The sequence below is a fragment of the Lactuca virosa genome, chromosome 4, assembly GCF_052849685.1.
Source record: "Lactuca virosa cultivar CGN04683 chromosome 4, Lactuca_virosa_CGN04683_v6, whole genome shotgun sequence".
Lineage (NCBI taxonomy): Eukaryota > Viridiplantae > Streptophyta > Magnoliopsida > Asterales > Asteraceae > Lactuca > Lactuca virosa.
Window position 1 is genome coordinate 181,516,327 of NC_136429.1, and position 72,089 is coordinate 181,588,415.

General features: G+C 33.1%; 5 protein-coding genes, 2 long non-coding RNA genes and 1 pseudogene across 9 annotated transcripts; 6 read left to right on the forward strand and 2 right to left on the reverse strand.

Moving 5' to 3' along the window:
* The first annotated feature begins 17,104 nt into the window (after positions 1-17,104).
* LOC145107784 (uncharacterized) lies at positions 17,105-20,647 on the forward strand. Of its 2 annotated transcripts, none has more exons than XM_079044735.1 (6): positions 17,105-17,323; positions 18,030-18,620; positions 18,718-18,967; positions 19,063-19,206; positions 19,293-19,535; positions 20,165-20,303. In XM_079044735.1, the coding sequence occupies exons 2-6, from the start codon at positions 18,034-18,036 to the stop codon at positions 20,177-20,179; spliced, it is 1,239 nt and encodes a 412-aa protein (XP_078900861.1). In that variant the 5' UTR covers positions 17,105-17,323; positions 18,030-18,033; the 3' UTR covers positions 20,180-20,303. The 2 variants fall into 2 exon arrangements, with proteins under 2 accessions (XP_078900861.1, XP_078900860.1); XM_079044734.1 differs by having other exon boundaries at positions 17,107-17,323; positions 20,206-20,647.
* Positions 20,648-35,224: 14,577 nt separating this feature from the next.
* LOC145168910 (uncharacterized) lies at positions 35,225-42,139 on the reverse strand. Its single transcript, XR_013742170.1, has 3 exons — positions 41,966-42,139; positions 40,432-40,834; positions 35,225-35,300 (listed from the first exon to the last, which is right to left on the reverse strand). It is a non-coding gene; the product is annotated as an uncharacterized LOC145168910 (long non-coding RNA).
* Positions 37,171-40,113, forward strand: LOC145109742 (replication protein A 70 kDa DNA-binding subunit B-like). The gene is made up of 12 exons (XM_079046912.1): positions 37,171-37,323; positions 37,500-37,770; positions 37,856-37,949; positions 38,058-38,185; positions 38,266-38,350; positions 38,441-38,576; positions 38,682-38,878; positions 38,975-39,095; positions 39,205-39,384; positions 39,534-39,608; positions 39,713-39,936; positions 40,008-40,113. The coding sequence occupies exons 1-12, from the start codon at positions 37,171-37,173 to the stop codon at positions 40,111-40,113; spliced, it is 1,770 nt and encodes a 589-aa protein (XP_078903038.1).
* A 2,410-nt stretch (positions 42,140-44,549) lies between the features above and the next one.
* On the forward strand, positions 44,550-48,379 carry LOC145105410 (uncharacterized). Its single transcript, XM_079042524.1, has 6 exons — positions 44,550-44,805; positions 44,906-45,143; positions 45,240-45,341; positions 45,437-46,377; positions 46,504-47,679; positions 47,847-48,379. The coding sequence occupies exons 1-6, from the start codon at positions 44,550-44,552 to the stop codon at positions 48,377-48,379; spliced, it is 3,246 nt and encodes a 1,081-aa protein (XP_078898650.1).
* A 12-nt stretch (positions 48,380-48,391) lies between these two features.
* Positions 48,392-51,361, forward strand: LOC145105411 (uncharacterized; annotated as a pseudogene).
* Positions 51,362-53,630: 2,269 nt separating this feature from the next.
* LOC145107786 (uncharacterized) lies at positions 53,631-55,077 on the reverse strand. The gene is made up of 4 exons (XR_013707968.1): positions 54,961-55,077; positions 54,705-54,866; positions 53,955-54,064; positions 53,631-53,866 (listed from the first exon to the last, which is right to left on the reverse strand). It is a non-coding gene; the product is annotated as an uncharacterized LOC145107786 (long non-coding RNA).
* An 831-nt stretch (positions 55,078-55,908) lies between these two features.
* Positions 55,909-58,406, forward strand: LOC145107785 (uncharacterized). The gene is made up of 5 exons (XM_079044736.1): positions 55,909-56,211; positions 56,522-57,356; positions 57,447-57,602; positions 57,694-57,936; positions 58,031-58,406. Exons 2-5 carry the CDS (start codon positions 56,526-56,528, stop codon positions 58,169-58,171), a joined length of 1,371 nt encoding a protein of 456 aa, XP_078900862.1. The 5' UTR covers positions 55,909-56,211; positions 56,522-56,525; the 3' UTR covers positions 58,172-58,406.
* Positions 58,407-61,176: 2,770 nt separating this feature from the next.
* On the forward strand, positions 61,177-63,666 carry LOC145107787 (calcium-dependent mitochondrial ATP-magnesium/phosphate carrier protein 2-like). 2 transcript variants are annotated; one of them, XM_079044738.1, is made up of 4 exons: positions 61,177-62,032; positions 62,181-62,960; positions 63,060-63,150; positions 63,234-63,666. In XM_079044738.1, exons 1-4 carry the CDS (start codon positions 61,582-61,584, stop codon positions 63,286-63,288), a joined length of 1,377 nt encoding a protein of 458 aa, XP_078900864.1. In that variant the 5' UTR covers positions 61,177-61,581; the 3' UTR covers positions 63,289-63,666. The 2 variants fall into 2 exon arrangements, with proteins under 2 accessions (XP_078900864.1, XP_078900863.1); XM_079044737.1 differs by having other exon boundaries at positions 61,179-62,032; positions 63,227-63,666.
* The last annotated feature ends 8,423 nt before the right edge of the window (positions 63,667-72,089 follow it).

Below are 72,089 nucleotides of genomic sequence, written 5' to 3' on the forward strand. Positions count from 1 at the left end.
GAATGTGCCATGTCGAATTCCTATACGTTTTGGATCACCAAGAGTTTTAGTCTATCAAATATTACTCCCAAATTAAATAGTTCATATGATCTGATCATAATAAAATGTAGTTGCGCACCTACACCTAATTGTGATAGGATATACGCACATATAAACTTTAGTTGGAATATTTGATCTAAATCCTTGAGATCAAAAACATTACGGGTATTAAGGTGTATTCTCATCGTGGATCTGAGTCTTTATATATGACTCTATATTCTTATTTATTGTATTCACGTTTTAACTATTGTTTGTTACTTCAAGTCTATCTGATAAGGCTCCGACCAGTTTAGGACAATCGAAAGGGCATGATCATTTTAGCATATAGCCGTTCTGGAATCCAGCAACCCAAATCGACATGTCTATCCTTGACACCGCTCCCGTAAGTAGTCCTTCAGTAGAATAATTAATAATACTTTTTATTGTAGGCAAAGGGATATACCTAAACCTAATAGAGTAAGCCCTAAACTATAGTCGTGCTTTCCTAAGAAAGTACTAGTTCACTATAGTTAATAGCTCTGATACCAATTTCTGTCACACCTCCAGCCATCGGCGGAAACACCGGGTAGTGTAACGTCATTCTTCGTATCACAGTTATATAACATACATTGAACAGTATTAAGAAAATACATACCTTTATCGATAATTGAAAGTTACATAACTGTTTTTCTAGAACCTATTACATAATATCCGACTATGACATACTTCTTAATGAACAGAAAGGTAATAGTAAAACTTCTTCTGTTCGAATACATACCGGCTTTTCAAGTTCCTGAAAACACATGCATTTTAAAATACATCAACATAAAGTTGGTGAGTCCACAGGTTTTGACTCCATAAAATAATACATTTTTCCACGTTCAAAAGTATAGTTTTGAAAGTATCATTTTGACTCTCCAACATTTAGTAGGTATAATAGGTATAATAGTTTTCTTATCGATTAAGTGTTATACCTAAACATTTATTAAACCTAAGGTATAAGTAGGGGGAAACTTGTACTTAACATTAATACTTGTATACGACAAAGTATAATGTTTCTAACAATTTGCTACCATGAGCCTGTAACCGTTGCTATGACATAATACCTCTGATAAAACACACTCATGATTTACCATCAGAAACAATACACTCATGATTTACCATGAGAAACAACACCGTACGCTTCATCGACGCCGGAACAATAACAAGTAAAAGGATAGTTCATCACTCGCTTTTCGTTGACTGTAGCTAACAGTCACAAGTGGGGTGGTCAACCCGTGTACTAATTATACACGACTTCCTCGCTCACACGGGATTAACGTTTACAGTTCAGAGGATTTCCACTAAGATCCCCAATCTTAGTTGATGAATACAATTACTCATGTAGACTTCGACGGCTTCCTATAGCTCTAACAACAAAATCATTTTCATGTCTAAAACCCTAAGTTACTAGACTATGCTTTTAAACATTACTCCTAACTTTATAACATTTAGGCAGTATAACAGCTATATCTTGAAGTAAAACCAGGTTTTATCTTGACCTAAAACCAATAATAACAACATATAACGTTCCTAGTTTTATCTTGACATAAAACTATCAATAACAATATATAACATACTAAGTTTTATCTTGACATAAAACTAACAATAACAACATATAACATACCAACTTTTATCTTGACATAAAACCAATAATAGCAACATACTTTATAACTTAACATATAGAACTTCCGAATATAACTTCGGAACTATATCGCACACAACATATATATAGAATCCTAAGTATAACTCAAGATCTACATTAGTATAATAACAAGCCGACAGGTTGATAATAGTTGTATATATTCAAAATATTATATTTAGAACAACTATACCCGGCTAATATAATTATATACTATCATATAGACATAATAATAACATATATATAATATTTAGCATGCGTTTCCCCCCGAAATAATAGAAAGTGGGGTCGTGAAACTCACCCTAGTAGCGTGATTTTATGTAATCTAAGCATAAACAATCAGCGTACAAGGTCGTCGGGGCTCGGGATGCAAGATGGCCTCAGCAAAGGAGAGAGGAGAAAGAAGTTTTGGTGTAAGAGTGGCTGAAGTCGGACCTGCTATTTATAGTAGGGATTTTAGACCCCCACGTCGTGGGTTTTATAAGGCCCACGTCGTGACTTTGGATCTTATCCCCGTAGACTTGTCATTTGCGTCCCTAGCTTCGGAAGGTGGCCATGTGACTCATCACGTCGTGGGATATCCTTGTTCACGTCGTGAGTTTGGATCTTATCCCCTCGCAGCCTCGTCACATACCTTCTAGATTCTGAGATGTGGATAAATGACTCCTCACGTCGTGAGTTCTGTGCTCACGTCGTGAGCTAAGTCAGATTAGGGTTTCTGACAGCTGAATCTTCGGAAGGTCGTAACTTTCACATACGAACTCCGTTTTTGACGTTCTTTATATGCACGTGTAGGTATTTACAAGTACTACAACTCTCTTTTAGACTCCAATAGCTAATTCTAAGTTTATTTTAAATTCCTCTTGTTATAGAGATTTATAGTGTTCGGTTTATCATAACTTCTTCATGCGAAGTCAGATTCAGACATTCTCTATATTTTTGGAATCGTATGGACGTATAGTTTGAGTTGTATCATAAAGAAAGTTCATATTTATATCAGAATTTATCATGAACTACATATCACTCTTATCATATTACTAGTTTAACAAAATCACATTACATGATTGGTATAATCACATGTGATTGTCTATTGACCTATTTTGACTAGTGTTACATGCATGCAGGTAAAGTTAGCAACTTTACGTACAATGCTAGCATTAGAAGTCCAGATCTATGGGTTGAAGGTGTTGGAATGGACTGTAATTAACAGAATAGAGATGTCACAAGGTGGACTCGACGAGTCAGTTCATGGACTCGGCGAGTCGGGTCACAAACCCAAACCCTTCTGTTTATGATCCGGATCAATGAGTGGAGTTAGTAAAGGATTCAACTAGACTGGGTCCGTAATGGACATGAAGATCATAGTACTCGACGAGTTCGAAGAGGAATTCGGCGAGTCCAAGACAATCTTCTTAGTTATGAAGATGAACTCGACGAGTTGTTCATACAACTCGGCGAGTCATGGCCTAGATATTCATACGATGATGATGAACTCGACGAGTTCAACGATGAACTCGGCGAGTCGGTTGAGGATAGTCCCGAAGTGTTAGATGAAGAAGAACTCGTCGAGTTCTCGCTAGACTCGACGAGTGGAGTCAGGGTTGTTTTGGGATTTGAGGAGCATGGACTCGGCAAGTTGGCAGAACAACTCGACGAGTCGAGTCAACTGGAAGGTTGACTTTGACCAGGAATTTGACCTTGAGAAGGACTTTAACCAGAGTTGACTTAGTTCACTTCTTGAGGACAGTTAGGCTAAGTGTACTATTATTTGGTATTCGTAGCTCGGGAAGCTAGAGGAGCAGCAGTTCGGAGAGTTGTTGGATAGCAGCCAGAGGGTTATCAGCAGTTTCAGCAGTACGAGGTGAGTCTCCTCACTGTGTGCATGGGTCTACGGCCATAATGTCGGCCCATTATGTTTATGCTTATGGTTATGTGTAGTAGGAAGACCCGGGGGTTAGCCCTAGGCACTTATAGTGACTTGTTCGGATTTAGATCCGTTACCGGGGTTAGCCCGATGCAGTTTATATGTTCCGAATTTCGGTCTGATGTCAGGTGGTACCCGAGGCAGTAGTGGAAGTGTAGTTATACTTGTTGTCTTTGTGATACTTGTATGTGCCTGGTAGGGAGGTGAGTCGGGCGAGGTCCCGTGTCTCATCACTAGCCGAGTATGGACGGGGTTCCGTATCTCATTAGTAGCGAAGCAGGGGCGAAGCCTGAGTTAGGAGGGAGGTGAGTGTGGGCGGGGGCCCGTATCTCACTATCAGCAGGAGCGTTGATGGGGTTCCATGGCTCACCAGTAGCAGGACAGGGGCGGGGCCCAAGATAGGCGATGCCTTATATCAGTAGTACATTAGAGTATGTTTAGCTTTGTGATATGTGTTATGTTATATGCTTGTATTTGTTAGTAGCGGGCGAGGACCAGAGACAGGCGGGGCCTAAGAGAAAAGATCTGTATACCGAGCAGGGCTCGATGCCAGGCGCGGCCTGATGTCAGGCGGGGCCTGATTCCGGGCGGGGCCCGATACAGTGGGCGGGGCCCAAGTTAGTCTGGACTACGGTCCGATATCGGGAAGGGCCCGATGCAGTGGGCAAGTCCAAGTATGTGGTATGTGGTAGGTTGGGGAACTCACTAAGCTTCGTTCTTACGGTTTTCAGTTTTGGTTTCAGGTACTTCCGGTAGCGGAGGGAAGAGCTCGAGGTGATCGCATGGCACACACACACAACAAAGAAGTTTATCCTGGGATGTTTACTCTGATAAAATGAACAAGTATTTTGAAAAGATACTCTGATTTATTATGTAACCCTTTTTGTATGTTGAAATGATTTGATACTATGATTTAGTAATGTTTTAAAAATAAATTTTTGGTCATGATTTTTATGATGTTACAAGTTGGTATCAGAGCCTTGGTTTGAGGGATTCGGGCACGCTCTCGGGTGTGTCTGGACTCAAACTGAGGAATTGGTATGAAATTTTTCAAAAGGAAAATCATTTTTGGAAAAAGAGAGCTTTGAGAAAAGAAAGGAATTTCTAGAAAAAGAAAAGAGTTTTGAAAAAGAAGAAAAGAGGTGTGGTGCATGCAATCAGCCGAGCTCAAGTAAGTACCCCAAAATACCCATACAAGTTATGTTATAATATGCTTATTAGAACTGCATGCTAGATTAGGACTAAGGATCTAAGAGGATGCCTTATGTGCCTGTTATATGTGTATGAGCCTTATGACTTGCATGCTAGTACAGATTCCTGATTAGATGATAGAACAACTTGATTGTATTATGTGGTTATCTTTCCCAATGCCCGAATGCTGCTTGCTTTGTGCTATTAGGAGTTTTAGTTATCTCTAATTAACTAGTAAACGAATATGTTAAGTTACATATCGCGAGGACTAAATAATTTCAGAAGGTTAGGTATAGCCCTATTTCACAGCTCTTGTCTGAGTCTAACCGTTGTAGGGTAGGACCTCTCATTCGAAGAATTATCTAGTCTAAGCAATATGTAATGGTATTCGCGAGTTAGTTAAGGGGAGATAGCAGGGACTTCTTATGCAGCTGATGGCAGATAGTGAGTTGGAGGTTACCCTAGGGCAAGCCTAGGATGAGAGTAGTGCTGGGAGCAGTGTTAGTAGCAGTGAAAGGGACTTGGTGTAGTCGAGGCAATTCTTGAGGAAAGTACGGATAGATGTGGAAGGTAGTAGGGGACCATACTACTGAAAGCAGAGGATCTGTACTCGATTCAAGAAGGGCTGAGACGAAACCGGGGAACTTGTAGTGTGAGTATGATCCCTCGGTAGAGATGGGTATGTTAATGATAATTATGTTATGTTGCAAAATGGTGACACTACGGGGTAGACCAGTTGGCGGATCAGGCGCCGGAGAGGGATCAGGCTCGGGTTCAGGGACCGAGCAGCTCGAGGAGCGGATGAGGGAGTTTGTAGCAGCCGAGGTTACGCGCAACATTCTAGATCAGACTCCTGTGATCTTTGGCACGGTCAAGGAGGGCATACTGTAGATATTGGATGAGAGGCTGGGAGCCTTCCGCGCAGAGATGGTGGCCATGAAGGGAGCACGTACTTTGACATTCCGAGAGTTTAGAGCTTGTGGCGCACCAGATTACCATGTGGCTAGGGACCCCATCGCTAGTAGCAGGTGGTTGGCCGATGTTGCCAACGCCTTTCATACGAGCCGATGTCCCGTAGGGGACAAGATCTGACTTGCCTCCTGTCTTCTGAAGGACAGAGCACGGGATTGGTGGGAGGAGGTTGGACATGCCATTGGAGATGATGCCGTGTTGGACGCGATGACATGGACTGATTTCTCGGCTAGGTTCAGGGCCGAGTTTGCACCAGTGATCGAGGTGCAGCAGCTAGCACGAGAGTTTCAGGATTTGAAGCAGATGAGTGAGACTGTGGCGGAGATCACCTCTAAGTTTAGAGAGAGAGCCCTTCTCGTGCCGCAGTATGTGGCGTACGAGGAGATGAAGAAGGCTCGGTATCACGAGATGCCGAGATGTGACATCAGGCAGTTTATGAGCAGGTCCAGCTGCAAGACACTAGAGGATATGATTGCTCGTGCCAGGGAGAGAGAGATTGATTTGGAGTTAGAGAGGAAGAGGAAACCGGAGGAGATTCAGGTAGCCACAGGTTCAGGCAAGAGACCCAAGGGGTCAGATTCGAGGTCGAGGGATTTCTAGAGCCGCAACCGCTGTGGCAAGTGTAGCAGGATGCATGAGGGTGCATACAGGAGCGGTAGTGGTGGTGATTCTGGCTGCTTCAAGTGCGGCCGGACTGGTCATGTTAGTAGAGATTGTACAACCACCACCACTCAGGGATCAGACCTGATATGTTTTCATTGTAGTCAGAGGGGCCACAAGAAGGCCCAGTATCCGAGTTTACTTTCAGCAGGACAGGTGATAACACCTGCCCCTGCGACTTTGAGGATCACCGACGGCCGGCAGGGCCGGGCAGAGGCGCCTACGGCACGGAGCAGGGTGTACTAGTTGGTTTCAGATGACGTGCGAGCAGCCCCAGATGTGGCAGGTGTGTATCCTTTAGTTGCTTGACAGTTTTATTTATGATGTAATTGCTATGGTACCGCATCGGTATTAGTGATTGTACTTTGGATGCTGTTTCCTGCTTATGATTGAGTTATATGCCATCTGCATACCATGGGTTTAAAGTAGTAGTCCGTATTTGTACCCCTTTTAGAGCAGGTTACTCAGGATGTGGTCGATGTAGCAAGCGTGCATTGGGACTCTAGAAGTATTTCGCCAGCTTTCAAGGACGGTGGCGTCATGGTATTGGTTAGCTTTGGAGCACTGGCAGCGGTAAACCTCAGTTTTTAGCAGAACGATTATGGAATGGTAAGAAGGATTGGGAATCCTTCCCAGACAGAAAACTGCAAGGAGCTAGTTGAGTCAAAGTGGGGGGGGGGGAGCCCTCCAAGTATTCAGGATCAGAAGTAAGTAAGGAGTTGGAATGAGTTCGCAACTCTATTGAGCAGGGCAATAGTATGAGTGGCTGTTCGGATGAGAAACGCGTGAGTTGGGAGTTTGGGAAACTTCCCAGTGTTGAGTGCGTGTAATGATGATCAGTAGATGATTGGTTTGGGAAACCAGGTTGAAGATTTTCTCGGCAGGACGTGATTTTAGCCAGGATGTAAGACTACGGGACAGCCGTAGCATTCACCAGCAGGTAGAAAGTACGGGAAGTGTAGTGAGGCTACGGGATGACCATAGTAATGATGTTAGACGATAGCTGGTTCGGAAGACCATGTTGGAGGATCGCCGGCAGGACTCGAGTGAGTCAAGATGCAGATTGAGTAAATGTCCGGCATGGGATGCTTTCGGATTAGTAGTCAGTGTAGGGACAACATGGGGAGTGTGGTAAGACTGCGGGATAGCTGCAACATTTGTTAGTAGCCAATTAGAGGAGTGTGGGCGAGGGCCCGTATCTCCTAGATAGAGGAGTGTGGGCGAGGGCCCGTATCTCCTAGATAGGGGAGTGTGGGCGAGGGCCCGTATCTCCTAGTTAGCAGAGTGTGGGCGAGGTCCGTATCTCCTAGTTAGTATGGTCAGGATCAGGTAGACATAGTTCATTGAGATTTAGTGTGGAGGCAGGCCTGCATATCCCTAGATAGGTGAGACCTGAGGGAGAGGCCACTCCAAGATACAGTTGGGTGAGACCCGTGGGCGAGGCCCGTATATTAGTAGCAGTACAGGTGAAACTAGAAGGAGAGACCGCTCTAGATCTAGTTTGGGTGAGACCCATGGGCGAGGCCCGTGAGATTTTAGCAGCGCAGGTGGAACCTGGTAGAGACTTTAGAAACAAGATAGGGGATCGAGGATCCCAGGATTTAGAGAGCCAGAGTGGCAAGGTAGACAGAGCTGTTTTAGTTAGCCGAATTTTCCTTCGGAAGTCGCTGAGAGCGACTGAGAGATGGAGTTTGAGTTCAATAACTGGTAGGAGTCCGGTAGTCAAGGTAATGGCAGATTAGTTGGGACCGGGGTAGTCTCGGTTCGTCCAGAGAGCGGATCAGAGACAACAAAATCTTCGGACATGGACAACAATAAGGGGGTCCGTGAGTGGAAGTAGTTAGTTGACTGAGAGGTGCTAGGCCACTAACAGCAGGATTAAATAATCTCGGAGTGAGTGATTTGACTCTGTTGCGCAGCTCTCGTCTGAGTCTAACCGTTGCAGGGATGAGTCTATTACTCGAAGGATTATCTGGTCCATTCGTTGGGAGGGGTATACAACATCAGGATATAGTAAGGGGAAACATTCAGTAGGTATCAGTGAAGTGACCAGCACTGGGAGTGACTGGAGATGTAGATACAACAAAGGTCATGTCCTTCACAGAGATAGGAGAAGGAGTTGATTGTGTACTGTTTCCTTGGGAAGGCCGTAGCGGCACAGAGTTAAGGGGTGAGCCCCTAAGATGTCCATCATAAGTACTCGAGGAGTACCGGAAGGATTGTCAGTTGAGTAAGTTGCGTTCTCAGTATTGACGGGATTAGAACGCACTCGAGGGTATTATCTGCAGGGACTAGTTTAGCCGTAATAACCAGGAGGAAGGTCAATGGAAGTGGTCAGCAGGAGTTAGATTCATCAGGCAGGAAGTTTGAAAGCAGATTGCAGGACAGTTGGTCGTAGCGGACTTCGAGGACGAAGTCTATTTTAAGTGGGGGAGAGTTGTAACACCCAGAATCAGAAAGACCAAGAAAGGAAAGGAACCCTAAGTCAAAGGGGTCAACTCGTCGATTCTAGGGAAGAACTCGACGAGTTGGAGCGGGTTCCGTGTCAAAGATTAAGTGACCGACTCGGCGAGTCGGCGAGTGGACTCGACGAGTCTGGTCTGGGTTTGGAAACCCTAATTACGGGACTTGGCACCCTATTTAAGCATCTTATTCTCTTCCCTAGGGCTCATTTGTGGCCCCTATTGTCCAGAACTCGAAACCCTAGCCACCCAACTCCATTGTTGAGCTAGTTCTTTCCTTGAGAGTGAATTGAAGCTTGGAGAAGGAAGAAGGACCTTGGTGGTGCAAGAAGAAGCTATAGATCCAGAGTTGGGGTAGCATTTTAGACCATTTAGAGGTAAAAAGCTTATACCTTGACTGCTAATCATCTAGATCCCCTTTCTAGCATAGATTTTGTCACATTTGGACCATTTCCAAGGTCAATCCGAACATTGAGCCATTGAGGACGAAAAGGACTTAAGATCTAAGCATTTCTGAGCTTTAGAAGCTCTGAGGGGGCAGCTTTACCAAGCCATGGCTTCATTTCATGACCTAGGCCTTCTTTGTAGCTTGGATTAAGTGTTCTAGCCTCATAATACCTTGCATGCACGTAAAGTTATAAACTTTACGTGCAATGCTAGCATTAGAAGTCCAGATCTATGGGTTGAAGGTGTTGGAATGGACTGTAATCGACAGAATAGAGATGTCACAAGGTGGACTCGACGAGTCAGTTCATGGACTCGGCGAGTTGGGTCGCAAACCCAAATTCTTCTGTTTATGATTCGGATCAGTGAGTGGAGTTAGTAAAGGATTCAACCAGACTGGGTCCGTAATGGACATGAAGATCATAGTACTCGACGAGTTCGAAGAGGAACTCGGCGAGTCCAAGACAATCTTTTTAGTTATGAAGATGAACTCGACGAGTTGTTCATACAACTCGGCGAGTCATGGCCTAGATATTCATACGATGATGATGAACTCGACGAGTTCAAGGATGAACTCGGCGAGTCGGTTGAGGATAGTCCCAAAGTGTTAGATGAAGGAGAACTCGTCGAGTTCTCGCTAGACTCGACGAGTGGAGTCGGGGTTGTTTTGGGATTTGAGGAGCATGGACTCGGCGAGTTGGCAGAACAACTCGACGAGTCGAGTCAACTGGAAGGTTGAGTTTGACCAGGACTTTGACCTTGAGAAGGACTCTGACCAGAGTTGACTTAGTTGACTTCTTAAGGACAGTTAGGCTAAGTGTACTATTATTTGGTATTGGTAGCTCGGGGAGCTAGAGGAGCAGCAGTTCGGAGAGTTGTTGGATAGCAGCCAGAGGGTTATCAGCAGTTTCAGCAGTACGAGGTGAGTCTCCTCACTGTGTGCATGGGTCTACGGCCACAATGCCGGACCATTATGTTTATGCTTATGGTTATATGTAGTAGGAAGACCTGGGGGTTAGCCCTAGGCACTTATAGTGATTTGTTCGGATTTAGATCCGTTACCGGGGTTAGCCCGATGCAGTTTATATGTTCCGGATTTCGGTTCGATGCCGGGTGGTACCCGAGGCAGTAGTGGAAGTGTAGTTATACTTATTGTCTTTGTGATACTTGTATGTGCCTGGTAGGGAGGTGAGTCGGGCGAGGTCCCGTGTCTCATCACTAGCCGAGTATGGACGGGGTTCCGTATCTCATTAGTAGCGGAGCAGGGCGAGGCCCGAGTTAGGAGGGAGGTGAGTGTGGGCGGGTGCCCGTATCTCACTATCAGTAGGAGCGTGGATGGGGTTCCATGGCTCACCAGTAGCAAGACAGGGGCGGGGCCCAAGATAGGCGAGGCCTTATATCAGTAGTACATTAGAGTATGTTTAGCTTTATGATATGTGTTATGTTATATGCTTGTATTTGTTAGTAGCGGGTGAGGCCCAGAGACAGGCGGGGCCTAAGAGAACAGATCTGTATACCGAGCGCGGCTCGATGCCAGGCGAGGCCTAATGTCGGGCGGGGCCCGATGCAGTGGGCGGGGCCCAAGTTAATCCGGACTACGGTCCGATGACAGGCAGGGCCCGATGCAGTGGGCAAGGCCCAGTATGTGGTATGTGGTAGGTTGGGGAACTCACTAATCTTCATGCTTACGGTTTTCAGTTTTGGTTTCAGGTACTTCCGGTAGCGGAGGAAAGAGCTCGGGGTGATCGCATGGCACACACACAGCAAAGAAGTTTAGCCTAGGATGTTTACTCTGATAAAATGAACAAGTGTTTTGAAAAGATACTCTGATTTATTATATAACCCTTTTTGTATGTTGAAATGATTTGATACTATGATTTAGTAATGTTTTAAAAAGAAATTTTTGGTCATGATTTTTGGGATGTTACAATAGATGATTCATGGGAGAATAAAAATTGTGTATGGTTAGAAAAGATAGAGAAAAGGTTCCATTAGTGGAAAAAGGTAACAAAGTTCTTTTAAGAACTTAGATATAATATGTGAGGGATTAAGAGTAAAGAATCCATAAGGAATTCAAGAGAAGATGGGTGATTAAGGATCCACGAGGGATCAAAAGAGAGGGGAGTAAGTCTGAATGAGTGTACCCGATAATGTTAGTGGGATGTGGTTTTTATTAGAAGACAGATGAGAGTATAGTATGAGATGAGATCGTCGGGTCTAGATGAGAATAGAATGTTGAGGCATTAGATTTGAGAATAAAGAGATGAAGAGTAAGCAAAGTATGGGAAGGCATGCTAAGATTAAGAGATAGGATAAGAACAGAGTAAGAGATAAAGAAGAGCATGCATAGAGTATAGAGAAGAGTAGATAAAGATTAGAAAAGATAGAGTATGTAAAAGAAATAAAGAGAAGAAAGAGTATGAATAGAGATGAGATGTGCCTGAGTAGAGGCTAAGAGGGAGTAAGAGATGAGAAGAAAATATTAGAGAAGATAGATTATGAGATGAAGGAATGGAATGATAAATCATGAGAATAGATGGATGGTAAAGAGATCGATGATATGAAGAAGAGAACGTAGTAGATAAGATGAGAAATAAGAAGAAGTAAAGAGAAAAAGACGAGATGTGATAGATGTGATGAGATAAGAAAAAATATCAATGTATGCTATGAAAGAAAGAGATTAGATTGCAAAGTAAAATAAAAAAGAGAAATAAAAGAAGAATGGATGAAAAATGAAAACATATTAGAATATAACTCACCAGACTTGTGGTCTAATGTAGTATATATTTTCATGTTTTGTAGGTTCAGGTAGAAGTCGTGGTACAAGAGAGGACTAGAGCACAAGGACCTAGATTAGGAGTAGATTTATTTCTCTGTATATTCCTTCTTGCTTATTTAATAGATAGATTTTTATTGTAAACCCGTGATTAAACCTGGGATTTAAATTGTTTTAATTTTTTTTATAGAATTCTGCATTGTAGACACAACTTTGATAATTTCCTTAGATACTATGTTAGAAAATCTGAGTCGTTAGACCTATTATATTAGCTTAATTGAATACAAAATGACAGTGACAAGTACAAAGACAAAAGTGTTCTCTTGTAATGGGAGAAAACAAATCTAATGTGACTGGTTGTCAAATAAGAACCATGAATGAAACTTTTGAAGAATACATGAAATGAGAACGTAGCACTTTTCAGTGTTATCCTCAATATATCATTTTATGGAAACTTCTGAAAACCATAGGGGTGGTTCTGAATTTTTGTCTAACAACATTTCTAGTCTTAGAACTTGATAGTTATATGGATAGGTGGAGAAAGACTTGTTTATTGTAACGACCCAAAAACAGTGATAAAATTTTTATTTTTAAAAACCAATAGTTTCATTCATCATGCGTCACCAAGTCAAATGCAAAATACAGTATCAAAACATTAGAGTACAAATATCCAGATAATGCGGAAATCATGAAGGGGATGTTGTGCCATCACGTCGGGTTCTTCCCCTTCGTACCGGAAGTATCTGAAACCATAAATATAAACTGTAACCATAAATCTTAGTGATTTACCCAAAGCACCACATACCAAACATATAATTGGGCCTAACCCTAGGGTATATCCCAACCCAATACACAAGTATAGGCCCAGCCTTGGGGCTCAGCCCTGGCGTTTCTTCCAACCCATCATGTACTCATGGGCCCAGTCATGGGTTTTATTTTAACCTAGTTATACAATAATGGACCCATCCATGGGGTCTATTTCAACCCGATCATACAAACATGTAAGAATCATATAACATCTAGCATTCCATATAAACAATATGGTGGGCCGACATTGGTGCCTTCGACCCATAAGCGCAGTGAGAGGACTCACCTCAAACTGAAGATAACTGAATCACACACTCGAGTTGCTGCTAACACGGCTCCTCACACTAATCAAAACCCAAAGACAACCCTAGTTAATAATCAGGGTTTAACCCATAATTAATGGTCTAAATCATAATTCATCTTACTAAAGGCAAAAGACCATTTTTCCCCTCCCATGCATGACCCAAATACAAGGCCCAAAACCCCTAATAACCTAAGGCCCAAAAATGGCCCAAGAGGGTTTTCTGGGAGTACGCCCTGCGTACTGACATTTACTCCCAGCGTACAGCTTCGACTTGGAGGGCTTACGGGGCTGCAACCCAGTACGCCCGGCGTACTCATGGTTACGCCCAACGTACCCTTCAGACGACAAAATCCTCTATTAAGGTATATTAAGGTCTTAATACCTTAAGACTTAATGTCCAAACTTCAAATCTAAACCTATTGAACGTCTAAAACTATAAAGTTGTAACCTTTATGCCTTCGCATGGCAAAAGGAAGCTCAAAACCAAAACCTTAACTTATATTACCATCTACAACTCCATAACTCTTGCATGGATGAAAATACTCATGAGACTAAGGTTTTTAGGAAAAAAGGTCATAACTTGCAACCTAACAAGATCTAGCAAGGTAAGCATCAAGATTTGATCTTTATACCTACTAAAGATGTACAAAGGTGATTAGATGTTGGATCCAAGAGCTTGAGTGCCACACCACAACTCCAAGGGTCTTCCTTCACCACTAAGAACACCACAATGTCACTAAAATGCTTCAAAAATTTCACAAAAGAATTAGGGTTTTGAGATGAGGGCTAATAGGGATGGAGGCTGGAGGTAAGGAAGGGTTTGAGGCCATAAAGTCCTTTAAATAGGGTCTAAACCCTAAAACTAAGGTTTTTCCTCTACATGAGTACGCCCAGTGTACACACGCTTACGCCTAGTGTACGAGAGGAAACATGCGAACCGTTTTAGTGATCTACGAACGACGTACTTATCTCGTACAGCTAGCGTAGGTACCAACTTTGCAAAAAATTTAATGAAACAAGTTCAATATGAAGAATACCTGGAACACTAGCGTTACAGTTATTATCTTATATTTTATATTTTCAACAATCATATTTTTTTGAACGGATAACATAAACTCACAAAATCCTACTCCTAAACTATTTGTTTTGTCCACCACGGGACTTGAGCCCTCAACACATTAGAAAATGACATATTTTCAATATTTTAACACTGCTAGGTCAAAAACCGTTTGATATATCTATCTATCTCTTATAAAAGACGTCATTCAAATGAATGTGGTTCAAGATAGACCATCTATCTTAAACCATATTCATTTGAAACTCTCAAACTTTTCACCTTATGCTACTTAAATGATTATTCAATTCAAATATTTGGCTTATATAAGAAACATTTGCTTATCTTCTCTTTTTATTTTGCTTTATCTTCTTTTTTTCATTTTCCTTATCGATTGAAGAGAGTGCATTAGAATGAAGAAGTTTCAAGTATGTTTGCTTTTATTCTTTCCACATATTTGTTCCTTATATATTTTTAAAATCCATTAGAATTTTGTTGTGTACACGATCAAATCCAAAAGTTTTTAGTATTTAGAGATGATGATGAATTATCTAAAGGTTATACATTTAGAGCTAAAAGAAAATTTAGTCAATTTTTATGTTTTATGTGTTGAAAATGTGTGTGTCAAAGAAAAAAGAAGATAGAAACAACATAAAAATTTTAGGTGAAGGTTGTACATTTAGAGCTAAAAGAAAAGTGTTGTGAATTTTGATGTTTTTGAAGTTTTCTTAAAAGAGAATTGTGTTTAGATGAGTTCTTTTCACATCGATAAAATAAGTATATGAAGAAACTACAAATATTAATGTGTTTAAAGTATGTTTTTCAATAGAAAAGTACGAGGATTTTATGGATGTAATTATTATCCTTTTATCACCATCATGACTTTCATTTTAATGACATGATTCTTTTAATTCTTATATTTTCAAGAGGTATACTTTGAAAATTTTCCACATCATAGCGTTGAACTTCCATTTTTTTTATTACAAAATGGTTTTTGGAAGAATATATATTTCGATGATTGTGCTATTTTAATTTAATACACATAAATTTGATTAATTTTATTAATCGTATATTGTGGTTGAAATTTATCGACTACTAACTATAAACATATGACAATTATTATTTTTAAAATTGTAGGTCCTTAAGTTTGTATACACTGCATCTTCCAAACATATATTTGTAATTTAATACATATAAATGTGATTAATTTCATTAGGTAGTTATGAAATTGTTGTCTTAAATATATATAATTGTGTGTTATGTAATTGATTAATATGTTTGCATTGTGGAGCAAAATAACATACACTCTCATATAAATAAATACACACAAAATAATAGATGCATATAATTTAGTTTTTAATAATTGGTTTGAAGGCTTTTGGAATAATATTTGGTTTAGACATTAGATTATTATATTATTCATTTAATTACTAAATATAATTTAAGTATATATTTAATTAAGTATCATAAGTATCAACTAAATATCATGAGTGAAAAACCTCTTTAGTTGAAGTGGTTTAATTCTAAATAACCTTTAATTGGGAGTTGAAAAGCTGAAAATATTAAAATAGAACTTGAATGCAATTAACAAATTTTTATTACATCAATACGAGTAAATATATAAATTTTAACTATTGAATAAAAATGTATGTGTATTCTATAGATGTTATTATTATTTTTTTTTTGGCACTCATATCGTGACCATTATTTTAATTGTACAATTATTTTAATTTTAATTTTTTTAAGAGTTGTATTTTGAAAAAATTTCATATCATAGTGTTTAACTTTCAAATTTTGAACTCCAAAAAGGTTTTTGGAAGATTCTATACTTCGATTATTGTGCTAATGTAATTTAATACACATAAATGTAATTAATTTTGTTAATTATATTACATACTAGATATGATCCTCATTTGATTTTTGATTTTAATAAAATTTGATGTCATTTTAGTTGCCTTTAACATGTTTTTTATATATATTTTTCTATATAATATTGAATTTTATCTTGTGCATATAAAATATTAGATTAATTACTCAATAAATAATAAAATATAAAATAAAATGATATTGTTATAAGACGAGAGATTATATATATATATATATATATATATATATATATATATATATATATATATATATATATATATATATATATGATTCTAAATACTAAATCGTCAATAAATACTAACAAAATAAGTTATCCAATGTTTGATAGAATAATAATAAATCATAAAAAACTATCATTAAAGGTGATTTAAGTTATGAAAATAATTTTTTTATTTAATATTTATCAAAAACTTTCCCAAGCCATTTATAAATGTTTTAGAATAAGTTTTCTAGTTAGTTAACTAACATAGTTAAAAATAATATTCAATCAAATAAATAATTTTTAAATTAATCAATTATAACAATAATTAAAGGTATATCTAAATCAAAAATTGTATTTAACTTTAACTTTATTTATGTGTAAACCCAATATAGAATTCATTACAAAATTTAATTACAATATATATTTATCTTATCATTTTCTTCAAAAGAAAAAAAACTTACAATAATATATATCAACATAACATAACAATTATTAGTTATCAGTTATCATCTGCATAATATTAACATGTTTCACTCGTTTATGTCCATAAATGGTAAACAACGTTTGTATTCCTTAATCTGATTAAACGAATAATTTATTTAAATTATCTATTTTTAATAAATAAACGAACTTGAGACTGTTTCAACGTTAGTCCACTACCAACCTAATCTTGGCTGTGTTAAACTTAAATACTTAAACGACAAACGAACAAAGCCGAAGATCTACAATTCCTTATCCTCTCTCTCTCAATAAATCTTTGTTTTTGTTGTCAACTTCGCCCCTTTCCCAAGAAATTTAATCAAACGTCCCATCAGTGGCGTAAGCGCTGCCATCACCCTTCGTTTCTTTTAAATCCCGACTTTTAGGAACCATTTACTGTAATCTTGAGAAGGTCGTCGTCAAGTCGTCAAGTTCAGAGGTTTTCATCAAATATTTTCTGGGTACGAATTTCTTTTCGACTTTTTTACGATGATTTTCTGCACAGTTTTGCTAATTTGAAGGGTTCTTTCATCCAAAATATACGAGGGTATTCTTGCTTAATTTTCTGATCATGGGAACTATGTAAAACGGAGTCTACTATTGACTGTTACTTTGTAGAATCCGAACCACTACTGCATCTCAAATTGAGATCTTGGATGTTTTCAGAATGAAACTAATTACTGTCTCATGAATTCGTACATAGTCTTTCTATTTGGGTTTCTTGAGGAAAACGAAAAGGTGCATGGACCCCATATTTAAAGTTTTATAAGCTGTTCAAATCTTTCTTATTCAGAGTTTTAAATCTTGCTTCGTTAACTTCAAGAGCTCATAAAATGCTCCAGTTTTGAATCTTGAAACATTATTTTTGCCAATCGTAAACAATAAAATAAAGTCAAATTATTGACTCATGAAACATTATTTTCGCCAGTTTTGAATATTGATTCATGTATTATTTCTAGCTTCTAGCTAGTCCGTGGGTGGTTATATATCGTTCTTTCTTGCTGTAAAATAAAACGATTATTGCTTCATGAAAACATATGGAAGTCTTGACACGGAAAACCAAAGAAATAAGATTAAAAACCTTAGTTTAAAGTATCAAGAAATCTTGAATATGATGTAATGTGATTTTATCATATAGCTTTCGCCGATATCTTTTCTTTATTTCAGAACAATGTCACGTGGTACCAAAGATCTTGTGTTCTTGTTAGCTATAGCGTTATTGTCAATATGCGCTCAACAATCAGTAGGTCGTGTAACACTTGAAAACGGGGTGAAATCAAAGGTGTATTTATCACCTCAGATAACTCAACACCCGGGATCCGTTTCAAACAAATTCTACTACAATATTGAGTTCCCAAAAGGTCATATTGCTATAAAGAGTTTCAATGCCGAAGTTGTTGATGAAGAAGGGAATCCTGTTTCTCTTCAAGAAACTTATCTCCACCATTGGGTTGCAGCAAGATACTACCAACGTAAAGGTATTAAAAGTCCGAAGTATAACAGTAATATCGGATCCCACCAATCAGATTTCCTTGCTGCTGGGAATGCTGGGGTATGCAATATTGAAAGCGGTCTTTCCCAATTTTTCGGGTTGGGATCTGAAACACGAAAAACATCCACACATGTTCCTGATCCTTATGGAATCGAAGTGGGTAATCCGCTTGAAGTTCCTGATGGATATGAAGAGAAATGGGTGCTTAATGTCCATGCAATCGACACTCGAGGTGTAGTAGATGCAATCGGATGTACTGAATGCAGGTATATATATCATGTAACTAAAACTTTAAAGCATTTAGCTTTTGAGATTGAATTATCTCAAAATTTAGTTGGATTAATGGGTTTTCTTATGATGAAGATGTAACTTGTACAATGTGACGAAGGATGAATATGGTCAGCCTTTGGATCCAAATTATTTGGGAGGTTTATACTGTTGCTATGATGAAACACAATGCAAAGTGAAAAACGGGGTTCAAAGTGTGAAGAGAAACCTTTACATGAAGTACACTGTTGAGTGGGTTGATTGGAGTGACTCCATAATACCTGTTAAAATCTATATATTTGACGTCACTGACACCTGGCAGAATACAGGAATCCATGATTGCTCGGTAACTTACCTCATCACTTCATCTTCACACATAAATTTTGTCAAAATTCAATACCTTTTTAGGAAAATTTTGAAGCTTTTTGTTATATCTTACAGATTGAGTTTGATGTTGAACATAGTATAACAAATGACTACACCAGTACCAGAAGATCAAATGCAAGTTTCCCAATTTCTGGTGATGTAGTGTATGGTGTTGCACACCTACACAGTGGTGGAATAGGTTCTGCTTTATATGGAGAGGTGAATATTTCAGTTTTTTGGAAATGGGTCGTGTTTCTTGTAATCTGGATTGATGTCTAAAGTATCAAGTTATGAACTTTATTCAGGATGGACGAGTTATTTGTTCGTCTAGAGCTATTTATGGGGAAGGAAACGAGGCAGGAGATGAAGCTGGTTATATTGTAGGAATGACCACATGTTACCCTAAACCAGGGTCTATGAAGATAGCTAAAGGTGAAGTTTTGACTTTGGAGTCTAATTACAGCAGTCAGAAGAACCATATAGGAGTTATGGGGCTCTTCTATATTCTTGTTGCGGACTCTTCTACGACGTTGGATTCTCCAGTTCAAGTAAGATTTCTACCCTTTACTCATTAGCGATTTTGCAAAAGAATGTTGTTTAATTTGTGAGGTTGATAGTGGGAAAATAAATAATTTTAACTTGAAAGGATATTGTAATTTAGATGGAACGGAGGACGTATAAAACTTTAGCTTTAATTACAAATATTACACATCGTTCAATCGCTTTGATTCCCGCCATCTAGGTTGTTCTAGTATTAAGTTTGACACTAGCATGTTTTGATTTACATGTGAAAACATTTTTTGCATATGATTATTGGATATTTGTAAGCTAAAAGCTTCGTTTGGAAAACGGTTTTAGTCACATTAAGTTTCTTATACTTTCCATGTACGTAGTCGGTATAGCTCGTAGATACCTCACATATTGTCACCGATTGCATAGTTCTTCAAAGTATCATGACATAAATTTGAAAACATACCTAGTAAAGGAGATTACATATACCATTCTGAGAGATTATTAGAATATCTAAAAGTATTAACATGAATGGATCATCGATGCAAATATTAAAAAGCCAGATATACTTATATGATCATGTTCTTTAGCCTACAAAGGGATTCATGTTTTTAGCCGTTTGTAACATTTTTCTTATGTTTTATGCGTACAATATGTTTTTTTGTAGTTGGAGCATTTTTAGTAAACTTTCTTGGGTGTGGGTTGCAGATTCATCAAGAATCAAAAGTACCGATCTTCTTTTGGGGTGTAGCTGTGTTCGGATTGGCAATTTTTGCAGCTGTTGTAGTTGCTTATAGGCGACAAAGGCAAAGTAAGGATGGGTACCAGTTTATTGCAACTTAAGCAACCTTTCTGCCATATGTGACAATTAGATGCTATGTGACATGAATCGTGTTGGTTGGTAAAACTATACGTTTTACAGACCCGTAATATGTGAAAAATATAAGGATATGTTGCTATAAAATAAAACTTAGTTAAGATGTCACTGTATTCTCACGTTTAGAAGAAGGAATGATTTTGTAATATATATGGTTGGCATGTCAAGTATCACACATAAAAGAGACAATATAATGTATAATAAAATATGGTTTGTTGCATGTGGTGGAATATATAGACATATAGTTTACCACATGTTTGTTTATCTGATAAAGTGTATGTATTTTTGGTTGATGTTCTTTTTAGAGAAGATACTTATAAAGTCAAAGGTTTATGGGGTTACGTTATAAGTTTATTTTCAAATAAGAGACACAAGGTCCAAATAAATCATTATATAAGCTTCAGTTTTTGGTTTTGAGAAATTAAATATCCTCCTAGCTTATGTTCCTACTAATCATTCTACCGATTTAAATGATGACATGTGTCCTTTTACTATACTAAAATATCATTATATTTCATTAAACGAGCATTAAATGTTACACGTATCACCATTTAATTGGGTAGAAGAATTTATAGCAACAAAAAGTAGGAAGATATTTAATTTCTCTTTAGGTTTTGGTCAACCGACTGAAATTGATCGGTTTTGCTTTTTTTTTTAATAGATATCTGAACCAGCACATAATAATTAAAAATTAGAGTAAATTATTGAAATCGTTCCTATGGTTTAGTCAAAATTACACGTTAGGTCCCTAACTTTTTTTTTTTTGCATTCGGATCATCTCTGTGGTTTGATTTTGTTACGTTTTTCGTCCCTATGGTTTGGTCAAAATTGCACGTTTGGTCCCTAACGTTATGTATGTAAGGGACGAAAAAAGTAACAAAATCAAACCATAGGGACCATCTGAGTGCAAAAAAAAGGTTAGGGACCAAACATGCAATTTTGACCAAACCATAGAGACGATTTTAGTAACTTACTCTAAAAATTATAATATTCAAGTTTAAATACATTTAATTAATTGGATTACATAATCCGTATATAAGTTGTTTTTCCAAGTCTAAATAATATGGTGTAGACTTGATTTGTTTATGCCATAGCCTTGGATTATTTGTCTGTTTTCAGCTTTCGAAATATTTTATGTTTATCGAGTGCAAAATATTTTAATGATTCTACATTTTGCTACGAATACATATGTATGTTCAACAATACACATAACTCGAGAAAATATACCCTCCAAATTAGCTCTTAACATATGTTGACAGTTGTGTTTTGCGCTCTAGAATTCTTATTGATGGTTGCAACTTTGTTGCCTTGTCTCGTTCTTTCTCATTTGGCAAGATAATTTTTTAGCAATATGATTTTTTTTATAACGATGTTCTTTATAACTTTTTATAAGAATTATTCACTTTCCACTATAATGGTTAACCTATTACCACAACTCGCTTAACCGAAACTAATTGGTTAGGGATTTGTATGAACTGGTTTTTTTATTTTAATCTTTAATCGACCCAAACTGATCCATACATCCCTATTTATAAGGAAAAATAGCAGAGTGATGCTAGGTAATGTTTTAAAAACCGATTTGAACCGTCTGATCGAACCGGTTGGACCAGGAACTGGGGACAAGAGCGGTTCAATAACGATCGATTTTATGTTAATTTCTAAACCAGATCGAACCGGACGATTTCTTCAAAAATCGGATTGAACCAGTATGACACAACCGATAAAAGATCGTTTGAACCGGTTCATTAGACATATATAATTGGATTTCACTTAGTCAGTTAAAAAAACAATCATTTTCTAAAGAAAATTGAACATTTTAGAAGCGGACACAACTCGAAGCCGATGCACACAACTGCCATATCAGTTCAACTAAAAGATCGGTCGAACCGGTAACCAATCATCAGATCAGTTCAACTAAAAATTTGATTTTTAAAACATTGATGCTAGACCTTCAACCTAAGACGTTTATGAAACCCTAATCGCGGTGTATAAGTGATATATGCTAGCTTTACTTACCTAATTCCTTATTCATGCTTTACATTTATAAGATATTTAGAGGGCTTTTTTAAGGTACTCTATTCCATCTTGTAAAGTTGATTTGATCATTGAAGTAACATTCTACTCTTGCATTTAGATTTTGCCTATATGTATCATATTTATACTACATAAATTCAGTCCTACGTCAACCATTGTGTATCCCCCAATAAATACTTTTTTGAACTCCATAGGATTGTATTTATAGTTTTTGTAGTTCCATGGACGATCCCTTTTGACGTTGTATCGGTTTTAGTCATATTTTTCTTTTGTTGTCATTTTCATAATTGTGATAGCCCTACCAAAACCCAATATCAATATCATAATCGCCAAGGAGGACAAACATACCTTATCGTCACTTTGTGCCACAAGTCATAGATTTCATCCTACGTATCATCATTACATACCTAGACGTATCTGAAATAATTTCTTTCTTCAACTTTATAGTTTTGTTTTGGCCACTCATTTGTATAGTGGCAATTTTCTTCACATGTAGTAAGTAACATGGACTTGTCATCACTTAGGTTGCTCCTTTAGTGGTTCTTATACCTTTGAATTCTTATCATGTTTTCGTTCCTTGCTAAACCCATCATAATTTCTAAACTTTCTTGTTAGATAAAAAAACTCATGGAATTTTCTTACCAAGAGAAAACATTCCTCGTTTTTTGGTTTTTTGTAGTATTTTTCTTGAAATGCAAGTGTCTTTTCGGTCTTCTTGTCCTTGGATTTATTCAACCAAGAGAAAACTCATGAACCTTGTAATTGCTCATATAAGAATCTAAATGTTGGTGTTTATAGTTCATGGAATCACATGCTTGAACACAAGGAATTCCAAATATTTCCAAACTCCTACAAGTTCATTATCTTCCTTTTAATTTTTTTAGTGCCCCATAGCTATTCTTAACTTTAAATATATTTTTTAACTATTGATAGTTAATCATGACCTACAATGTATTAAGATTTAGTCCGATACACACGACAAAATATTTTCCAAAAATACATGACAAAGTATTCTAAGTTGTGTACCTTATATCTATAAACTAGTCTCTCAACTTTCTTTTGATTGATAGACAAAACTACATCCTTCCAATTCAAGTTATTACTTTGCATCTTAGAGAATCTATCTATTGCAAATATCCTTGTATCCTCTATCACGGTGAGTAGTGGTTTTGTCCTTATATTAAGTATTATTAAGTTGAAGCATTTTAAGGTAGAATTTTCCACCGGTTTACATCCTCTTTCACTAGAAAAGAAATATATAGTCCAAGTGAGTGGGTATTTTTAGATAAGGTACTCGTTGACTTAATATTTAAGAATAAAAACTTCTTTCATTTAAAAAAAATTCAATGCTAGTAGTTGAAGCACCCAAAAAAAATGTATTATATTCCACCTTATTGTATGCTTTCTTGAATTTGGCATATAGATGGCTAGCATTATTACATGTCCTCAACTAATGGAAGAACGTCCTTTACAGCTTCTATTAGACCCAAAACATATATACAAGTTATAAACTTAGTTAGAACATTAGAAAATGAAATAAGAAAAAATATGCAAAAAAGTAGTGGTGAATGTACCTTATGTTGTGTTTATATAATGGTAAGTCCACCACATGGTAACCCAATAACATATATCAATAATTCAACTAACCACTTCCAGTTTGATTTACACTCTCAATCCACTATATCCCTATCAATTGCAGTAAGTAACTCCTTAGTATTGGCCTTTAAGAAATCATACATCGAATCCAGCTACTCTCATATAGCCATACTTCACTCTTATTTCAAAGACTTAAAGCAAACATAAAACATATGGATTTATGTATTTACATTTGGGTTTACTGAAATACCTACTTCGAAAGTAATTTTGAGATTAGATTTTAATATCTAAATTGCATTATCCTATACACGAGTATAATAGTTAGTTAACTTACCATTTATTATTTACAAGGATTTCTTATTTTTCGTATTACAATCCCATTGATACTTCACATAAAATATTCTTCTTTACATCTTCTGAATGATTTCATTTTAGGATCCATGTTCAACTCTTTAATGTATTGCAAGGTATTGTGTTTAAACTCCATAATGCATGTGTATGTTTCATCAAAACCTTTAATTTGGAATACCTTTCGTTGTTCATCCATGATGTACAAAATAAAAAGGGACATCTAATTAATATTTGTTAGTGTCTCATCTAACTTGTAGAATGTTTGAATCAGTTTTGATAATCTCCAAGGGATATTCACTTGCAACAACACTCTTAGGCAAACAAAGTTATCAATCCTCCATATTTAGATACCTTTCACTAATAGTAGGTCGCATATTGTTCCACAACATACTGAGGTTATGGGTGGTATGTTCAACGCCGACTTTAAGTACATCTTTATTTTATTTCCTTTTCAGTATGAGTGTCATCATCAGAATGACCATCTTCTTTTATTCACATTGGCATAAACCTCTTCTTCGATCAGTTTGACATCAAGAAACCCATATGAAGTGGTTCGATCATAACATAACATGGTGCATCATTATTGTTGTCCTCATTGAATTCTTTGGCATTATCTTCTAATTCTTAATCCACCACAAAACGCTAATTGTGGTCACTTTCTTCTTCAAATTCACTATCTTGTTCCAACTCATCATTGTACGATGTGTTTGTACCTTCAACATGTTAAATGAGTGATGTGAATCCATAATTATTGACGACCATTGACTATAATCGAGAAATTGTAAACAATTTCAAGTAATTTAGTTGCCACATAACTAAGAACATGGTGTTGGTTTTTCTTTTCCAGTAAAAACACTAATTGATCCAATCTTTGACATGAATGTGGTTATACCCAAATTTCCTTTCCACGTAAAGGGAGATCTAATGACAATTCAAAAATATAAGATGTTTCATCTGGATTAGAAGGCTATGGTGGTTGTCAAGGCTAACAAATAAATACCCTAAATATTACACACTAAAATAACGTATAATGGTAGAGGGATCGAATCCATGGAGATTGGTTCAATTTGTAACTCAATTAAAATCGATTTGTAAAAATACTTGTGAAACGATAATAAAAGTAAAAAATGGGGATTTTAGTATTTGTTATAAATCTAATTTTAACTAGCACAAAAGAAACACAAATTAAACTAGTAAAAGGTTGATGAAAATCAATATGGAGTAAATGGTTGACATTGTAATTTCATCATTGAACATTTGGTAAATAGATCATTAGAACTCAAGATGCAATACTTCTAATGAATCTCTAATTTGGCTATAGCAATCCAAGAAGCTTGAAATCACCTAGATTTTTCTTAGTTAATACAATGGATAGAGAATCTCATAACATAGTTTCTTAGTTAAATTCATAATTTCTATGAAGCATGTAATTAATGAAAATTAACTAGCATTAAGTTTTAAAAGCCACCAAATCTGAGAGGAGTCAAAATGCTTTCACTACCATGTTGGAGAAAATATTTTATGATTGTGTGAAAGGAAAACAAACACAAAAAAAACCATTTGTTGCATACTAATTTGAAGATCCATTACTAATCACTAAACATACATCTAAATTCATGCATAAAAACATTTGGATAGATCAGATGTTGAAATGGAAAATATTTTCATAAAGATTTAAACACAAGTTCTTGATGTTCTTCAAAATCAATCAAATATTTGAAGATAAATTCCAATTTCAACCAAGATTAGTTTAGCCTAACATGGCAAAACTCAAGAAAAAGAAATAAAGTTTAGAAGTACCAAACATTAACCCAAGAATAAAGTGATAAAAGTGAAGTCTACTTTAAGTTCTTCAAGCCTTCAAAGTGTAGAGAAAATTGCTACAAAATTTGGATCCAAGTGTTGGATTAGGTGTCTAAGCCCATAACTATAATTGGTATAAACTTGAATTGATGGTAGCAAAATCCTTTTGGTTTGCCCTCAAAACTAGCAACTAGACATGATGACTTTCGGAGAGAGAGGTTGAATTTATTATTTGATTAATAAATTGAAATAAATGATTTATTAATGTATTATGAAAATAATATATTAATTAGAAATCATATTATTTAATTAATAGTTAATCAGAAATAAATTGGAATTAATTTTGGGATTAATTGTATTAATTAAAAGTGCATGGGCTGTTTGGGAATTTATTGATAGTTGAGGAATTGGGCTCTAGAACCTCTCTAGAAGAGGTTGGACGAAAATCTCTAGGAAAGCCCTAGAATTTTCGTCCAAGGGCTCTTGGATGAGAGTTTATGGGCTGCTTGGTCCTTAAGCTAAGGAATTAGGGTTTCCTCCTAAAATTCTAGCTTTGGCTCTAAGCTAAGGAATTAGGGTTTCCTCCTAAAATCCTAGAAGAGGTTGGGTGTGAACCATTAGAGACGTGACACTTGTGACGCTTGCTCTCAAAGTTCAAGAAGACTAGGAATTCATTGTCATTGCAATATAAGAATTAAGGTATGTATTCTAACACTATTTATGTGAATTTAGAAAATAAAATATACCTCCTAGGGTTTCCTATTGATGTTCAAATGTTGTATGTTTAATTAGAGAAAACATAGATCGGGAAATTAGGGTTGCATGCACACATAAGTTTTTTTTTTGTTATGCTCAAAACCCATCAGCAATATCAGAGCCTTGGCTTGTTTTCTATTGAACTGATTGTAATTGTTTGAATTTGATCAATCAGGGTTTATGGAAAATAAACCCTTTGGACTTAGGATTTTCGCAATTAGGGTTTCTTAACCCTAGATTTCAAAATTTTGGAAAAGGGTTTTAACCCTTTCCCTTGTCCTACAAGTTTCGAAAACTAGGGTTTTTTAACCCTCTAGATTTTCGAATTATGGAAAGGATTGAAATCCTTGCCTTCCTACCCAAGTTTTGCCATTTTTCGAAAATTAGGGTTTTGGTAGGGATTTCTTATTTTTGGTAATTATCTTCGTATTTGATTAATTAGATAATTATAAGATTTGGTGTATCCCTCCCATGATTTTCAAAATCTAGTGGGATAGGATTAGGTTAAATTATCTTGATTAATTTAATTGGATAATCCTCAAGTGTTTTAATAAATTAATTAAATATTTAATTAATAAGATAATTATTAAATCATTTGTTTTTATATTTTTAAATTTAAATTAAATTTTCTTTAATTTTGAAATTTAAGATTTAAAAACCCTAGCATTTTGAAAAGTTTAAAATACATCCTTATGGATCTTATTATTAATTTAATTAAGTGATTAATTAAAAGATTATTAATAAATCCATAAAGGTTTTAATTTAATTAAATTAAATGTTTAATTTATTAAAAGATTAAACCCTTATTATTTTGAAATGTTTAAAATACACCTTATACTATATATAAAATTAAATGTTCAATATTTACTATATGTATAAGACAAGTCAGTCGAACCGCTAGTACGCCTCATTCACGAAGCCGATCTATAAGGGGAGTTTAAGGAAGCGGCCTATAAAATGACCGCCATTGGGTATCCATTCTTACCCACAACTTCCTTGATTGGTGGAGGGGCTTGATAGGACATAACCTCATTAAAAGTATAATGATGAAAAGTAACTAAACTATTTTCTAGAATCCCACTCCTAGTTACTTTAAGGAAAATGTGAATTTGATGCTAACCCATGAAATTGCACATTACACTTTATAAGTCGTTAGTGGAGCGCGTGTGGCTAACCGACACACTAATATGGACTAATAAATGGTGGTAATGGGTGTCTCGAAAATTATCGTTGACTAATGGAGTGCGTGTGGTTAACCGGCACATTAAAATGAGATGATAAATGACATCGAGATTACCAAGCTATTTTGCATGGTTATTCAATCTCGTTTGTGATCCTCGGCATCCCAGTCACAAAGTGAGAGCATAATCGAGATTAAACATGTCATTGATTATAATCAATGAATCTTAAATCTAGGAGTTTCATGAGATTGAAATTGGTAAATGCCTTACCTACCTAAAATATATTCGAATGTGATTACAACATCCCTATTCAAAGTTCGAATCGAAAATATGGATCATAGCCTTAATTTAAATTTATGGGTTAATAATTAAGGATTAAAATCAACTAACTTGAATTCTCTTTTCTCCTATTATAGATGTCAAGTTCAAACAACAAAGGTCTTCATCGTTCTTCTGGAAATGTGTTTCCTTCTGAAGATGACCTTCCACATTCTGGTCAAGGTGAAAGAATATTCCCTTCTTCTAGCAATGGTGATGGAAAGTTTGTGTGTGCACATGTTCTGAAAATGAAATCGTACAGTGACAGATTAGGTATGTTGGGTGTCGTTTTTCCAAGGGAGCTAGCCATTGACTTGGTTCAACTTTCACTTCCTGAGCCATATAGTCAGTTCATTAAAGACTAATATATAACTGACCATGACGTGACCCTAATTGATCTAACACATATGTTGATTGCTACTGAAGTAGAAATGCATAAGAGCACAAGTCAAGCAAAAGTGTTTGAAGGATCTATCTCCCAAATTTCCATGGACATTGACAATGGTAGTCCAAAAAAGGTTTCTCTTCCCAGTGGAAATGGATCGGTCAAGGTCAAACCGTTTGACCATATGATAAAAAGAAAGGCTAGTTCTGAGATAGTTCCATGTGCCAATCCTAAAAGGTCCATATGTTTCTATTGCTAATTGGAAGGGCATTAGTTGTGAAGTTTCCCAGAATACCTGAAAGATCTTAGAGATGCTAAAGTCAAGTCGTGTGACTCTACTTCAGGTACATCCATTATCTAACTCCATTATTTTATTAAGTTCCTATTCGTAGATTCTTAATAAATGATGTGATGATCACATTTTGATGTTTTGTGGGATCAAAGAGAAAGAAGGAAGCTTAAGAAGAGTGAGTTGAATCTGATCATGAGAGATGGATTTCGGTCGCATGGTTCGACGATCAGATTTTGGAACCTACTCTTAGGAGTTATGATGACTTAATAGATTGCTTAGAAAATGTCTAGAAACATTGTTTTCATATTTTGCATTGTAAGGACAAATTTTTCCGCTTATTATCAATAAAAGTGAAATTTTGATTTATCTAGTTTACTTTATATTTCATTGAAATGACATTTATGAAAACTGGTGGTTACATTTCTATTATTAGCAATGTTAAATGTGGATTTGATTCTTTATTATATCGTTTGTGGTATTGTCATACTTAACCAAGTGAAAAGGAAATCTCATCGCCCAAGTTTCAATTGGATAGAAACTTGGAGTCATGCAATTTGAATAGTGTGATGTATGAGAATCTTGAACATTGGAAAGTTATGACTAATTCGTTGATCACATGTTTATATGAGTCAAGTGAAGGACTAAAGGATCTAGTACACATTGATGTGGACTATTCAGATACGCCACAAAGGATGATAACTTTATTCGTCATGATCTACTGATGCTTTAGTAAACATGGTTGTGTTTATAAGATTAAGCATAATTCTGATACTTTGAGAAGTTTCAAAGAGTGGCAGAAGGAATAATAAGAATCTGTTAGGCATAAAGATAAAGGTTTCTCCAATCTAAAGGAAGGGAGAGTACTTTATTATCATGTTTTATGATCATCTTAATGATTGTGGAACCATGTCACAAATTGATCCTCGAAGAACATCCTAGTGCAATTGTTGACTAAGAAGAGGAATCGGATATTGTTGAAATGGTTCAATCATGAGATGAGTCATACTTCGTATGCAATTTAAAAAATTTAGAGTCATACTCTAGTAACTACAAATCGTATCTTGAAGCTTGTTTCGTACTAATTAGGTTTATAACACCTCATAACATGTGGAGTAATAATGTTTTCTTACTCTAGCACATTGGAATTGGAAGTTGTGATGTTTGGGTTAAAACAAAGGATAAGCTAAAGACCAATTCTACAAAGTGTTTTCTTGTCAAGAATCCAAACTAACTTTTGAATATTTGTTTATGCTCGTCAAGGAATGTTCCTTAAGAGAGAACTTATATGTCAAGAAGTCAGTGGGATTCTCAATGATCTTGAAGATTTTTTAGGAGTCAATCAAGAATAAACCTTTTAGTTATCACTAGCACACGACCTGAGGTTGATAACCTATCGCGTTAAGTTGACACATTCTTGTTTTTGTGCACCTTCCAGTTTAGTTGGCAATGCTTATGAATACTATGGTTCTCATTTGATTGCAAAAGGCATAGCACGTTGGTCAGTGAAAGTACATTGATCAATATGGGTGAGCTGCTTAAACAACATGGAAGTGCTGGTAGGCCCTTGTGCTAGCAAGAAATTAAGAACAAGTAAAGTTCAGTCCAGGAAAGCTAAATTAAAATTTGAATTTGTCATAAACCTTGTCTTATGATTGTAGGTTGGAAATTATAGATTCAAATGGATGGGAACATATACACCATAAAATCTAGGTGGCAAAAGGTTTCGCTCTAATTCATGAAAATGATTATGAGGAAACACTTTCGCTAGTAGATTTTGAAGATTTGATAAATGTTATTATGGTTAGTGGTTGTGATAATTGCATTCTCAAATTTGCAATATGATTACGACATCCCTTTTCATGGTTCGAATTGTGAGAAATGGCAAGAAATAGTTTGAACGTTCATGATTTATAGCTATAAGTTCTGAAAGGGTTTAAACACACACATATGCTATCTAATGAAGGTGTATAAGTTCTAGATGAAGACTTATCGAAGCATCACGTATCAGAAATCTGCACTTTATTAAGGAAGTAAAAAAGTATTGATTTCTAGAAGTCTAGTTGATTTCTAGATACATATCAAAGCTAGTGGGAGCATAATGGTTATGCTAAGTTTTGCAAGTTGGCAATACTATTTGTAGGAAACAAAGTCCACAAATTTGCAAGTTGCAAAGTTTGGAAATTGTTTCGCTATAGTAAAGGCTCAAGAGAGAAGGTACTCATACTTCGTTTGAAATCTAAAAGTTTAGATTAAAGGGTTTATAAGAACTTAGTCTTGGACATATATATGAATATTGTGTTGAAATGATTCAACATAGGAAATTCGATATATGGAAATATTATAGCAAGAGACTGATCAGATATCATGCCTTTATGTAAGACATTATGTATTGAGTCCCATATGCTTCGGATATATGATCATTTACATATGCTATAATATTCACTTGTTCTGATTTTTCCAAATGCCTTGCGTATTGAAAGGGAAAAAGGACTAGCACATGAAGCTCAAAATCCATCTCATTAAGACCAGAGAAAGGCTCGCGTAAACCAGAAAATGGGTTTGTGTTGCCTTCGTGTTCTGAATCCCAATCCATCACAAGAACCCGAAAAGCCACAAACACATTAACATTCACCTCTCAATAACAAAAAGATTAAACATGAAATGTAACAACTTACCCTGTGAAATCGACTCTCCGATAACCTCAAATTACACCTTTTAGAACCTTTACCTCATAATTGAACCCTAATCTCCTTCAAAACCCCCTTAATTTGAGATGAATGAGGTCGATTATACGAATGTTTTGAGTGAAGGAGTATGTTTACGTGCTGAAAGGTGATTGGTTTGCTTCTCCAGGTAAACGGATGTTATCTCATTAACGCCATTTTCCAACTCATCAGTTATATGCCACGTCTCTAAAGGGTTACCGTTTATAACTTGTTCACCGACTCAAACTCAATAAATTCACCATTTAATGAAAGTATCCGACTTTATTAACCCAAAAACTCATCCAAGGGTAAAAACCGACAATTTTTGAAAAATTTAAGGGCTTTTATGTCATTTGCCCAATTTTAAAATATAGTTATGAAGCATAAGTTAAGTAAATGTTATAATTGTTGTATAGGTGTTCAGAAAGGAGGAGGTTCATTTACCTCTTTGCAACTAGAGTGTTTCAAGTTATCAAAAGAGGTGAGTTACACTAACTCTCCTATTATGTACGCATTACTTGTTTTATGTTATTATCACGGATACCCTAATCCGGTAGAGTGGACAAGGATATGTTCTTGACCATGATAGAACCTTCGGGGGAAGTGGTTGAGGTACGAATGATTATGACAGACCCTTCGGGGGTAGTGATTAGTCCCCAATGTGGTAGTGTCTGAGATAGACCCTTCGGGGGAATCAGCCTGCTGATGTAGATTTGGTACCAATAGTATGTTGTACAAATGTTTATGTTATGTTATGTTATGTTTTATGTGAAATGTGTTATGTGTTCTACGTGTAAGTAAATGATATATATAATGGTAGAGTAATGTGACTCCAGGTAACATTCTCTTGAAGATATATGAAATTACTATTGTATGTTTTAAACCTGAGATATTTTCTGCATCCGCAATGCTTTTAGAAATATTATGTTATAAAAGTGGTTGAATGTTTTTGAAAAGTTTAATTATATTATTAAAAGGGTAACGACTGGCTTTATTTTGTTTTGTTTATTTTTTTTAAATTGGGTCGTTACAAATCACCATTAATCATTCGGTTTGCCTAGATTTAATCATGTTTAATCTAGTTCGTTATTTGATTATGTGTTATTTTTCCATAGTCATGGGCTAATAACCATTTGCTTTCATTTAGTTTAGATGAACTCCTAATACTATGAGTTAATTTCATATTTGATGGATCTATGAAGTTAGTTTTTGCTTTAAATATTGTTTGATAAATCTTAACCTAACTTGTTAAAGTTTCTATCTTTATTGCCTTGCCTCAAGCTTTGTGTAGTTAAACTGCAATTGATTGCATGAACTTGTTTTTCGTAGTTGTTTATGATCATTAAATTTCTAGAGCTAGAGGTTGATCATACCCTAGTATTGGTGGTAAGCTAGTCACTTGACTATGTTAGAGGGAATTATTTGATCATAATATATGCTTTATTACTTGACTTGATCATAGAAAAGCAATTGCTAAATCTTATCATTCAGAGTCCAAATTATTCTTAAAATCAATTTAGTGTTCTTAACTTGCATGATCATTGGGGTTAGGTTCATGAATTAATTCATGCTAGTTAGTCTGATGATGATGACTATTAACTTTTTGTTTGGTAACTAATGGAATTAATCCATTATTTTGAAATCAACCGTAGGAAAAAGGAGGAATTCGAAGCTAAACAGAAGTATCTTTTAATTCTTGATCAAAAATCGTTTTCTAAGTTGTTTGCTTTAGTTTGAAATATTTTTTAATAAATCATTTTAGTTAAGTTTTTCCGAACTTACAAAATCGGATAAAACCCTCCATTTAAGTATTTCTTTTAGTTTAATTATTAACATTATTTTCCTAATTAGAATTTCGTTTCATGTGTTCAACTCTTACTTACTATACTAAATTGCTACACGACTATATACACTGTCTATTGTGTTTTAGCTGAATTGAATAATTAGGTTATAAATTTAAAGCTTTTAAGTGGTTGTATATAAAACACATCACCCACTAGTCCAGTTCCTCCCCAACAGATTAAAGGCCATGATTCTTCAATATATCTTCAAATTCGGCCCAATTCACCTCCTCTTAATCATCCATAGCTTGAATAACCGCTCGATCAATCAAATTTGTAAGCTCAAATATTACTTCCATCCTATTTTAAGTTCAAGGCCCATATTTCTTCAATCTTCCATTCATCAACTAGCCCATTTTTATCATCTCCACAAGAGTTACCAAGCCCAAGATTTCTCAATCTGCAAGTCCAACTGATTCTCGTAATCCCCTGACATCTTCGCTCCATATTAGTCTTCTAAAAATTTGCAATTATACTTAAAGACTAGAAAGTTTCGGATATAGACAAGAAAAAGGAAAATATGCATAATGATTAACTAGAACTGGAATGAATTATGCTAAAATAAACTATAAAAGAAGTAAATAAAATGAACCTATCAGTCTGGAACTGAAAAAAAATACAAATGATGAGTTATTTGAAAAATGAGTGTCAAAAATGAAATAAATGGATATTAAAGTGGCTTTTATGACATTATTATTATATGTAAATTTTTTAGATCTAAACAAATCTCCCTATCTAATAAACATAACCGGTTGTCCACGTGTCCTATCAAAAATTCATTCTTCTGCCCATGTTAAATCCCAGTTTTACCCCTACTTCGTTACACAGAGCATTACATATGGAAATTAGATTACATATGGAAATTAGATTACATATGCAAATACGGCAATATGGCAATTTGAAATTTGGAAAATGGAATATGGATAGATATCGAATGGAATATGCAATCCATATAACGCTATGTTTTTGTTTCATTTTTTATTGCTCATAACAGCTCTACACATTAACTCAATTTTGTTACATGCCCGATTAAGAGCATCTTATTATGGTATGCATATCAATCGTATCGCTTACATTTAATTTTGAGGATTATGTCGATTTCATCGTATTATGCTCAATATATACTTGATTCATACGATATGAATCATTCTTTACTGCATCGTCTTCCAACAATCAAGCATCATCGACAATCAGCGACTTCGATTCTTCTGTAAGTTTCTGCTTCTCAATTCTGCTTCTCAATGTCTGTGTTAATCATAATTGAAAATTATTTCTGTTACTTAATGAGTATGCGTCTGTGTGACAATTTAACTGATACCTTATTCGTATTTCACTATGAGATACCATCGTAAATAAGAACCATCAAAAGAACGATTAAAAACTTATTTAACAATCATAATTCGTCTTAATATGGTTCTGCTACTTAATGTGTATGCCACTGTTGCTCCTTTGCTGTTGCTATTTATCTTTAAATACGACATACATGCTTTTCTACACCAGGTTAGCAAAGTCTTTTGGATGTAAGTTCCTTCAAACGATTTTTAATTATTATAATAAGAAAGTTAGATTGTTCATCCAATGTTAATTGTCTCTGAAACATGATACTGTGGTTGGCATCCAGTTGTATAGTGACTGTTTTGCCCTTGCCTCAGCAGTTTGTAACCCTGATGACAAATTCATAAACAACGGTATTAGTACTGATATGCCTTTATCTTATCATACATCTGCTTAAACTTGAAGTGGGTATATTTGATGAACATCATTTTGTATATATAATGATTTAGGTTGAAAAAAATTAATTAGTTGCTGATTATCACAAGTGTACCATTAATCACACATTTGATTTTGAAGTTCTACACAACTTTCAAATTAAAAATAGATTCCAATTTTAGTTTTTCCAAGTTTGAATATAGGATTCGTGATTCAAATCATACAATTTACTTAGATTCGTTATGCAAGCAATGGATATAATTCACCAATTTTCAAGTGTGCAACCCTATTGATAGATTCATAAACATGTTTTCTTGAATAGTAGATAGTGTCATATTATGGATAAAGGTCATTTTGGTCCTTTTATAGAAAAATGAAATTTAACATTAAAACTTAAGAAAATATGCAGAAAACTAGCATTGTACTTTATAAAAATATGATTTTTAACATTTCTTACAAAGCAAAGTACAATGTTTTTTCTGTGTGACTATGTGTTGTAAAAAAAATTTATTGCAACAAATGTGACTGTTTTGCCCCTGCTCAGAAAACTACTTTTAACTAAAAATCAACATGTAACCCTTGGTCAAAAACTACTTAATAATAATCATATTATTAGCAAATTATGAAGTTTTTACTTTTACCAAAATGTGATATGTGCAAATGGTGGGTTAAAAAGAAAAGAAAATGTTATTTTTGTCTTTATTTTGGATAAAGGGCATTTTGGTCTTTTTTCGCAAGATTATCCTAAGTAACATTGTTGGCTGTTTGTTGTTACTTCTTATGTCTAATTTCATTGCCCTGTGAAACTTTGTTTTTTGCTCTTACAACTATAACTCACTTCAACTACTATTCTTATTTAAGCATTGTACTTTTTAAGTACAATGCCATAATTTAGTTTTAGTTTCCAAAAATGAACTCTTAATGATAAACCAATCAAATATTTAAGCATTGTACTTTGTGTAAATTATTTGTTTCGATTCGATGTGTTTCTTAATGACAAAAGTCAAAAGTCAATTTATGAATTATGATCACTTTATCAAAGTTGAAAAATTATTTCTAATGATAAACCAACCAAATATCTAGAAACTGCCAAAAATTATTAATTAACTTCAAAATATAAAAACTCATAATATACATGTGTTCATGCTTTTACAAATAAAAATAGGTTTAGACTAAAAAATCATTCCATGGAGCCTACCAAGGTGCATATTATTCATATCCATCAATTAGACCAAGTAAGATACAATTATAGTAACTTTTTTAAGTCCAAATTGGAAGCAAGTATCAACAAATCAACATCACCTTTCAGTGGGCCAAACACAGTTACGACATATTCTAAATTCTTATCACCATAACTTTTGATCACTAATTGGCCATTCTTGTAAATTGTATGTTTCTTGATCATTCATATTACTATTATTAATATATTTTTTGAAAAACAACATCGACTTCTACTATTTCTAATATATTTGTTTCACTTATCATTATTATTTTTAATTATGAATGATGTACAGGGGTATATACTTTCTGTTAGCCTGTTGTTTCACTTATCATTATTATTTTTAATTATGAATGATGTACAGGGGTATATAGTTTATGTTAGCCTGTTGTTTCACTTATCATTATTATTTTTAATTATGAATGATGTACAGGGGTATATAGTTTCTGTTAGCATGTTTCTTTCAGTTTTTGTTTTCTTTGTATGAATGAATATAACCATATTGCATTATTGAGTTTGTTCTTATATTATTAGTACTTCATGGACATAATGGTAATTTTATTTCTGTTTATAATTTCTGTGTGTACTTTTCTGTTATAGTGACAATGGCAGATAGAAACATCACTTTGATTAAAGACTTGGACAACATGAAGGATGATTACACAATAAAAGTGTCTATCATCCGGCTGTGGAAATCACTTTCAGATGGCAACCCCATTAATGTCAAATCAATTGAGATGATACTCATGGATGAAATGGTAAAATCTACTATTCCAATAGCATTATTCAAAATCATTTTTTTGTTTATTTGATCATTCCAATAATATTATTCAAAATCTTTCATGGTCGAATAACATTTTCAATGTTGACCAATTTATATTTATTAGAATATCACTTTTTAACATTATATAATATTCTTATCCTGTGTGAATAGTGTACAAAAATCCGAGCAAGTGTGTATCCAAGAGATTTTCAAAGGTTTGAGTCCAAGCTGAAAGAAGATCATGTTGTTTACATCCGGTCCCCCACTATCGCTCCTAACAGATACACTTTTAAAATAAGTGATGTAACCTCCAAGTTAAATTTGCACGGAAGAACAACTGTTAATGAGTGTCTACACTTTCAATCGAAAACAACATATGGCTTTTCTTGTGTTTCTTTTGAAACAATAATCTCTGCAACAGCTACCTCTAATGACTCAATTGGTAATTTTTCCCCCTTCTTGATTGTATATTATATTTAATTCTTTAATTTTACATCATTTTGACATATTGTATTATCATTTTGTAGATATTATTGGTGAAGTTGTTTCATTAGGAAAGCTTGATTCCCGTGATGTCAGCAAATCTCTACATAGGCTACCTTTACAAATCAGAAACTTAGAGTAACCAAAACTTTTCTTATATTATATCTTATATTACATTCATTACTTTACAACTTGCATGTGTTATTTTAGTATTATATATTCATTTAACCATTATTATTTTTGCAGAGGTTTGCAGGTTAACATGACATTGTTTGGAGATATTGCATACCAATTGATTTCTTATCTTGAAGCTCATAAACAAGTTGGTCGTGTGATTGTCCTTTTGCAGTTTGCAAAACTTAATGTCTATAACGGTACATTTTTTATACAAAGCAACCTTATTTTAGTCTTTTATATTACTCATTCTTTTGACTATTTTATTTTGTTTCATCAGGAACACCTTCCGTTAACAGTTATTTTGAACAAACACGGATGTTCATAAATGTTAATCTTCCCGAAATTGTTACCTTCACAGATAGGTAACAAACTATTTTAATAATTCATCGTTTTTTTTGTTTCTTTTTAATAATTTTACTAATTTTATTTTTAATCTCCTAAATTAAAAACAGCTTGGTTGGATTACGAGGAATTCAAAACCCTTCTTCTTCTTTGACTGTTGATAGCTCTCAATCATATTCGGAATCTGATGACTTTTTGAATAATTACGAAGTTAAAAATGTTGTCGATTTGATAGAACCACAAGAGGTATGTGAATATTTTAACTGTCTTGATGTGATATTGTTTTCTATTTGACAGATAATCTAATTGTATTGTTTTTTATGATCCTTTTGATATTTTATATTTTTTTAGGTCGGCCAATATATCATTGTTGGGACCATTTATGGTATTCGCCAAGATATTGATTGGTATTATGATGCGTGTACAAACTGTGGAAAGAAAGTTGAAACAAGAGATGTGTTCAGCGGTCCAGATAGTGGTGATGCAAGTGTGGTTGTAAAATGTTATGGTGATAAGTGTATAAATAAGAAGATCTCTTCTGTTCCAAGGTTTTTTACATTTAAGAAAATATCAAATGAACAACTTAACTACATTATTAAATATTAAACATATTTAATATTTATTTATGTGGGAATGTTTTATAGGTATAAAATACCTATTCGTGTGCAAGATGATTCTGGAACAATCACTCTAACTCTCTTTGATAGAGATGCTTATAGACTTGTCAAAAAACGCGCACGTGATCTTATAGAGAAAATCAAACAGGTATAACATAATTATAATATTTGTTTTATTAATTGCTGTTATTTTTTGGATTTTCTTTATATTAATGTGCTTTTAACCATAACTATATTATATAACACATTTATTCCAGGCTGGGGATAATCCAAGATTGTATCCTTATGACCTCAAATGTCTGGAGCATAAAAAGATGGCTTTTAAGGTAGATGTTAATAGTTTTAACGTTTCCAATAACTACAATCGGTTTGGGATACTTGACTATACAGTTGATAGTAACGTTATCGATGCTTTGGAAAAAAAGTTAGCTGTCGAGGTATTTATATATTATTTTTATTTCTTTTTTTAATATTACTTTTTATGATCCATACTTTTCTTTAATGATTTTCACTAATTAATTGTAAATCTCTATCGATTGAGAGCTATGTCCCACAAATTATATAAATATTTAAATTTCTGAATCAGGCAGGTACTCCTGCAAATGCTGATGATATAGAAATCGCATCTCATGAAGCATCTCACGAAACGAAGTCCTTAAAGGTTATATTATAAATCTACATTATTTAATTTTATATAGTCTATTTTAAAAAGTATTTTTTGTTAATATTTTAGTACTAAAGCTATTTACAACATTTTGTTTTAAGGATGCGATCTCACAGACAGGTGATAATTTGACCCCTTCAATGCCTGACAAATTTGAAGCTACAAGTCCGTTCAAGTATAATTCGCCAACAATGGTAAAAAAACGAAACGCTGGAGATACCATTGATGTTGATGAGTATGATAACGTGAATTCGTCTACCAAGGTCCCTCGATTGAATTCCAAAGTTGATGGCAACACAGGTCTATTAATACCAAAGATTGAAAAGTAATTTCAGATTGTCGTTTTTGAATCAACAATGTTCTTGAATTTGGTTTTTTTTTTATTCTCTTTCACAGTATTGCTCTTTGTGGTGTCCACTATTCAAACACTGATACTTCTTGCTTTATTTTCGCTGCTATTCTCTATCTTAATACGATTATGCTTTTAGGGTTATCATTGTAATTAGACTAATCTTCTTTTAATATATGTGTGGCATATATGTCTGTCTATTTATGGTGTAAAAGAAGGAAACAAATATGTTTTTAAAGGGTCTTATTAGCAATATACTAATTATTTAATGATGGTGGTGTTGACAAGGATTAATTCTTTTCAAGCATATACAAATAAGGATATTATATGCAATTAAATTACATGACCTGTATTTACAATCATGGATACTAATAAGGTATATTTTTAGTTCTGGGCAAGGATGTATTAATTTTAAGCTCATAAATAATTTTTCTGATAAAATTAAAGTGATAAGATAGATAAAGAACAGACCTGTGGAATGTTTTGTGGGCAACAATGGAGTTTCCATCAAAAACACAACCAACAAAATGCCCACCAGTAGCAAGCAACATAACTCTAAAACGGGTGGGACATAGCTACATGGATCGCATTCAACAGTCTCTCAGTCATTTCCTTCACTATAACACAAGGGGTATTATCGTCCTTTGTAAACTCATGTAAATCATGTTCAAACATAATTTTCTCAGACTCACCAAGAAGCAAGCACTTCCAGAATGAAATCGTTTCTCCATTGGATAGAGGCATAAAAATCTTATGCTTCATTTTCTAAACCTGACATGCTTGATATATCATAATCTGTAACTATGGAATTGGAAGTCAATTCATCAAAATCATCCTCCTTAACAGTATCCTTTCCAGCAATGCTTAACTTTATCTGAAATAATAAACATTATGCATATAGAAACAAAGTAAAATATCAGAGACTCTAGGAGAAGCAGTATACTGAAATTATAAACATTATGTTATTAAAGACTTTTATTAACAAAATATATGCAATAAAATTCGAAAAAATTACATATAAATGCATTGCACTTTTCTTTTACATATTATAAGTAAGTTCAAAGAACGAAAATGCCCTCGCCAATACATATATCTTTATGCAATAACAGAAAGAAACAAACATGTTTTTAGACAGTACATTACAAAAATAAATGGTATGTACAAAGGACGAAAATGCCCTTACCAACATTATACAGCATCTTATTATGGAAATCCGATTTCATATATAAGGTAACATATCAAAATCATATCAATGTTTTCGATCATCACAGTCAATTTCATTACATAGCAGATTAAGGGCATCTTATTATCAAATCTGATTTCATATATAAGGTATCATATCAATAATGTCAATTACATTTACTTTTAATTATTATGTCAATTTTATCATATTCTAAACTATATAAAATTCAAACATACCATTGTATAATTCCTTTACATCATCCTCTTTCCAAGGTTTGAAATCATCACAGTCAAAACTCGTCCAGTCAATCCCAGAATTCATTCCTTTCGGTAAGTTTATAAAAAAACTACTTTCAGATTGCTTTTTATCTTTTCTTTCTTCTTGTGTTTTTTTAATGTCTGTGTTGTTTTTTTCCAATCAGTTTCTGCTTCTCAATGTGTATGCGTCTGTTAATCATAATCAAATTTTGTTTCTTCTTCTTAATGTGTATGCGTGTTTGTGACTGCTTAACTGTTGCTATTTCTCTTTATGAACTAAAATGTTTTTTTAATCCCCTGTTTCCCAGTCATGGACAGAACATGGCGACATTTATTTGCTCCCTTGCTGTTGATATTTTTGTTTAATATTAACCATCAACTACATCTGAAAATGCATGTGTCTCACTACGGTGTTGTTCTCACATGGTTATAGTGATATCCATAACCAAAATATTACCTTTAAGATGAAACTTTTAGTAAGTTTTTTTTTAACACAAAACTGAGAAATCAAACGTAAAAAATGTTGATTGGAGTAAACTTAGTGATTGATTGGATAAAAATCGACCTGTTGACGAACACCGAGTCGATAGATATCGCCATATGTGACATTCCATTCTTTGATACCGTATGGATCTTCAGCGCCGGTAATTGCGATTAGGAAAGCACCGATAGTGAAAAAAATAACCAAATTTCCCGACATTATCTTCATCGACGATGTTGATTTAAGCAAATACTTTCTCTCTCTATTTCTGAGATAAGCGAAATGAGATTTGAGAAGATTGAATTAAATGGGGAATTCAAGTGTCGTACAGAGTGATGGAGGTGCAGTCGCTTATGTTGGGAAAGAGAGGAATAAAAGAAGGGGGTAAAAATTCGACGGGGAAATTTAAAAAAAAGTCAAAAGGATGCCTGCTGGAATTTTTATTATTATTATTTTATTCAATTGATTTTATGAGTAATATATTTCTACATGAATTCTCAATGTTAAATTATATGTATTTCTTAATCGTATATATGATAACTAAAAGCATAAGTAACTAACAAATTCGATGACATGTTTTTATGTTTTGACTTAAACAAATAATGAAATCATCTTTTATTCGTGTTTTTAGGTTTTATTGAATATTTTAGTAAAGTGGTTGAATGAATATGGATCATAGTTTTGTTTTTTGTAATGTCTCGAGCAACACCAACGGCATATGACAATTTAAACATACTTATAATTTGTCCCTTCCTGTTTCTCTTTCTTATTATTATATTTGTCTTTTTGTTTTATTTGCTTTGTTTGAATATACTTTATTTTCATCATATATTTAAGTTTTATTTAAGAAGAAATAATATTTTATATACTTTTTTTGAATATAAACTTATAAATTTTCTTATGTTTCAGATACTAACCATTAAAATGGATGTTTTTAAGACTAATAAGAAGATAAAAATAAATAATTTTTATCTGGATAATACAAAACAAATACCTATGTACACTACATCAGTCGGTCGAATTTCATCTTCTACAAATGAGAGTAACCCAGGTGCTAATGGTACGATCATTAAATATTTTACGACTTTTTTTATGAATGTTTTTAATTTTAATCTCTTCATTAAATATTTTACGACTTATTTTATCAACCCTTATGCAAATTCAAATAGGAATATCTATCATGTTCAGGCTAGAGAAAAAAGAAGAATAAGAAAGTTATACTTGGACAATAAAAAAAAAGGTATGACCGAATGAATCCATACAACTTCATCGACATTAAATCTTTTAAAAATGAAGGGAAACGGTAACCTAATTAATTTCTTTTACACTTTTTACTATACTTTAAATATGTAAAAAAAATTCTGACATGCTTTTATTTTATAATAAGGATTTATCAATATTAATATTCATATATTATTTAAAAAATTAAATTATTGTTTCAAATTTATCTATTTCTTATAACATCTCTTTAATTTCCAGACAAACTCAAAAGAGTTGTCCAACGAAGTAAAAACGTATCCGCATCTACATCAAATGCAAAAATGTCAAAAAAATCAATGTTACAAAATCCTCCTTCACATTTAAATGTTAGAACTCCGTTATCTAGCATTTCCAATGGTAACTCATTTACATTACCATTTTATTTTATAATATATATTGTTATTGTATCATATTTAATAATGTATACCTTCAATCTTCATTTCCCAGTCATGGATATTTCCAATAACAGTCATCAATCATCGTTACCAAACATCAGATTGGATTCAAACGGTAACATACTTCATTGTTTTACACTTTTTTTATATCCTTTAAATATTTAAAATAATAATTTTTACATCCTCAATTTTTAATTTTTATATAATATAGAATAATTCGGAAGTCCTTTAAATATTCATACGCTGTTTAAAAAATTACAATATTAATTATAATTTATCCATTTCTTATAACATAATTTTTTTACAGACAAATTCAAAGGAGTTGTCCATCGAAATAAAAATGTATCCACATCTACAGCAAGTGTGTATATGTCAAAACAACCAATGTTACAAACTTCTCCTTCACATTTAAATGTTAGAACTCCGTTATCTAACATCTCCAATGGTAACTCATATATCTTACGATTTTATTTTATAATATATGTTATTGTATCATATTTAATAATGTATACCTTCAATCTTCTTTTCCCAGTCATAGATATTTCCAATAACAGTTTTCAAACACCGTTACCAAACATCAGATTGGATTCAAACGGTAACATACTTTATTGCTTTTAAACTTTTTATGTTTCCTTTTAATATATAAAATAAAACTTATTACTTCATCGTTTTATTATATCATCTCTTTATCAATATTCATATTTAAATGAAATTAAACAAATTATTAAATATTCATGCATTTCTCATAAACATTTATTTTTTTTTCACACAAATTCAAAGGAGTTGTACATCAAAATAATAACATATACGCATCTAAATCAACTGCAGATATGTCAAAACAATCAATGTTACAAACTCCTCATTCACTTTTAAATGTTAGAACTCCGTTATCTAACATTTCCAATGGTAACTCATTTATTTTACCTTTGGCTTTTATAATATATATTATTATATTATTATTATTATTCTATCATATTTAACAATGCATATATTCAATCTTCTTTTCCGCAACGATGGATATTTCCAATAACAGTTTTCAATCACCGTTACCAAATATTAGACAATACGTTGTATTTTCGAATGGTGACACATCAAACAAATCATCTAGAATAACATCAAGATCATCTTCAGTCATGTTACCTAACCTAAATCATAAAAGTAAGAAAAAAAGGGCAAATGTATCTCCTATTCCAATAATTGGTCTGAGATCCGTTCAACACAACAACGATTGCCAAAATAATCAAAACATATACGAAGGTATATCAAAAGGTAATTTATTTATAAATATAATATTAAAATTACTTCATTCAATCATTTTCAATTATAAAACCTTACATGAATAACTTTTTTTGTCAACATTAATTGACAGATTATTTGGATCATGGTGATCAGATTGTCGTATGCCAAACATGTTTTGCAAAATTATGGAAAGATGAAGCTGTCAGATGTAAAAAAAATGAGAATGAAAATTATTCTCTATGTTGTGCTTATGGAAAAGTTGAACTACCGGAGTTAAAGAATGCACCTCCAAGTTATGAAAATCTTTTTAGATCTGGAGATTCTAAAAGCAAACAGTTCATGAAGAACATTCGTTCTTACAATTCTATGTTTTCTTTTACGTCAATGGGTGGCAAGATTGATTCCTCAATCAATAAAGGAAATGCTCCATACATTTTTCGACTTAGCGGTTAAAATTATCATAGTATCGGAAGCCTTTTACCGGAACAGGGATTTAAACCAAAATTCTCTCAGTTGTACATATACGATACTGATAATGAGATCGCAAATAGACGAACATGTTTTGGGTACACTTTTCACAATTATCACATTAATAGATATCTTATTCATCAGCATTACTTTATTTATTTATCTTATGTTTATATGTTCATCTTACTTGCAGTGGAGAAAATCAACGATCTACATCAAATTCTTATGTTCTTGATAATGATATTATACAAGATTTGAAGTTGATGTTAGATTCAAATAATGTCTTGGTTCAGTCTTATAGAATGGTTAGAGATTGTTTTCATGAAAACCCTCATGTTAATATCAAATTGAGAATTATTGGAAGAAGGGACCAAGATGGAAGGACATACAACCTACCATCTGCTTCTGAGGTTGCCGCTTTAATTGTTGGAGATATTGGTGATTCAATTGATAATAGAGATATTGTTGTTCAAACTTCATCTGGTTCTCTACGGCGTATTAGTGAATTACATCCATCATACCTTCCTCTTCAGTATCCACTACTGTTTCCATATGGTGATGATGGTTACAGGGTTGACATACCACATCGAGGTATTACACCTTCAAGCAACAGCAAGCGGCCCAACTGTACAATGAGAGAATTTTTTTCTTATAGAATACAGGACAGGGATCAATATTTTTCACTAATTCTTAATTCAAAAAGGTTGTTCCAACAGTTTTTGGTAGATGCTTATACTATGATCGAAAGCGAGAGATTACATTTCATAAGGAGCAAACAACAAATTCTTAGATGCGAGTCTTATGAGAATTTACGTAATCAACAAGACCTCGGGAATAAAGATATATCCAACGTCGGACAACGTGTTATCTTACCTTCATCATTCACTGGCGGTGCACGTTATATGATGCAAAACTACCTTGACGCCATGTCCTTATGTAAATGGTTTGGATATCCTGATTTCTTTATAACCTTTACATGTAATCCAAAATGGCCTGAAGTTAAAAGGTTTCTTCATAACACTTCACTGCATCCAGAAGATAGACCTGATATCTTATGTAGGTTATTCAAAATAAAGCTCGATGCTTTTATTAAAGACATACGGGAAAATAAAATTTTTGGCATCGTTCAAGCAGGTATTAAAAGTTGTTTAATACAAATTTTTTTTATAATGATTTTTTCGTTTCTTAACATTTTTTATTATTTGCAAATATATTTCATCCAGTACAAATCATATCTTATTTGTAAAATTAATTTTGCAGTGGTCTATACAATTGAATTTCAAAAAAGAGGTTTGCCACATAGTCATATTTGTCTATTTATGCATGCTGACTCAAAGCGGCCTACTGTTGAATATATTGATCCGATTATTTCCGCTGAGATTCCAAATATCAATGAAGATCCAGAGTTGTATTCACTTGTAAGTGAATTCATGATACAAGGTCCTTGTGGAGCTGAAAATATGAATTGCCCATGCATGGTTGACAAGCAATGTTCGAAAAATTTTCCCAAGCAATTCTGTAATCATTCTTCAGTTGATGTCAACGGTTACCCCTTATATATGAGAAGAAACAAAGGATATTTTGTCGAAAAATCAGGTGTCAAGTTAGACAACAGAAATGTTGTTCCATATAACAAATATCTGTTGAAAAGATATCAGGCACACATTAATGTTGAATGGTGCAATCAGGGATCTTCCATAAAGTATTTGTTTAAATATATAAACAAAGGTCCAGATAGAGCTACAATTGTTGTTGACATCAACACTGATTCTCATCAAGAAAAGGTTGTGGATGAAATAAATGATTATTATGATTGTAGATATATATCTGCATGTGAAGCATCATGGAGAATATTTAAATATGATGTTCATTACCGATATCCTTCTGTGATGCGACTACCTTTTCATCTTCCTGATCAACAACAAGTCATATATGCTGCAGACGATGATATTGACAATGTTCTTGAACAACCTTCAGTTGTTGCTTCAATGTTCACATCTTGGATGGAATGTAATAAAATTAATAAAGATGCACGGAAACTTACATATGTTGAATTTCCTACAAAGTTTGTTTGGAAACCTGATGATAGGTTGTGGAAGCCAAGGAAAATTGGACGTTCAATAGGAAGGATTCACTCTGTTTCACCTAAACTCGGCGAAATATACTTCTTACGGATTCTTTTAAATAAAGTGAAAGGTCCAAAATCATTTGAAGAAATTCGTACGGTAAATGGTGAAGAATTTCCTACTTTTCGAGATGCATGTTATGCTTTGGGCCTCTTAGATGACGACAAAGAATACGTCAATGCAATTAAGGAAGCAAGTCATTCAGGAACTGGTTTTTATCTGCGTTTCTTATTTGCTACGATGTTAATGTCTAACAGTTTGGGTAGACCAGAGTTTGTTTGGGAAAATACATGGCAACACTTGTCGGATGGTATTCTTTACAACCAATAACGTAGATTAAAGTCTCCAGGTATTATAATTTTCTATTATTATTTGTAAAAATTGATATTATATATTTTCAATATGCATAAATTTTTTATTACCATTATAAACTGTTTAATATTATATTCTTTTTGAGATATTGTTCATTTTTTACAGGTTTATCACTCAATGAGGATCAACTTAAAAACCTTACTTTGTTCGAGATCGAACAGATTTTACTTCGTAACAACACCAGTCTTAAAAATTATAAACAAATGCCTTACCCTGATTCTGATACAGTTTCTTCTTCAACAAATCGCCTTATCATGGAGGAGCTAGACTATGACATACCGATTTTAAAGAAAGAGTTTGATCGTATGTTTGATGCATTAACAAACGAGCAACGCAATATTTTTCTTGATATAATGAATACAGTCAATGAGAACAAAGGAGGTGTGTTTTTTGTGTATGGATATGGTGGAACGGGCAAAACATTTCTTTGGAAGACAATATCTGCAGCAATTAGATGTAATGGTGATATAGTTTTAAATGTTGCTTCAAGTGGTATTGCATCGTTATTATTGCCTGGAGGAAGGACAGCACACTCTCGGTTTATAATTCCGTTGAATCTTACGGAGGATTCTGTTTGTAAGATACCGCCTGATAGCGAACTCGACAGATTAGTAAGAAAAAGCTCATTGATTATTTAGGATGAAGCACCTATGGTCCACAAGCATGCATTTGAAGCTTTAGATCGAGCTCTGAAAGATGTATGTAAGTTCGATAAGTCTAGCAACTCAAAAATTCCATTTGGAGGGAAAGCGATTGTTTTTGGAGGAGATTTCAGACAGATTCTACCTGTTGTTCAAGGAGGTAGTAGACAAAATATCGTTAATGCTTCTTTAAGTTCTTCATATATATGGCAACAATGCAAAGTCCATAGATTAACAATAAACATGAGACTAACCGTTGGAAGGGATCCATCTGATATTCGAAAAATACATAATTTTGCAAACTGGCTTTTGGATATAGGAGAAGGAAAAGTTGGTGGTTCGAATGATGGTGAAGCGATTATTGATGTTCCGGATGATATTCTCATTAATGATCCACATGATCCTATAGGTTCATTAATTGAGTTTGTATATCCTTCAATCTTGGAAAAATTCAACGTTACGAGTTATTTTCAAGAAAGAGCTATACTAGCTCCGAAAAATGAAGTTGTCCAACAAATCAATGATCGTTTGTTAGCATTGTTTCCCGGAGATGAAGTAGAATATTTAAGTTCAGATAGTCTTTGCCAATCAGAGTTTGTTCATGATCAGTTTGATCCCAATTTATACTCCCCAGATATTTTAAATGGTCTTAAAGTATCAGGTTTGCCAAATCACAAGTTAATTTTAAAGGTCGGTGTTCCAGTTATGTTACTAAGAAACATTGATCAGAAAAATGGCTTATGTAACGGCACTAGACTACAAGTGAAATCTCTGGGCAAACGTGTTATTGAGGCAATTATCATATCTGGAACTAATATTGGAAATAAAACCTTTATTCCAAGGATGTCTTTAAGTCCATCTGAAAAAAAAATTCCCTTCAAATTCAAAGAAGACAATTTCCATTGGCTGTATGTTTTGCAATGACAATTAATAAAAGTCAGGGGCAGTCGTTATCAAAGGTTGGTCTGTATCTCAAAGATCCTGTTTTTTCACATGGACAGTTGTATGTTGCCTTATCTAGAGTTCAAAGTAGAGAAGGATTGAAATTGTTAATTTTAGATAAGGATGGTAGACTTACAAACAAAACTTCCAATGTTGTGTATAAGGAAGTTTTTAGAAATTTATAAATGCTTTGTAGTTTTTAAATTCAAACAAATGTGTTTTTTTCTTTTTTTTTTCATTTTTTTTTATTTTTTATTTTTTATAAAGCATTGTAATCCATAATATTTAATTTGTTTCAATATTTTATTTGCAGGCTTTAATAGATGCCACATGGTGTTTCTTGATTGCTCACTCAAATCAAAAAATAATGATTTCCCCTCACACTTCATAAAGCATTCACATATTGAAAGATTTATTTTAGTTATCTTCATATTTACCTTTGCATGGATTAATTGTGTTTCTCTTTAACATATATTCAAATTTATAATCTTTTTTACAAAGTTATATTAATATTAATTTTAAATTTAAATAATCAATACAACAATTGCTAAACAAACTTAACTCTTATTAATAATATAATTTTTTTTCTAAATTTTTTACCCGTGGTTTCCACGGGTTGTAACCTAGTTTAATAAAACAATTTAAATAAATAACAATGATTAAGGGGTTGTTTAGTAGGATATGAATTTTTAAGATCTAAAATATGAAGAGTTATGAATTTCTAAAAGAGTCTGAATTTTTAAGATCTGAATTTTTAACATGTTTGCTATGCTTAATTTTAAAAATGTTAATTTTACCCTTTGTATTTTTTTTGCTGAATTTAATGTTTATGTTTATAAAATACAATGCTCTAATAGAAAAAGGTGAAAGTATGATGCTATAATAGAAAAATCAATAAAAATACATTGCTATTTCTTGCAATTAGCACCATACAAAATCCAAATTAAACACAAATCCAAATCAAACATAAATAATTTCAAATCCATGAAAACATACAAAATACCTTGTTGTGATTAGTAAATCTATTAGAAAAAAAGTGATCAGGGAAAAACAACAAGTGGACTTTCAAGCTAAACAAATACATCCATACTCTTTCTCCATCATTACATCAAACATGCCCTTCAATAGCCCCTCTATTATTTTTCTAACATTTCAACCTGCAAATCCAAATTCAACAAGGAAACAAATAGGTTCAATGGAAAATTATACAATCATTAATGGAGGTATTTTCATTGACTTCAAAATTTAATTGATCATCATAAAACTAAAACAAATTAGAATACAATGGATAAAGAGAGGATTAGAAAATTGTGTGTATATGTATGTAACACATATGTGTTCATATGGATTCCTTTCTTGTCATAGACCTTGGAATACATATTCAACCAATTAAACCAATCTTGAAGGCTTCTCAAGAATTTGGTTTCTTTCAAGTATAAAAGTTTATGCTTACATAAAATTAAATAATCACATAAAACCACACTCTATGGTAACCGTATTTTTAAAACCAAGTTTCAAGACCAACATTGATTTTAATCAAACCAATAATCCATTTGAAGTTTCAATTCTAATCAAACCAATAATGTATATGAAGTTTCATGACTCAACATAGATTCCACAAGCAATTTGTAAGCTTCTAATCAAACCAATAATCCAAACAAAGACAACCAAAAAGAACAAAAAAATTCACAAAGATGTTTTAAGGGTACGATTTTTAGTTCATGTGGGTTCGATTTGAGAGACAAAATGAATACATATAATATCAATGGCATATGAATAACGTGCATGAGAATCCCCTCCAAATTCTCTAATAAATCGTTAAATGTTGGTTTGATTTTTTGTTTACCTGAATATGATGTGTGTTAGAGGGGTGGTGGAGCAGGCATAAGAAAAGGTGAAAAAATCATTGATGACGTTGTTGACGAAGGCGACGTCGCTGGCAAGGGCAACGTTGCTAGCGGAGGCGATGACCGGTTGGTGGCGGATGGTTGTAGATCGGAGAGACGGTGGGAGGGAGACATGGCCAATGTCGTGTGAAGGGGAAAGAGAAAAGGGAAAATATTTTAGGGCGATATTGGGACATTCATATATATATATATATATATATATATATATATATATATATATATATATATATATATATATATATATAGAGAGAGAGAGAGAGAGAGAGAGAGAGAGAGAGTCAAGATCAAATAAGAAGGAGATTTTTGGTAGGAAGGTAAGAAGTTTTTTTTCTACATATTTTTTTGACGAACAAACAAAATGAATCATTAGATGATTCATTTGTAAGATGATTCACAAGAAAAAATTCTCAAAAAAACATCTCGATGATTCATTTATACAATGATTTTGTTGTTATTCACTAAAATTGTCATAAAAATGAATTTTTTCTTAATTTACTTAAAAATGAATCATAAAGATATTTTTTTGGGAATTTTTTCTTGTGAATCATCTTACAAATGAATCATCTAGTGATTCATTTATTTTGTTCGTCAAAAAAATATGTAGAAAAAAAATTTCAATTCGGACATGCCTTCACCTCTGAAAAACTAATGATAAGTTACTAACAAGGAGGTCCTGAGTTCTATCCCAAACATATATTAACCCGCCGTTCTAAAAAAATGTTTTTTTAATCTAGAAAAGTAAGAGTATGTCCCTTAAATTTTCAATTAAGAGGCTACTATACAGCCCCTATGTCTAAATAATATCTTAGTTTACAAACTATGATACAAAAATCTTAATGAATTGTTTTAAAAAATGAGCACAATAAAAAAAAGTAAAGACGTATCTTTGTCTTTACTAATAACTTGGCAAATACCCGTGCGTTGCACAAGTTTAAAAAATTAATTATGTGCGTCTGTATTCTGTGTGTATTATTTATATACGGAATTTTGTATAAATATATAAGTTATTATATAAATGGTGATTATTTAAGTGAGTATTGGTAAGAGCAATTAAAATATATATTTTTAACCAGATTGATATAATAAAAAATTAATGATTGCATTGAAATTCTATTTTAATATTCCAACTTTTCAAATTCCAATTAAATGTTATTTAAAAAGAAACCAGGTTTTTTCATTCATCACACTTAATTGATACTTATAAGACTTAAAAAAGTATGATTAAAATATTAAAATTGTGTTTAGTAAATTAAATGACTAATAGAATCTTCTAACTTTTTTAACTAAATAATATACCAAAAATCTTAAAATGAGTTATTACAAATTAAATTATGTACATCTATTGTTTTGTATTCAAAAAAATTAATAGCATTTATATGAATTAAATTACAATAACACAATAATTGAAAAACAAATATTAATGTTTTTTTTATCCAAGAATGAAATTCAAATGATGGTAGCCAATTTTCATAAAAGTGTTAAAAACTATTCGTTTATTTGGCTCAAAGTAATAATTGTTGTTTGTATTGTATTTAATTATAATATCTTTTAGGGAAAAAAAGAATTGAATCAAATCATAATAAATGATATTACCTTCAACATGAATTTACAAATGTAATTCACGACACCATTTACACACAAATAAATAAATAAATAGAAGAAATTGAATTCAAAAGAGTTTAAAATAAGGAATATCTTTTTATGACCTTGTAAATCTATGATTTTTAAAATATCTTATATATATGGAAACTTTTCAAACCACGATTCTTAAAAAAAGATAAGAATGTTATAGGGTATTTTAATAAGCATCATTTGAATTAATTTACACCAACCAATAATATAGTCAACTTATTGTTTTGTTTTTTCGTTTTTTTTATCGCAACACAATTCTTGATCATTAGTGTGAAGAATAACCATAAAAAATAACTCTTTTATTGCAAAACTTATTGTTCTTTTATATATATATATATATATATATATATATATATATATATATATATATATATATATAGGGTTAGGTTATTTTGTTTTTAGTAACTACTGTGTGCCAAAATACACAGATCTGGACCATTGGATGGAATATAATCAAATGTCATGATCTGATGGTCTATGATAGTAGAATATGATAACATGTACCATATAATCACACAAATTTGAGCATAAGGGCATTTTAGTCAATTAACCTATATTCAAAAAGGAAATTTTCGGATTTTTAGGGATAATTAATTCCTATATTTTTAAAAATCTTAATATTTTAAATTAATTTAAAATTAAAAATCCGATTTTATTCTGTCAGAATGATAGAATTTTAACCATAAACTAATAAATATATTTTTCGATTTTATTCTGTCAGAATGACAGAATGTCAACTATAAAGTAGTAAATACATTCTGAAAGAATACACAAAATCGATTCTTGAACTAATAATATACCAAATAATTACATTATATGATTGTGATTCATTGAATAATAACAAACATTCTAAAAGAATAACAAGTATAATTCTTAAAAAATAACAACATTCTTAAACAATAAGTGTGGTCATTCTTTAATTCATTCTTCAATCCTTTCCCATCAGGTCTTCAAGCAATTTCTATTGCCAAGGAATTTGTAGTGATACACTTGTGTTTGCATTCTGATATGAAAAAAAAAATAAAGAATAAAATTCGAGTTCATTCTTAAAGAACAATCTTTGTAAAAGACTAAAATTAAAGCTTCCCTGCCTTTTTTGGTTGTCTAGGTCTGATCAATTTGTAGGATTACATGTAAAGAATATTTTCCTTCTTCATTCTGAAAGAATAGTAGCCTTCTTCAAACTAAAGCCCTCTTTATTCTAAAAGAATATTGCCCTCATTAGAATTTTCAGGTTAACATTCATTTGGTAAAGCAAAAAGTACAAACAGAAAACCACAGACCAACAAAAGTAAATACCAATGGAAATAGAGAAATCAGCATTCTTGAACTACAAGAATTCAAGATTTGAGCTTTTACCCTTAAGTGATTCCACTTCAAATTGAGTAGATTTTACACAGTTCCAACTTCCAATCCCAATTTTTGGTTAAACCCATTATATATTAGAGTCCAGTCAAATTAACTCAGTAGCAAAAACCGACAAATATGAAGAAGCCAAAAGTAACAAGAAGTAGAACAAAGTCAAACATATCAAAACTTTCGAATTTAGTTTACTGGGGTTACCCTGAAGCAGTCCCACTACAAACTGAGCAATTGGTGTGAAACACATTTAAGATCAGCATCTAATTTGTGAATTACAGTGCAAAATTCCAAGAATATAAAGTCAAACTGAGCAATTGGTGTGAAACACATTAACTATGAATCAAAATCGTACTAGATTTTCCTAAACTTTATCGCGTTGATTTCATGGTGGACATCAAATCCGCAACAAATCAACAACAAAAAGAAATGGTATGAACTCCGATCGAGAAGATAGAAAAAACGAAGATCGAGATACGTACCAGCGAGTTTTGGGAGAGATCACCAGCTTCCATGGCCGTTTTTGTTGATGTAATCGATCAGAAGGTCGTCTTTTTCCTGTGCCCATGGTCCTCGCTTCAATCCTGTCTTCTCGCAGCATGGCGCTCTCACCATTTTCTCTCTGTAAATCTGAATCGGAAAACCTAGAAAAAGTCAAACAGTATAAGGTCGATGGGGGCGATGGTAGCTTGGTGGTGGGTGATGGTATTGATCGGAGACGGTGGTTGGAAGACTCACCTGCATCTGTCTACAAGGTCGATGATGGCCGCCTGTGAGCTTCGTTTTCTCCGGCCTTCTTTGTGATCTGAAGGTGCGAGTCGAGAGATTTGAGGCGGTCGACGCCTAAATAGTCAAAGAAAAAGAAATCAAAACTTAATTTCCTTAATTGCAATATTTCAATTAAATGATTTCCTTAATTAAAATTACAAAAAGTCCAAAATACCCTTTAATGATTTATTTAATTATTTATTATTTTTTGAATTCTCATTGATACATTTAGACACACAATAGTTGCTAGAAACATTTGAACATACCTCTATATATATATATATATATATATATATATATATATATATATATATATATATTTCTGTTATGTCTTGTATTATTTCATCTATAAGAACATAACCCATTAAAATTTAATATTTAATCTCATTCTTTCTTTTAAAAACACACTTCAAACACATTTACGTTCATAACACCATTCAAACACATTTATCTCATTTTTTCTTTCAAAAACACACTTCAAACACATTTATGTTCATAACACAATTCAAAAATATCAAAATTTACAAAACTTTTATTTTATCTTTAAATATACAACTTTCACTTAAATTGACAACACAGTTTCAGCGCATTAACCATCAAATTAAGAACACATTTCTTTTCCCTGTAATGTACAACATTGACACAATTATTCATCATTTCTGAATACCAAAAACGGTTGGATTGACTCATATAGACAATAAACTTCAAATGGAGTTTAAACAAAATAAAGAAAAAAGGATATGGGAAGAAGAAAACAAATAAATAAATTAATTTGAATTTGAATGACATAGATTAATTTATTTATTCAAATAAATAAAGAAATCTTATTTTTGTTCGTTCTTTGATACATAAACGGCACCCACTACCACCCCTATCTAATCTTGGTGGTGTTAAAATTACACACGATTTAATTACACGAATCAATTCAGAAACGAACAAACACAAAGATCTACAATTTGTTTGGCTATTATCTTCTCCCCACCCCCACTTCAAAGCCACGTTCCATTTTCAGTTAATTTCTTTGTCTTGTTTCGTCGTCGACTACCCTCCCTATCCTATCAAATAGAAATCAAACATTCACACCAGTGGCGTAAGCGCTGCCATCATCCTCTCGTTTCTTATAAACCCGACAGTTACGAGCCACTCCTTCGTCTCTGTAATCTCCAGAAGGTTGTCGTCAGGTCGTAAAGTTTAGAGGCTTTCATTGACTACTATTCTTGGGTATGAATTTCTTTTCTTTCCTTCTTCACAATTTTCTGCACAATTTTGTTAGTTTGAAGGGTTCTTTAATCAAAAATATTTGTGGGTATTCAGTATTCTTGCTTAATCTTTTGATCATGTGAACTTCACAAAATCGAGTCCACCGCTGACTATTACTTTGTAGAATCCGCACCGCTACTGCTTATCAAAATGATTCTTGGATGTTTATATATATATTATAGAACCAAATCAATCTTCGTAGCAAACATATGAAATCTTAAATGATGTTATTTGAATTCATTATCAAAAAGTTTCCCAATTTCTTTTTCAGAACGATGTTAGCTGGTACTCAAGGTCTTCTGTTCGTTTTAGCTCTATCTTTATTGTCAATATGCGCTCTACAATCAGTAGGTCGTGTAACACTTGAAAACGGGGTTAAATCAAAGGTGTATTTATCACCTAAAATAACTCAACATCCGGGATCCGTTTCAAACAAATTCTACTACGATATCGAGTTCCCAAAAGGTCATATTGCTATAAAGAGTTTCAATGCCGAAGTTGTTGATGAAGAAGGGAATCCTGTTTCCCTTCAAGAAACTTATCTCCACCATTGGGTTGCAGTAAGATACTACCAACGTAAGGGTATAAAAGAAGCAAAATATAATGGTAATCTGGGATTCCACCAATCAGATTTCGTTATTGCTAGGAATGCTGGAGTATGCAGTAAAGGTCTTACCCAATTTTTTGGTTTGGGATCTGAAACACGAAAGACAGATACACATGTTCCTGATACTTATGGAATCGAAGTGGGTAATCCACTTCAAGTTCCCAATGGATATGAAGAGAAATGGTTGTTCAATGTCCATGCAATTGACACTCGAGGTGCAGTTGATGCAATGGGATGTACTGAATGCAGATGTAACTTGTATAATGTGACAAAGGATGAATATGGTCGACCTTTGAAACCAGATTATGTGGGAGGTTTATTCTGTTGCTATGATGGAACACAATGCAAAGTGAAAAACGGGGTTCAAAGTGTGAAAAGAAACCTTTACCTAAAGTACACTGTTGAGTGGGTTGATTGGAGTGACTCCATAATACCTGTTAATATCTATATCTTTGATGTCACTGATACTTGGGAGAACACTGGAATCCATGATTGCTTGGTAAGTCGTAACTTAATTCAACCCTTCATCTTTATACATAAAATTTCTCCAAAACGTTACACCTTTTTACTAAAATTTTGAATCTTACAGATTGAGTTTAATGTTGAAAAAAATGAAAATGGAATTACAACTAATGACTTCACCAGCACCAGAAGATCAAAAGTGAATTTCCCAATTTCTGGTGATGTTGTCTATGGTTCTGCACATCTGCATAGTGGTGGAATAGGTTCTGCTTTATATGGAGAGGTGAATATTTCAACTTTTTGGAGTTGGGTGTTGTTTATTTTTTTTAATCTGGATTTGTGTAAAAAGATGAAAATTTATGAACTTTATTCAGGATGGACGTGTGATTTGCTCATCTAGAGCTATATATGGGGAAGGAAATGAAGCAGGAAATGAAGCTGGATATATCGTAGGAATGACCACATGTTACCCTAAACCAGGGTCTATAAAGATAACCAAAGATGAAGTTTTAACTTTGGAGTCTAATTACAGCAGTGAAAAGAGCCATACGGGAGTTATGGGACTCTTTTATATTCTTGTTGCTGAGTCTTCTTCTACTTTGGATGCTTCAGTTCAAGTAAGATTTTCTAAATCCCAAAAAAGCCCTTTAAGTATGTTACTATACATGGTAAATAATGTAAGTATGTTGCTATCTTGGGTGTGGTTTTCAGATTAATCAAGATTCGGTAGTACCAATCTTCTTTTGGGGTGTAGCTGTGTTTGGATTTGCAATTTTTGCAGCTGTTGTTGTTTCTTATAGGAGACAAAGGCAAAGTGAAGATGGCTACCATTCTATTTCAACTTCAACATAAACTGTGTTGGTTGGTATTTGGTGAAACTATATGTTTTACTTAAATGAATATGTGAAAAAAAAATATAAGGATGTGTTGCATACGAAATAAAGTTGAGTTTTTAACTTTTGTCGCTGTAATCATGTGTGATAGGAGAAAGAATGCTTTTGTAATATATATGGGTGGCATGACAAGTATCATATAGAAAAAGTGACAAGCTATGATTTAATAAAATATTAAAATATAGTTTAGTATAGTTTGTGGAATATTATAGTTCACCAATCACACCACATGTTTGTTTGGTGGACCAATTGTGTACTTTAAAACCATGTTCATTAGAATAGAACTTAAGAAAAGTAAATTAATTTAGCTTACGCTGAAATGGAATGAAATTGTTCGTGATGTCTCTCAAAGCAGCTTCAAAACAAACAAAGAAAATGGATGACATTATGCTAATAATTAAAATTTAGAAAACAATCATGTGAAATCGAGTGAATAAGTAAATGATAAACGAAAAAATGTACGATGAGGTTATTCGTTTATATATGTTTTTCACATCATATAATATATCTTCATTTCTTCTTTTAATTTCTACTTTGTCTTTATTCTATTACAAATCATATTATAACATGGTCCTGTGATGGAGCCTTAATAAAAGAGGTTCAAGTTTAACGTTTAAAAACTTGTTTCGGGACCGGTTCGACGTGGACCGTCCAAAAAGTGAAATTTGCCATTTCATGATATTAAAATATTTATTTAAATCTCCAAAAAAAAAAAAAGGTTTCTTTGTTTAAAAAAAAAAGAAATTCGGACATATGTATAGCACACGATTCATAAAATTAACATAGAGCTAAAAAATATTAATTTACAAATAAAGGAGAATAGTATTAAGGAATAAGAAGGGTACAATGTTAATGTCTTTAAAATATAATAATATCCAGCAAAAGGCAACATCAAAATACCTTTTTAAATGATTCAAACAATAAATAAAAGTTTGATGATCTTAAAATCCCCCCCAAAAAAAAAAAAGAACAATCTAAATGAGTTGTATATTTATTTCCACATCGTCATATTAGAATATAGAGCTTAACGGAGCTTAGTAGTTGAGCTGTTTCATTTAATAAAAGTGATTTTAGGTTTTAAGGTTCGAAACTTGTTCTGAAATGGGTTCGACGTGGTCCAAACAATACTATCATTTTCATGATATTAAAATATCTTTTTAAATCTCAAACTTTTTTCATTTTCTTTTTAATTCACATATTTATAGCACCAGATTCAACAAATTAACATAGAGATAAAAAAAAATTAATTTTACAAATAAAGGAGAATAGTATTAAGGAATAAAAAAGGTATTGCGTCAATGTCTTTAAAAGATAATAATATCGAACAAGGCAACATCAAAATACTTTTTTAAATAATTGAAACACTAAATAAAAGTTTGATGATCTTAGAATCCACAAAAAATAATCTAAATGAGTTATATATTTTCCGCACCAAAATTAGGTGTCCAAATGCCTACCAATGTCCAAAAGACGTATTTTTAGACAAATTTTGAGGATAAAAAACATAAATATTTGAAAAGCTTTAAAAGAATATTTGATATTAAATTCCATCGTCCAGCACGTTACGGCAGAAACTATAAAAATATAAAATAAAGTTGATCGACACAACTATTTAGGAAGAAGACATACAAAAATAAGATTTGAAAGAGTATATTGATTGGTATAATACATAAATAACAATTAATTTAAATAATAAAATGTAATATTAATAAAAACAAAAACTATAATAAATTATGTAAAAGGCCAAAAGCATAAATTTAAAATGTAATAAAAGACGAAAATTATAATTTATAAAATACTAATAACTTAAAAAATTATGAGAAGTGAAAAGTGAAAACCATGAGATAAAAATTAATTTATGGGTAAGGAATATAAAAACAAATGAAGTTTAAGGATACTAAATGAATGGTAAATATGTATGTATGACTCACTTTCTTTTTTTTGGGAACAATAAATCTAATTTAATTTTAAAGTATTTCTAAATTCACTTAGACGAGATACTTTAAATATAATATTATTTATAAAAGTATTTATAATATTTTTATCATAATATTACAATTTTTAAATTTTTTAAAATGTTAATGATATTTTATTTAAATATTACGAATAGAATAATTTGTATTCATTATTAATAATATTCTTGTTTGAATATTAAAAAATAAAGACGGTGATTTTTTTAACATTTTTATGTCAAAGTTGATGAAAATCACTCACATAAAAGAAATCTGAAGTTTTTTTTGAGTTTTTTCTATTAGTCTTTTTGGCATCCGAAATATATGGTCAAATAATAGGGGTAACAATTGATGATATAACACGACAAAAATAAACAACACGAATCGAAATTGAAACAAAACTGAAATTCAAATTTGCGTTTGTGTCGTGTTCGTGTCAAGTATAAAAATAATATGTCGTGTCATGTAATGTTCATGTTCAAAATTCGACACGAAATATATACGATTTAAGATTTGTTGTCGTGTTATGTATGATTAAGTATTAATTAAATACACTAATTGTTATTTTATGTTATCTTTGTCGTGTCGTGTTTTGCTTGTCGTTTTTAATTGTGTCATATTCGTATTAAATCAATGCCATGTTATGTCATACAAAAAGACGATATGATTGTCCGATTTGTCATCCCTACCAAAAACACATATACGTGGCACACAAAAATAAACTCGTTTTGCATTTCGTTACAAATGCATATTTATGTATATCTTGATATTGTTACGAAGTATGTCAATATGATATAAGTTAAGATTAAGTATGTTTTTATAAATACATCTTTCAATCTTGTGATACAACAACCATTGGCATAAAGTATAAACATACGAATAATGGAATATACCATGGTTTTGTAACCTCTAAAATATAACATTATTTATAACAAAATCCCCTCTCAAAAATATTTTTCGTGAATTAAAAATAAAAATCTCCTTTCCATAAAAGATTCTTGATCAAAAATTTCGCACACACAGATAACGCGTAGTATAATTTACTCTAACAATCGTCACCTTCGTTTCCCCCATTTCTCGCTTTTTCTCTCTCACACGCACTGATGTGTGTGTGTGGAGGTTTCTTTGAACGATTTCAACATACACCCTGTATTATCGGGTCTTTCCACCCCACTCACTTTAACCCCCTGGCCTCTCTCATGCGCCATTAACAAAAGCTCCACAATTTTGACCCGGAAAGATTGAGCCCTTACTTTGAATCGATTGGGTCAAGTTATCGGTTAACTTTCAAAGAATCTTCCAATATTATATCTACTGTATGCGTTTTGATTTCTTGGAACCTAATTCCACATATAGATCTTTTCCCTTATAGCAATTTTGGGATATGTTTTCGAGTAATTGAGGGTTTATTTCTTTGATGGCATCATCTGCGATTAAGCATGTCGGAGATCACCACCGGCGTCCATCTTCCGCCAGGGACTTACCGGCGGGATGCTGTAATCCTGTCAAGGAGCAGGGACCGGTGACAATCGAACATGTGTTATTGGCTTTGAGAGAGACAAAAGACGAGAGAGAATCACGATTTCGGGGGTTGTTTAATTTCTTCGATACATCAAACGCAGGGTACTTGGATTCTGTGCAGATCGAGGTAGGGCTATCGGCGATGCAAATTCCGGCGGATTACAAGTACGCGAAAGAGTTACTTAGGGTTTGCGATGCAAATAGGGATGGGAGAGTTGATTATCAGGAGTTCAGAAGGTACATGGATGACAAGGAGCTTGAGCTTTATCGTATTTTCCAAGCCATTGATGTCGAACATAATGGTTGCATTTTGCCGGAAGAACTTTATGATGCTCTCGTTAAGGCTGGTATTCTACCATACTTCCCCCTTTTATCTTCTCTGCAATTTACTTCCATTTTTCCATGAAGTTCATAATTCTGTAATCAACAAGAACAAATTCAAACACCCTTCGAGTTGTCTTCCTCTTATTAGCCATGGCAGCTTTTCTTTTGCAGGGATAGAACTTGACGATGACGAACTAGCAAGCTTCGTGGAGCGAGTTGACAAGGACAACAATGGCATCATAACTTTCGAAGAATGGAGAGACTTTCTTCTTCTCTATCCCCACGAAGCAACTATCGAGAACATTTACCAATACTGGGAAAGAGTTTATCTTGTAGACATCGGAGAACAACCTGTAATTCCGGCAGGCATGAACAAACATGTTCCCGCCAGCAAGTACCTGATCGCAGGTGGGGTTGCCGGAGCTGCTTCCCGTACAGCCACCGCTCCTCTTGATCGCCTAAAAGTCCTCCTCCAAGTCCAAACCTCAAACGCATCAATTGCATCCGCAGTCAAGAACATATGGAAAGAAGGTGGGGTTTTATCTTTCTTCAGAGGTAATGGACTAAACGTTGTTAAAGTCGCCCCTGAAAGCGCTATAAAGTTTTACACTTACGAAATGTTGAAGAACTTCATCGGAGGGGAAGAAGGTCAGGGCGATATCGGAACGTCCGGTCGTCTTCTCGCCGGCGGTATGGCCGGAGCTGTTGCACAAACAGCGATTTATCCAATGGATTTAGTCAAAACCCGGTTACAAACTTTCGCTTCTGAAAACACAAAAGTTCCTAGTTTGGGAAAGCTTTCAAAGGACATATGGGTTCATGAAGGACCTCGAGCTTTTTACAGAGGAATTGTACCTTCTCTTTTCGGAATTATTCCTTATGCTGGAATTGATTTAGCTGCTTATGAGACTTTGAAAGAAATGTCAAGAACATACATTCTTGAAGACAGTGGTATGAATATAAATTATCAATATTTCATCTCAATTACACACAACTCACACCCTATTTTGACATGATAATGATGAATCTTTGGTTAATTTTATGATGCAGAACCTGGGCCTTTGGTACAATTAGGTTGTGGGACAGTTTCCGGGGCTCTAGGAGCCACTTTTGTGTACCCGTTGCAGGTTGTCAGAACAAGGTAACTTTGCATTTGCTTTTATCTGACATTCTGTATATGTTGGAGTCTGTGTTGTGTTCTGATACTGTGGTTATAGGATGCAGGCTCAAGCGCCAGGTGGATCGACTGGGTATAAAGGGATGTCTGATGTGTTCATGAGAACGTATCAGAAAGAAGGAATGAGAGGATTCTATAAAGGGCTTTTACCGAATCTTCTTAAAGTTGTTCCAGCAGCTAGTATTACGTATATGGTTTATGAGACGATGAAGAACAGTTTAGATCTTGAATGATTGATTGTATTGTGGTAATTTTGGTGGTACTGACATGATGATGATGATGATGAGAAATAAGAATAAGAATGGTAATTGTAATAGCCATTGTTTGAGTTACATAATAGGTGTTAATTTTGCGGGGGTTTTGTAGGGAGGAGGTATCCTGGAATATCTTGTTCCTGTTGTCTATTTGTTGAGAACTATGTATACTTGCAACTAGGTCATGCCTAAATTCAATACATTACAACTTTCTGATTCTTTTTTACATTGATACATGTTGAATTGTGGAAAGTCTGTCTGTTTTAACTTGTATGTGTTCCATGGTATCTAAAACAAGTTATTCAAGCAAGAAGAAGAAAGAAAGAAAGAAAGACTTGTAGATTCAACAATTATAAGTCAAATGGTTGGAAGTTTAATCATTAATGAATATATGAATATGACCACCATTTAACCTAATCTTTTGTACATCTTGTGTCAATAGTTGGAAGTCTAATAATTCATTCATTGTTAGAGAGGCTGAATTTAAATGAAATGTTATTCGATAATTAAAACCTAGGATATCAAAAGGATTTGTGTTGGACACTTTTCTTAAAAGATTTTTTGACACTAGAATGGACAAACATAGCGTATATGATCAACAAAGAATATTGATAGCATCAATGCCATAAAACTAGCGTATCAATATATACACTCTACAGCTTCTAGGCAAGTTTGAAGGCTTATCTTATAATCCCACTTGAATACTTGATACCCGTGTGAGTTTTAACTGTTAAAGATGATTGATGAAATCTGAATTAACAATAAGAAACAACCATGTATAGGCATGTTGCCTATACGAATAAGTACTTAACCTATTAAGCACATCAGGAAACAACCCTTGGTCTTTAGCATTTAAATTAAGGTGTGATGGTTAGCTATGGTGTAATATTATAAGGTTTATCCAAATAGCATCAAACTTCATTACCCGATACAGTAATTAGATCATTCTTTAATTCGTTAAAGCGTTTTAGCTCTTTGTATTCTATTCCCTACATACCTCAAGCCCTTTTGGGGTGGTTGGACAGAGGGCCTTCGAAACAGCTCGACAGTTCAAAATCATTCAAACTTTACCACCGCTCTACTTTTCTTTTGCTTAACCATCAAGGTAATCTTCATCAACTTTTTCTTTCCATCAATTCTGGTTTCACAACATGCCATTTTCTGGTCGGTTTGACTTCTGACCCATTTTTTAACAATTGTAAAGTGTCACAACCATAAAACCCAATCTCCAAATCGAAACTACAAAGTGTAAAAGCCAACATGCCATTGTTCTCTCTAACTTCAAATCACTTGCAATCACACAATCGATCAATGAAATCTCAAAGCAACATGTTTCAATTAACGGCTCAAGGAGAACGGATCGACAACCATACATCATTAACCATAGAAAAACAAACAATAACAACAGCATACCAAATATCTGTTGTAGATCATGACAACACACCTCAAATAATACAAACTAAAACAAACACAAGACACACACACACACAACTTCAAGAAAACCGCTGGAAGAAAGGCGTCACCTTCCCTTTGCCTGAATGACTTGCCTCTTAGTTTCATCCTCCCTTTCACCTAATCAATCGATCACAAAACAATCGAACCAAGAAGGTTGTTCTTCGCATTCCGAGCACCGCCAAACACGAGCTTCAGCCCCCATAAGCCTTCTTCTTCTTCTTCTTCTTTGGCGACATGTTTGATTCAGAGAGCCGATGGTGATCTCTTCTTACGCCAGTCATGTGAATATATATAACACGGTGGTCGCGGTTGGTAATTTAGTGAAAAGTAGAAAGAGACCGATGTCTATAATGGAATTCTCCTAATGGTCCCCCTTGTCTTTATTCTCAAATTTAACCTTATAATCTTGCACCACTAAACAAAGAAACAAACAAATATATATATATATATATATATATATATATATATATATATATATATATAGAGAGAGAGAGAGAGAGAGAGAGATAGGTTAGGTGTTTTAACTAAGTATTGTGCTATTGTATGCATCAATGTGGGCCAATCAAAATTAAATAATAAAATAAACAAATAAGGGTAAGTTAGTCATTTGTTTAATAACTTCCAAAAATAATCCCTATAATCACGGTATCTCTCCAGTTTAAATTTCGTTCCCCTCTTTATCTAAAAACCGATTCTGAAAACCCTAAATTGAACAAACCCCTCGTTCCACCGATTCCACCATATAGAAACATCGACCCACAAAATTTACCAGACGACCGCCACCATATTCCTGTTTTTACGGTTGCTGAGCACCACCATCATCTTCATCGCAGATAACCACACCATCATCTTCATAGCATACGACCACCATGATGACCCACTTCCTTCCTCATAGCCATCGTTGCCGACGATACCACATCTACCCTCTTCGATCAAAACAAAAGGGAATGACGAACGAGGAAGACAAGAATCCGACCAGAGACCAATACTGATATCAATTCGAAAGTCAAAGGACATGTTAGGGTTTATCTTTTCGTTTTATCGGCAAGGGAGAATCAAAGCCAAATCGAAAATTGGCTCCTGGTACTTTTCTTTTTTCAAATTATCAATGTTACATATAATTGATCTCGTTGATGAAACTTTCCGTAGTTGAAATTGACTCGTAATTGATTTGGATCTGCAATTGATTTCGAATGATAATTCAAAACTCACATAAACCACTGATGACAAACCCAATTTTCCAATCCAGCTTTCTCAGGTATAATCACGCACATAAAACATTCGACAAAATGCATCAATGGTTCGGTGGAGGCAGGGAAGAAGAACCGAAATCAGATGGGTGTTTGGATTGAGACTGTGAAATCAATGGGCAAACAGAAGAAGAAACAAAGGGTTGTTGTTGGCTGGATAATCACAGGTTTCTTAATATTCTTTCTTATTTTGATTGATTTACTGTAAATCGATGAAGTTTAATCGATAGGTTTAGATGAGTTTTTGGGTTTGATTGGTTAAACACAAATCATGGTTGTTTTGGTTGCTTATTTGACAGATGAATGCTTCAACTGAATTGAAAGTTGTTTTCATGCACAACAAGTGCTCGCTAAAATGCTTCAACTGAATGGTATTTCTTTGTTTATAGCATTCTATCAGAAAAGAATGTTTTTTATGATAATCATGAACATATTTTGTTAGAATTCCCCGAATTAATATAATTGGTAAATGAATTCCAATTCTATCATAATAGAATCACGAATTCCAATTATGTTGGAATGAAGTATGAATATTTTCTCACTAATTTATTCATTGTATTTGTTTCTACAGAAGCTGATGCTTGAAGAACGGACCACAAAATTTGAACGACGCCTCTTAGCAACATTATTCTTTTAGAATGTATTAGTGTTTTTATTAGATTTTGATGTTCTTTTTTCCAGATTTGAAAGTGTTTTTAGTTTTATTCTTTAAAAATAAATGTAATTCTTAGCAATTGTTACATGTATTCTATAAGAATTAATGTAATTTTTGTTTTAATTCTTCAATTGATGGTTCGAGAATCTTGTTATTCTACAAAAAATTTTGTTATTTTTGAACATACTCAAACATATTCTGTCAGAATGTCCGAACTAAAAACCTTATAATTTGTAAAATCGGAATTTTAAAATTAATAGAATCTTTGATCCCTTAAAATATGCAAATTTCCTTTATTAAATCTATGTTAACGGACTAAAATACCCTTCTAGTTAAATTAGGTGGTATTTTTCAATTATATTTAATTAAATAATATGTATTAATCACTTTCTTAAAATAAGTAAAATGATTGTTCTACATTTATGCATACGATAACACAATAATTACTTTTAATAGAATAATCTAGGCATATATATATATATATATATATATATATATATATATATATATATATATATATATATATATAGGGTTAGATTATTTTGTTTTCTTATATTTATTGTGTGCTAGAATGCACCAATAGGAATTTAGTAAATTAAATAATTATTTAATTAAATAAATATAGATATTAAATTATTTCCATAATTATATGTATATTAAATGATATCCATAAGTATAATTCTGTTGTTATGGAAACTAATTAAATCCGTCATTAATGTTAGCAATAACATTATTTCAGAATAAATTCGCATCTAGGTTTTTATATATGAGTTCGTATTTTGTTTCAGGATCCAATCACTTAAAATACAATAAAGTTGTATGGAATATGAAGAACAAGAGTATATTCTACTAGAATACACTCTCATTTTGCTGGAAGTTACTCTCATTCTTCTAGATATGAATTCATTCTGAAAGAATATTATTGTTGACATTAATGAATAATTTAATTAGTTTCCATAAAAATGAATTATAAGTATGGATAACATTTAATATACATATAATTAATACTAAATTTTTATTGGTACATTTTAGCACCCAATAGATATGAGAAACATTTGAACCTACATCTATATATATATATATATATATATATATATATATATATATATATATATATATATATATATATATATATGGTTGTCATGTATCTAATCATAGGTATAGAACCATTTAAAACTATATTTATTGTTTTGATTAATAAAATAATATTTTATCATTTCCATTATAACTATTATATTTCTATAAATATTTTTCATCGTATTCTTACTTTCCCAAGATCCTTACGTTACTAAATACTATATTGATACGCAGATTAATACTTCAAAACTTGCATATGTCAACAAAAACGAATATAAATTTCCTTTGCTTTAATAAAAAGATAACTTAAGATTTTAATGAACTTTTATTGGTTATTATATCGATTCAATTTGCAATTATAAAATCTTAGTTTTATATTCATTATTACACTTAGTTGGATTAATATTTTTTAACGTGCAAAAAGATTAACAAAAAACATGAGATATTGAAGAGCCTAAAATAAAAAACGATAGGCCTTAAAATCTATTAAATTTAATCCAAAGTCACTTACTTAATTTAAAGCAAAACTACGTCGTTTTGAAGTGAGTTTAGAACCGGAAAAACCAGAATTTTTTGGTAATTACTTACTACTTAGTGGGTTGAACTTTGAAAATTTTCATATTGATATCCTGATTTTGGGGGACTGTAACTCATTAAATATGAAACCAAAATTGACAAAATTATAGTCTAAAATCATGTACAAACTTTAAACTACACTCTGGAAAAAACCGCATTTAATCCGATTTTAAACGAATGAGATATGCATATGTTAACATTTTCACAGAATACAAAGTACAAAAACAAATAGCTGAAAAATTGAAAATTTTCAGTTTTGATATCCCGACTTCGGGGGACTGTAAATCATTGAATATTAAATCAAAATGACAAAAATTATAGTCTAAACTCATGTAAAATCTCTAAACTATAAGTTGAAAAAAACCACAAGTCAATTCGACTTCAAACGAATTAGATATGCGTGTTTTAAAACTTTCACAGAATACAAAAAAACTGAACAACTAAAAACTTTCAACTTTGATATTTCGACTTTGGAGGACTGTAAGTCAATGAATATAAAACTAAAAATGACAAATTTATAGTCAAATATATACGTTAATTCGTATAATTTTATTTTCATTTTTTATACAATAATACATAAAAGTTAATCTAGATTTGTTAATTATTTAAAACAAAGTCCTAAAAATATTAAAAAATCACTTTGAAGTTAAAAAAATCAGTTTATTTAGATTTTAGTTTATTTTAGTAGTCTGCAGATGTTAAAAAAACATACAGTCTTCTTTTTCAGACTGCAGACGTTTGGTCTACCTCTGCTACTGCAAATATCTACAAATGTGGTCCGCAGACTGCATACATTTTGCCAAAAAAAAAAACAAACAAACATAACCTTAGACAATGAAATGCCTAATGAGAATACTTGACGTTGATTCATTTTAAATATGTAAATATAACAATATATACTTAGGCAATGGAATGCCTAATGAGAATACTCGCGTTGAATCATTTTAAATATATAAATATAACAATAGTTATACTCTTAATAGTTATACTTGAATCAAACCTTTAAAATCAATTTTACATCAACCTAATATAAAAGATTTAATAATCTCAAGGTTAGGTACTATGAATCCACATACAAAGTTAACGGGGTATCGTAACCAAAATCAAGGATACAATAATCCGTAAATTCAAATGAAAAGGTCATAATGACATAAAATTCAAAGCCAAAGGTTTAATGATCCATAATACAAGGCATATGACAAAGGGTTTGTAGCCGTAATCCATAATATATGTTTAACTCGTAATCCAAAAGAAAATGTTTAAATAATTCATAGTCCAAACAAAATAGTTTCCGAAGTCATAAATAGTATGCATAATATATTATCTTCAACCCTTTTCAAAACTAATTAAAAACATGGACTAATGAATAATATGTATTTAAGATATTATAATCATTCAGGAGTAAATATTGAATACAATCAAATAACCTCTGAAATTAGGTTTATTGAAATTACTTACTTCAAAAACTAAAAAAAAAAAAAAAAAAAAAAGGAAAAGTTCGTTAAAGTTGATATTAGCAACAAAATGGAGGAGAATAATAAAAGGTGAATATAGATGTGTAGTTTGGACCACCAAACTCGGCATAATAATCATCCAATTGGAAGAATCTTGATGGGCGTCTTAACCAATTTATTAGTGGGACGACACATGTTTTTTAATACCTAAATCTACTAAAGATTTAGACATATATTACTTTCCATTAAAAAAGAAGGGAGAAAGATATAACTTAATTGTTGGGATCATATGAATTCAATAATAGACGTATCACTATTCAGTTTTATAACTTTTTGATGGTTAAATTTAAAAACATTTTTAATAAGGGATAATGACTTAAAATGATAATATATTTTTTTGATTCGTACACATTTAGTTCTTTTTTTTTTTATTATTATTTTTCTTATTGAACTTGATGAATTGCTCAAAAAACATTATTATGACCTATTATCAGAGATTTAGCCAGTTTCCGACATATTTGTCAGCTCCAACTAGACTTCAGTCATCGTCTCCAACGAGCCTCTGGCCAAAAATCTAAAATAATTTAATTTTTGATTTTTAGATCAAGAACACATATATACACAATGTTGTCTATTTTCAAGAACATAAGTCCATAAGTCGTTTGGGTTCTTCATATTGTTGTCTATTTTTAGTTCTAATAAAGAATACACATTGTTGTCTATATTCAGATCTAGTTTAGCCTATTTTTGGTTTGTGTATGTGTTCTTCATATTTTGATTTTTAGATAAATAACACACACATCATATTTGGTTTCGTCTCGATTTATGGCATATTTTGTTTCGATTTATGAACTCATAACTCAAATCCAAACACACACACACACTCGAATCTGAAATGGAGTTCATACAAGAAATATGGCATTTATGGGTTTTTGATGACGAATTTGAAATGGAGTTCATACAAGAAATCAAGCTGTGGGATTTTTGTGTTTCAGATTAAGAACCCTCACAGAGTCGTGCTTATTCATGTTATGGGTTTTCAGATTTGTCGTGGATCATCATGTTTTACATACCGTGTTCTTGAATTCAAAGTTTGTTCCATCGTGTTTTAAATCAAAGTGTTATTCTAGATCTGATGTTCATAGGTCTTCAACCTACAACCCATATCTGATGTTAGAGCATGAACACATACAAGTGAACACTTCTGGAAATCGTTTGAAATCTAGGAAGAAGATTAACACTATGAAGATCTACAAACCTTGAAGATCATTTAATTTTTGGAAATAATATGAGCATACACATACATCGATTTTTGTTCAATAACACACACATCGATTTTTCTTCAAGAACTGACACATGTTATCAAAAGTTAAACAAGAACACGATGCTTTAATTGATTTTAAATACCAAAATATGATGTGTGCATGTGTGTTCTTGAGTTTTTTATTTGAAAATTGTAATATAATGTGATGTGTATGTGTTCTTGAGTTGATCTAAAAATTAAAATGTAACGCCTCATTTTCGCCTAACAAGTATAAACGACTGATTACGTAAAATAGACATTTTGATAGAACATTAGGATAAATAGTCTTGATAAAAGTTGTACTAGTCATAAAAGAGAGAGTGTGCATATAGAGAACGTCCAAATCCAACTTCTTATGAGGAAGTTATGATTTTTAGAAATTTCAGCTTAGCAGTGTACGACACAGAAACCAAAATGGAGATCGGTCGATTGTTGGGAAAAACAATCTAAACGAGAGTTGAAGATCTCATCAATATAATTTCGTCGATATAAAGATAGTCGAGAACGGAATTCATATGAGAGAGTTATGATTTTTATATGGGCTTTAACAGTCTAAGCTTGTTAAAAATATAGATTTAAAAATAAAGTGAGAATTAGCCGACAGAGTCTAAATGAAAGTTGTAGATCTCGTCGATATCTACGTGTGGATATAAAGAACGTCGAAAATGGAGCTCGTATGAAGTAGTTATAGAATTTACAAAAATCCGAAAATCTCACGCGTACGCGTGGCGCGCAAAGACAGCCTGACGCGGCCTACCACGTTTTTGCCACGTGTCACCCTCTGACTGAATCCACGACACGCATCTGCGGTGTAAATCATGCACCCCCTACTATAAATAGATGTCTTTGGTTCCTTTCATTTCTCACTCTTTCCTCACA

Excerpts from the sequence above, each read along its gene's own strand:
- LOC145107787 (XM_079044737.1), top strand. The coding sequence starts at position 61,582 with ATGGCATCATCTGCGATTAAGCATGTCGGAGATCACCACCGGCGTCCA. Across the intron at positions 62,033-62,180 it reads TGATGCTCTCGTTAAGGCTG|GGATAGAACTTGACGATGAC; the intron begins GTATTCTACCAT and ends TTTCTTTTGCAG. Across the intron at positions 63,151-63,226 it reads TTGCAGGTTGTCAGAACAAG|GATGCAGGCTCAAGCGCCAG; the intron begins GTAACTTTGCAT and ends CTGTGGTTATAG.
- LOC145105410 (XM_079042524.1), top strand. The coding sequence starts at position 44,550 with ATGGATATTTCCAATAACAGTTTTCAATCACCGTTACCAAATATTAGA. Across the intron at positions 46,378-46,503 it reads TTTTGGCATCGTTCAAGCAG|TGGTCTATACAATTGAATTT; the intron begins GTATTAAAAGTT and ends TTAATTTTGCAG. Across the intron at positions 47,680-47,846 it reads ATGGCAACACTTGTCGGATG|GTTTATCACTCAATGAGGAT; the intron begins GTATTCTTTACA and ends CATTTTTTACAG.
- LOC145107784 (XM_079044734.1), top strand. The coding sequence starts at position 18,034 with ATGTCACGTGGTACCAAAGATCTTGTGTTCTTGTTAGCTATAGCGTTA. Across the intron at positions 18,621-18,717 it reads ATCGGATGTACTGAATGCAG|ATGTAACTTGTACAATGTGA; the intron begins GTATATATATCA and ends CTTATGATGAAG. Across the intron at positions 18,968-19,062 it reads CAGGAATCCATGATTGCTCG|ATTGAGTTTGATGTTGAACA; the intron begins GTAACTTACCTC and ends TATATCTTACAG.
- LOC145109742 (XM_079046912.1), top strand. The coding sequence starts at position 37,171 with ATGGCAGATAGAAACATCACTTTGATTAAAGACTTGGACAACATGAAG. Across the intron at positions 38,351-38,440 it reads ATTGTTACCTTCACAGATAG|CTTGGTTGGATTACGAGGAA; the intron begins GTAACAAACTAT and ends AATTAAAAACAG. Across the intron at positions 39,385-39,533 it reads AAAAAAAGTTAGCTGTCGAG|GCAGGTACTCCTGCAAATGC; the intron begins GTATTTATATAT and ends TTTCTGAATCAG.
- LOC145107785 (XM_079044736.1), top strand. The coding sequence starts at position 56,526 with ATGTTAGCTGGTACTCAAGGTCTTCTGTTCGTTTTAGCTCTATCTTTA. Across the intron at positions 57,603-57,693 it reads GTTCTGCTTTATATGGAGAG|GATGGACGTGTGATTTGCTC; the intron begins GTGAATATTTCA and ends AACTTTATTCAG. Across the intron at positions 57,937-58,030 it reads CTTTGGATGCTTCAGTTCAA|ATTAATCAAGATTCGGTAGT; the intron begins GTAAGATTTTCT and ends TGTGGTTTTCAG.